Source organism: Strongylocentrotus purpuratus, unplaced genomic scaffold, assembly GCF_000002235.5.
Source record: "Strongylocentrotus purpuratus isolate Spur 01 unplaced genomic scaffold, Spur_5.0 spur5_scaffold_2, whole genome shotgun sequence".
In the NCBI taxonomy this organism is placed as follows: domain Eukaryota; kingdom Metazoa; phylum Echinodermata; class Echinoidea; order Camarodonta; family Strongylocentrotidae; genus Strongylocentrotus; species Strongylocentrotus purpuratus.
Window position 1 is genome coordinate 20,830,317 of NW_022145605.1, and position 72,089 is coordinate 20,902,405.

At 37.3% G+C, this 72,089-nt stretch overlaps 4 protein-coding genes and 1 long non-coding RNA gene across 6 annotated transcripts in view; 2 read left to right on the top strand and 3 right to left on the bottom strand.

Annotated features, from left to right (window-relative positions):
* LOC115926734 overlaps positions 1–418 on the top strand; it is a 1,352-nt gene extending 934 nt beyond the window's left edge. Inside the window, exon 2 of the long non-coding RNA XR_004065242.1 lies at positions 1–418. This exon is cut by the window's left edge and continues 274 nt beyond it. This is a non-coding gene — a long non-coding RNA (uncharacterized LOC115926734).
* A 7,459-nt stretch (positions 419–7,877) lies between these two features.
* On the bottom strand, positions 7,878–36,864 carry LOC100890487. The gene is made up of 6 exons (XM_003726651.3): positions 36,699–36,864; positions 34,189–34,283; positions 12,454–12,706; positions 11,576–11,689; positions 10,123–10,274; positions 7,878–9,074 (listed from the first exon to the last, which is right to left on the bottom strand). The coding sequence occupies exons 1-5, from the start codon at positions 36,799–36,801 to the stop codon at positions 10,219–10,221; spliced, it is 621 nt and encodes a 206-aa protein (XP_003726699.3). The 5' UTR covers positions 36,802–36,864; the 3' UTR covers positions 7,878–9,074; positions 10,123–10,218.
* On the bottom strand, positions 8,584–10,158 carry LOC115926418. The gene is made up of 2 exons (XM_030991113.1): positions 10,035–10,158; positions 8,584–9,074 (listed from the first exon to the last, which is right to left on the bottom strand). The coding sequence occupies exons 1-2, from the start codon at positions 10,156–10,158 to the stop codon at positions 8,584–8,586; spliced, it is 615 nt and encodes a 204-aa protein (XP_030846973.1).
* Positions 36,865–41,589: 4,725 nt separating the features above from the next.
* LOC100890557 lies at positions 41,590–53,246 on the bottom strand. 2 transcript variants are annotated; one of them, XM_011681891.2, is made up of 6 exons: positions 53,108–53,246; positions 51,879–51,973; positions 45,258–45,495; positions 44,839–44,952; positions 44,284–44,412; positions 41,590–43,018 (listed from the first exon to the last, which is right to left on the bottom strand). In XM_011681891.2, exons 1-6 carry the CDS (start codon positions 53,193–53,195, stop codon positions 42,528–42,530), a joined length of 1,155 nt encoding a protein of 384 aa, XP_011680193.1. In that variant the 5' UTR covers positions 53,196–53,246; the 3' UTR covers positions 41,590–42,527. The 2 variants fall into 2 exon arrangements, with proteins under 2 accessions (XP_011680193.1, XP_011680192.1); XM_011681890.2 differs by having other exon boundaries at positions 53,093–53,246.
* A 12,421-nt stretch (positions 53,247–65,667) lies between these two features.
* Positions 65,668–72,089, top strand: part of LOC753393 (short-chain collagen C4) — a 7,223-nt gene continuing 801 nt past the window's right edge. The window contains exons 1-6 of the mRNA XM_001182123.4: positions 65,668–65,825; positions 67,765–67,862; positions 69,074–69,326; positions 69,720–69,833; positions 70,345–70,506; positions 71,572–72,089. The exon at positions 71,572–72,089 is cut by the window's right edge and continues 801 nt beyond it. Of these exons, the coding sequence (XP_001182123.2) occupies positions 65,723–65,825; positions 67,765–67,862; positions 69,074–69,326; positions 69,720–69,833; positions 70,345–70,506; positions 71,572–72,062 (1,221 nt within the window). The 5' untranslated portion in view covers positions 65,668–65,722 and the 3' untranslated portion in view covers positions 72,063–72,089. The remainder of the gene's footprint in view (positions 65,826–67,764; positions 67,863–69,073; positions 69,327–69,719; positions 69,834–70,344; positions 70,507–71,571) is intronic.

A 72,089-nucleotide genomic window follows, 5' to 3' on the forward strand; every position in this document is an offset into this window, starting at 1 on the left:
TTAATGAAATGAAAATTTTCCCTTTTTTGGAGATGCTCCCCATTTACTTTTAATCCAATTAATTAAATGACCGATATGGAATTGGTTCCCCCCTTTAGTTTCTCTGAACGAAACGTACACCCATGCAGTACTGTGGTCTGAAACAATTAGACCGTATGATTTGAAATCTAATGGTTGATATAGTTCCTCCCAAAAACATTTTTGCAAAAGGTACCAACCACTTTGAAAGGGAAATCGTCGTCATCTTCATCATCATCAACATCATCACTGAAATCGTTATTTGACTGCTTCATCACCGTCACCACCGACAACATTGCTGTCATCATTATCATCACTGACATCATTATCGACTTCAACATTGTCTTCGTCAATAACCTTGAATACTTGTTTTGATTATCCATATTAAATCGTCAATATTCAAATATAAATTTCTCTTGTTTGATGGTGTGGTTTTTCTCGTGAAATCATTAAGTTAGGATGTAAACGTGAACGTAAAAGTGAATGACCTACTTTGTTTATCTTGTTTAATTATTAATATACCATTTGCTGTTATCTATTACTTATAATTACCCAGTACACACCATGAATTAAAATGGATTCAGTATGTTTCGCTAAATCCAAACACCCACAGAGAGAGAGCAAAAGATAAAGAGAGAGATGAAGAAAGAAGGAGAAAGGGTATGTGTGAGAGAGAGAGGTGGAGAAAAAAGAGAAAGAAAAGGGGTACCAGTGGGATTTAAAAAATGGGAGTTCTAACGAAATAAAAAGCTATTGAGAGAGGTGGGGTGGAGAGCTGGTGAAAAAAGAGAGACAACAAACAAAAACAAGGAAGGTGAAAGAGTGAGAAGTAGAGACAAAATTTACAAAAAGGTTCTTTTCTTTTTGTTTAAATCACTATTCCCTTGAGAAATTCAATAAAGCAGAAAAATTAAGAAGAAAAAAAATGAACGCCCCCCTAAGAAAAGAATTAATACAGCAAATAAACAAATTCAGAAAAAATTAATGCCCCCCCCCAAAAAAAAAAACAATTAATGCCCCCTCCCCCCCCTAAGAAAAATTAAAAACAAAATTACCCCCACCCCCAGTAAAGCCCCACCCCCTAAGAAAACAATTAATGCCCCCTCTCCCCTATGCAAAATTAAGAACAAAATTAACCCCCCTCCCCCTTCAAAAAAAAAAACCCATCCCCTAAGAAAACAATTAATGTACCCTCCCCCCCCCCCCCCCCCGAATTAGGCCTAATAATTCTTTATCACATGTCAAGACTGCCTTGTTTTTGCTGTCCTCCTATTTTATATGACCAGTAAGCCCGGTTTTTTTTTCTCAATACATCTATGCATTATTTTTATGCATTAATGCCAGTATTTTCTATCAGATAGTATTTATCGTAACCTTTCAGCCCTTTCTTTCTACATCAACACATTCTGGACTAAACGTCATCGCTTTCGCTGCCTCTACGGAGTCTACACTATATATAACACGAGTCTACTCTTACTTCGGATTGATTAATTGCTAAACTACTTTAAAAGTGTGACCTACGCTCTAAAATCATCATAACAATCAACGAAAATGTGATCATATAGCTTTAAAATGAACACTACATCATAGAAAATTTTCACTCTGGTATAAGGGTCGTTTACAGAAGTTTTTTGTGGACTCTTCCACGAAAACTGTCGATGTTTAGTGTGTTGTGATGACCAGCTGATCATAATTATGTCGGACGATTATAGGCCATAAATTAACAACGATAGTGAGGAATTATTGAGGTAATTTATGCGAAATTCGGTAATATTTTGAGGACATCTGTCAGAGAACTGTTTTAGTATGTGAATAGTGGTTTAAAGTCTTATCTCAACTTAGAATCGGTCGGTTTTCAGTCTCTGCTTGTAGGCGAAGAGTATAGCCCAAATACAACTGAATCTGGACTTAGCAGACGACGGTGAACTAGGTGGAGTAACCAAGTGTACTGAGCGCGCATGCTCAGTTTAATGCTTCAATTATGCGCATGCTCAGTTTATTTTTTTGGTCTCTTAGGCATGCTTAAACCGTGGGTTAAACCGTGGGTTAGATTTAGACCATGGGTTATTTAACCCACGCTTTGTGAATACCGAGCGAGGTTTAAACCGTGGGTTAGATTTAGCCTGGGCTAAATAACCCAGGGTTAGATTTAGCCTGGGTTAAATCTAAACCTCCTTTGTGAATTCGGGCCATTGAGTCTCGTCCATTCTCCTCTATTGCGTTTTGCTTTTGCCCTCTTCATGTCATCAGCAATGTCGAAAGTCTGATTTGAGATCCATGGTTGTTTCCGCTTCCTTTTCTTTGAGATGTGATTCTTTGCTGGATTTTAAACTGTTTCGATCTGTAGTGAAGTTCGCCAATTCTTTTTGACCATGATGTAGTCTATCTGGTTTCTGGCTCTGTCTCCCGGTCTCATCCACGTCCACAGTCTTCTGGGATGATACTCAAACCACGTGTTACCAATGATGAAGCTGTTTGCTACACAAAATTCTTTCAGTCGATCTCCTCTTTCATTTCTGATGCCAAGACCATAATTGCCAATGAACTCAGATTTTCCCCTCGTTTTACCAATAATAATAATAATACATGAGATTTGTATAGCGCCATTATCCATTTTAATTAAATGCTCAAGGCGCTTCAAAATATTAGGGAACACATTATATCATGACAAAGAATCGTGTACATTTACATAAGAAAGAAAATGCAAAAATGAAAGAATGAATGTCTGTCTTCAAAACGCAAAATTAAACAAATGAGATTTAAGGTTGAAGAGTCAGAGTTCTTCAGCTTCTGTGGAAGTGAATTCCACAGGGCTGGTCCGGCATGAGCAAAAGCTCGTTCCCCCAAGATTTCTTTGAAAGCGGTATGTGTAGAAGACTAGAGTTGGAAGATCTGAGGGTACGTGTGGGTTGGTAGAGGTGAACTAAAGACTGGTTGTATTCAGGAGCTGTTCTGTTCATGATTTGATGAACTAAAAGAAGGATTTTGAAAATTATACGTTCTTTTACAGGCAACCAATGGAGATTTTGTAAGATAGGTGTAATGTGACTATGTTTGCTTGACAGAGAAATCATGCGTGCAGCTGCGTTTTGTAGTTTTTGGCAATCTTGGTATTCCAGTCACCCAATATCATGAGGAAATCTTTCTTAGGAATGCTGTCTACGACATCTTGTACCATCTCATAGAAATCAGTGATTTCTTCCTCCGGTGCATCTGCTGTTGGTGCATATACCTGAATTATGGAGATATCATAGGATGCCCTTGCAATCTCACAGTCATAATCCTCTCGTTGATCGGGTTGTACCCAAGACACATTTAGCTGTAGCCTTCTCTATGATGAATCCCACACCCCTTCGCTTCCTTCCACTTTCTTTCCCTGAAAAGATGATTGTATTTCCTTCGTCTGATGTAAATCTGCCTTGTCCAAGCCACCATGATTCAGATATTCCCAAAACTTTAATATCATTTATAGCCATCTCCTTCTCCACCATTTCCACCTTCCCATCTGACATACCACGCACGTTCCACGTGGCTACATTGATTGCTTACTTTGGAGGGGTGCTGTTCCTTTTCATCATGGGACCTTCAAGAAAAGAACTTCCTACAAGAGGCTTTGATCCTGATCCGTCATCACCTGCAAGCGTACTACGATCAGTACCTCTCTATTCCGCACTAGCTCTTGACGTATCTTCTGGCCTGCGGGTTCCACCTTCCGATAACCACTTGATGTGTTGATTTTGTACTCTCATGATGACAAACGTAACCAATTAATAATGATGGGCGGCCAGATCCTTCCATCGCAGTACAGAAGCCAGAAGCATTGATGCCGACCTGACCTCTGCTCCCCCGTAGCCACCGTTGTCCAAGATTTGGATCCTCCGCCAACTACAGGTTCTGCATCGCTGCTGCCCGGTGCAGGACAGGGTTTATTTGAAGGCGACCCAGCCCGCCTTGTCATGTTCTCGTTATAGGGTTATGAGAGTTTTTCTAAAGCTAACAGCGTCGCCTATTAGCTCCTCTCCTCTGGTAAGAACAGCGGGATCAGACTAGCACCCCGCTGGAACCCAGCCAGTATTTCTACGGTCTCGGTAATGATGGTCAGAGAAGCACATTTGATGCCGCATTTGTGTCACTGGCAGGTAATCTTGAGAAAATATTTATCGGCGAATCAGCCAGCCGACGAACGGCGAATGAGCGGGGTGTGGGGGGGGGGGGGGGGGGGGGGGTTCAGGGGGCAGTTTTTACCGGTTTGGTACGCTAGAGGGGGGGGGGTGGGGGGCCGGGCCGGTAGAATCGGCCCGTGGATCCGCGCCTGAAATTCTGTCCCACATTTTTGGGAACAGAGTTTAAAAATGAAATTAAACAGATCTTTCACTTGGTAGCCTGACAGGGATTCTTTTCATTTTACCAATAACCGAGGGGCACATAAGATCTCATAACTGTGAAAAACACGTATTCTTTAAATGGTGAGGGTGACTGACAAACATTTCCCCTAATTTTGTCGTAAAATCATCAAATAAGTCGAAAAATCAACAAACAACGACAACCCCCACCAATAAAAGGGTACCAAGACTAACATTCCCATATAAACTTAGCGAAATGATGTGAGCTATGATGACATGGTCGAACACAACAGTATCTTGATATTATTTTGCAATTTCAACCGCCCACATTCCATTCTCAGAATAAACTATCGAATATCAATACACATAAAGCATAGATGAGGGAAATAAAATATTGTGACCTGATGTTTCCTATTTGAAAATATATGTCTTGGATGAATGTTCTTTAATGTTCACGTAAAGCTATGGTCACAACCCCAAAAAGTAGCCTGCTTGGCGGCCGGGCGGCGAGTTTTTGGCCAATTTCGCTCGGGCTCCAGGCGGCGCGCCCGGGCACTGCTTGTTTTTAGGGCATCGCTCGATCGCCGCTGAAGTTTTAGCGCGGAGTAAATAATTTTTGGCGGCGTCTGCTCACTTTTCACTCGCCGCCCAAAGTACGCTAGGTGGCTGGGCGGTCGTCACCCGGGCACCAACCTAATCGAGCGTTCGCCGTCGAGCGATTTAGGTCAAAAATCGAAGCCGCTAGGTCAAAGGCGAGTTCGACATTGGTCGGCAGCCTTTGATCTAGCGGCTTCGATTTTTGACCTAAATCACTCAACGGTGACCGCTCGACAAGGTCGGTTTCCAGGCGGCGACCGCACGGGCACCGTGTGTATTTTGTTGCCCCGCCGATTACCGGCCGACCGGTCGCCGGGCAATAAGGGGTTTTCGTGAATTTGGTAAATCTCCGAGTTACCATGGAAACAATGTTTAAATCGCTGTTTTGAGCAAGATATTTTTAAAATTTGGGGGAGAAAAACCTGCTCTTTTATATGACACATAATGACACCTAACTTATTGAGTATCACCTTCAATATCTGTAAACTCCCTTATTTCACTGCCGGGACGCCGCCCGGAGAAACTTCCCGATTTAGCCCTGTTGTGACCCAGATTGCTCCGGTTGTCTCATTTTCGCTCGCTGGACCATTGCCAGCACAAACGTAGCTACTTCGCCGTCACTTCTAAACTAGCATGTTCCACTATGTTGCAGGGTGTATATGCCATTGGGTATGATGTGTGAACCGGGTGTGCGTAAATGGTGTGTTGGGGAGAGGGAAGTGAGAGTGTTCATGTGTGTGGTAATTGCATGTGTGTCAACAATTCAAGACTAATACATGACAGATGGCTAATCATAAATCTACAATGACGAGTAACCTGTGTACATCACAGTCCACAGATAAATTTGCCTTGAACGTATATAGCAGACGGCAATCGGCGGATCAGACGACACTTGATAGTGATTTTGTATGTGAGATTACTTTGCTAAATACAAAAATCTATTCCATATTTTAAACTATCATGGATATCTGATAATTAAACAGTAAGTAAAATAAACCTACCAAACTACACAATACAATTAAATACTTGACTGAAAGTAGGGGAGTTTGATGTGGTGCACAATTGCACCCCTCTGTAAATAATCGAATAGTCCATGGCGTTCATGAATATTCATGTATTTGCTTACCTCGGCAAAATGCTTGCCTATACTAAATGGAAAAATTACGGTGGGGGGTTGGCTGAAATGGACATAATGAACAAATCAGAACTGATCTATGATAATTCATGCTTGTTATCCTTCGTGTGCTTGACCTATAACCTTACACTCGCGTGGCAAATTGAGTCAAAATTTCGACTTGTTGCACATGTGTTATATATGCAATGGCGAGCTTGATCAATCTCAAGCTTTTGATCAAATTACGGTGGGTGAACTTTCAAAAATCAATGGGACATGAGGGTTCCAATGAAAGAGCTAGTGATAACGTACGTCGGGGGTGGATGTGCTTTTCGTTTAAACAGAAAAACAAAAACAAAAGAATTTTTAACGATTTTTTGGGGGTTAAATTCCATAGGCTAACATGTTAGGCTGCTGGACTCTGCCGATAGGGGGCGTTGTCAAATGAGACTAAACAGAGCTATATGTAAAATCGACCGGCGACCGACGGGAGATTGACAGGGCACAGCCCAGTCATCGCGGGGGCTGTACAGCTTTCTTGACTTCTCAAAAAAACGTTGGGTGATGCCTAAATTTCAGCGGCGACCGAACAGGCTACAAATCTGTCGGTCGGCGCTCTTAGTTGCGACCATAGCTTTAGGCAACAAATGGTAAAAGACAAACCGATAAGTAAAAGGCATGCTACCGATAGAGGGAGGAACACGTCATAATAGGCTCGTTTTCTGAAGGTTCGTTTATTAGGCCGACATCCTACGAGACCAGCACTGAGGGTCTAAAGTGCTGTTGGTCTAGCGAACACTCTAGAGAGCCCACGAGGCCGTTAATGTTGGTCTCACGGGCTTGTAGCCCGGTCTGTAACTCTAGAGACACTCGTGTTTCCAATGGTTCATCATTCCGAAGATTAGTATTTAAATGCCAAAATATGATTTTATCATACCAGATGTTTCATACTTTTGAAGAAGACATAGTTGAGTCGTTCCAAAGGTTCGTTTAACCGACGGTTCATAATTCCGAGAGTTTCATAGTGTTTAGTTTCCATGGACATATCCATCTCTGAATAGAGCTCGAGACATTATAGGATAAATGGAGAGAGAAAGAGAGGGAAATAGAGAGAGAGTAAGTGAAGAAGAGACAGACTGAAAGAGGGAGAAAATAAAGATGTATAAGAGATAGAGAGAGAGAGAAAGAGAGATTTCAGATGAATAGATGTTGTCCGATTTCTCACTGACCGACCAATGCCAAACACACAGTTCTAAAATTAGGATGATATAGTAACCTGTTGTTGTTGTTTGTCTTTTTTTCTTGGTTTTGTTTATCTATAATCTCGGTTTCTACTCATACTATATTTATCATCATATTGTATAATGATATATTTGAAATACAAGTGTTTCATTTTGATTTGTATTATATATGAGATGTTTTAACCAGATTAAAACAAACACAAATTTTGTTGTTGTTGAAATTTCGTAATCTGAATTTGATTTCGAAGGCGGTACAAAAGGGTAGGACAACTGGGATTGCCATTGAATCTATATAATTCTTGAAATTCATTGCGAGATTGTTATGCCTAGATAATAAAAGGGTTCCTGACTGCTTTATTTGAGGCTGCGTTTGATTTTGTCGGTATATTGATCAATTTGTATAATGAAAAGAGGCCAGTGAGCTCTGTAAAATTAACCATCTACATGTAGATCAATCCCAAGTTGTAACTCTGTAGAAAAATAAACAGGTAATCAAGATTTAAAGATGTCGCCTTCGTATTTATTGGAGCATGACCCCGCATAGATGGAGAGACATGACATGAATTGACTAAGAAACATACTTTTATTATAAAAAAATCTCCATAAGCAAATAAGATTGATCTAAAGCAAGCTACTTCCCGTCAACCATTACGGGCAAAACTAGGTACACCTCCACACATTTTGAATTATAAAGGCAATGTCTGTTTAATTAATTAAATTCAATTAAAGTAAATTCTTATTATTCACATGTACATTAAACGATCAATATGTTTCGTTTCACACTTCTGTAAAAAATGAAAGCTAATTTGTTTCAGAAAATTCAGGTTTATAGCAACAGAACTATTCTTTCCTAAATGAAAAGAAAATCTACCATGAAATTCAATAAACATTAACAACATTTAGAGAACCATCGACAAGCGAGGCCTAATTTTATCAGAAACTTTATCACTGTTGTGTATAAAAACTGAGGTTTGCACTCTATCACTGGTATGTGTCTGAAACTAAGGTTGACATTTTATCACTATTGTGTGTATGAAACTAAGGTTTACACTTTATTACCGGTATGTGTATGAAACTATAATGTACATTTTATCACAGTCTGTCGTGTGTATGAAACTAAGGTTCACACTTTATCACTTGTGTGTGTATGAAACTAAGGTGTATATTTTATCACTGTTGTGTGTATGAAACTAAGATGTTCTAAAAGCATAACAAGAACTTACAACTGTGTCAAACTATACACAAGGAACAAACATTTATTAGTAGGACTTCAGATAGTACAAACAGCGCATGTAATTTCGTAACCGTCGATGTAGGGTCCACAATCCAAGCCCCCACCCGCCAGACACCGGACTTCTGTCATGAACAACAACCCACCTCCTTGATTCCCCTGGGTCCCCGCTTTAGGAACCATCTCTCGGTCCACACACACGAATTCCGATCTCTTGGTTGTGTATTTCTCTGCCATAAGATAACCAGCGTACTCTAAACGCCATTCTTGAGAAGGACACACGTTGCGGGCAGGAATCATAAGTTTGCTGGTGCGGCCAGAGGGCGCCCTGCAGACTGCACAGGTCGGAGTCTGGTCATGCATTGGTTGCATGCGTGAAGGACCAGTATTGAGTTGGTATTCAGTAGAGAAAAGTAGGGCTCGATCAGCGTGTGTGGAAGTTTCTACTTCGTCATATATAGGCTCTTCTGGCATGCAGAGATGATTTGAGCCGCTACCAGTATGACCGTAGTGTGCACCTCCAATAGAACCTGAATAAATCACAAAGCAATGTAACACAAAGGTAAACCCACTTTAGTTCAAATTCATTAGAAACTAATTTCAGACTGATGTGGGACCACTGCAGGCAACTCCGAAATGCAAACCATGTGATCTACTGCCTGATGACATAATCTACGACACGGCATCTGAATTTTGCACTTGGGCTAATCCTCATGGTTGGTAATGGGATTACGTACTTATATAGGTCATCAATTTTGTCAAAAAATTAGCACAGCGGGTACGTCACCGGAATGTGGATGACATGGTTTGTGTTTCGAGTCCCGCCATTAGTATTCCTTGGCGATACATTAATCTACATATGTCACTCTCTATTCAGGTGAAGTAAACGGGTACCTGGAAAGAATTAATTATTTCAAACATTCTTAAATGTTTTAAGAGACTTATGGCAGCGAATATAGATGACTTCAGGAAAATTATATTACTTGTAGGCCCCTTGAGCATCCCATAGGATTATTATTTGCGCAATATAATTGTATATATTATTATCTTAGCTGTTATAGCTATTGTAGTTATTGCTATCCTAACATTAGTGATTGTTTATGATCTCTTTGTTATTGCATGACATTCACTTTACATTTTTGTTTAATCTTGCATATATTGTATAAAGAAGGGTCAGACATTACTATAACTCAAAGAAGTTTGCGTATTATGTGCATTCACTTATCCCCACCGTATCTTGTGCACTTTAATTTCCGCCAGTGATGCTATTGAAGGCATGAGTTTCGTTTGTCGCGATGAAGAACTTTTTGTTGCACAAAATACGATGAATTATAGGTGACAGCATACAATTAAACAAGATTCCAAGGACTTTCGAAAAATGAACTCGAGGATATTTCATACCGTATTGTGTATTCAATCATGTTTAAATACTTATGTTAAAGTGTTTGCACGTTTCAATATGACAGACGCACAAATACTATTGAAATTACATGAGCTGGATTTTCGGAAAGTCCTTGCAATCATGGAAAAAACATGTGCAGAGTTTTCCTTCATGTGATATTGCCTGTCTGTTCCAACCTGAATAGATGAGTTCTGCATCTTCGGGACATACATCGTTGCCCCAGCGAGTATAGATGACACCAGGGAGACTTGTAATGTTACCTACTGCAGGCACTACCGTATCACCAGTGGTTTTTTTTCGTCGCTGGGTGAAGTGGGTGTTTCTTGAGCTACAATTTTAAACATTCAGAAGTTTTATTGGAATCCATAGAGACAAAATTCAATTGTATTCCAGACGTTTGGATATCTATATTCGTAGTATTGGAATGCCATCATTAGTGGTAAATTCAATCGAGATTATAAAAAACAGGATTCAGCCTGTGTGTACTTGATCGTTGTATGAAGGGTGTTTCCTCAGCTAAAATGTTACACATTTAGGATTTTTATATCTTATTTTATAACCGATATTATCCAATGTGGCTTATCAAATAAAGCCAAAAAAGCTACAAACATATTTTTGTGTAACTTGCCCGGCTTATATTATGTTCTCATCATTATTAATGACTAATTTACACGTTTGCCTCTTTAAGCGGCAGCTGTTATTACATTAGAATGTGAAAACCACACACCATCGAGTGACCTCCCACTATCCATCTCCATATTGTATTTTTTGATATAGGCTTATACAGCGTGAGTCCAAAAAAAGTTTACACCTAGAATATTGCTAATTATTTCAAAAATCATCTATGAACAGTAAATTATTATACATCTTATGAAAAAGCGTTTTATCCCAAATCATTTGGTACCATTTTTGTGTGGTATGTATTCACACTTGGATCAACAGGAGGCACTGTTTGCGAGAGTGCAAAAATCGACTTGCGCTAAAGTTGCTTATGTGATGTTTGAATAAAACAATTGGGGTTTGGGTATTAATTTGGTCTTTGCAGATCCAAATAACATCCCTAACAAAATTAATCTTGCCACACATATCAAATAACGAATATCAAATATCAACGAACATTTATGCGCGTGTGTGTGTGTGTGGGTGTGTGTGACTTTGCCCTTTGCAAAAAGCATATGTAATGCATTTCATTTGATACATTCAATTCACTCTCTCACTCCGCTAATCCCAACATAATACATACTATAGGCATCACTTTGGCGCATGTCGATGTTTGCACTCTCACAAACAATGCCTCCTGTTCATCCAAGCGTGAACACATACCACACAGAAATGATACCAAATGATGTGGGATAAAACACTCTTCCATGAGATGTATAATAATTTACTGTTCACAGATGATTTTTAAAATAATCAGCAATTTTCTAGGTGTAAACTTTTTTGACTCACACGGTACAGGTAGTATCTATTTATTGTGTAAATTTTCAAAGACAACAGGGAGTTACAATATTCGTGTTTTCAAATATCTTGAATTTTATTTCGCTAGCTCTGCATTCTCCGGTTTATGAATGTTATACAAGTTCTGCGTGCGTGCCATATCGTGTCAGATGTATGTTGTTATAGGTCTACCTTGTGGAATCGTCGACGCATCCCGTCCGTCTCTGCCATCCCTTCCGGCAACCCCTTGTGGTCCTGGGGGACCTATTCGTCCAGGAACACCAGCAGGACACAAGAAACATTGACCTAAAGAAGAAACAGCATATATTTATATGTCGTATCAAGTAAAATAGCTCTTTCTGAAGGTTACTCTCAACCTGGATGATAATGACCTACGTCATACGTTCCATTGATAAATTTCTTATTCTTCTACTTGACTCATAGATATTTTAGTTTCAAATGTTGATATCTCCTTTGTTCGGACTTTCAATGCATGGACTTTACGTGGTCAACATGACCTATGGCTCTGGAAGTTCGTTTTGGTATTGAGGCTCTCTTATGTTTCTCTTTTCTTCTAGTTAACGCATCTGTTAGCCTCAACAGTGTTTCTATCTTCATGAAGTTAACCGGTACTGTCCTAATGCCACTAATGCAGTGGTTTCCGATTAGATTTTCGAAATGTTGAGGCCTCAAGGCCTGCCAGGTGTCCAATGCCCATTGCAAAAGATACATTATTTGCTGATGTATACGCAATCGACTTACGGGGTCTAGTATTTTTTGGCATGCCTAGGTGAGAGTATCATCATTCGCAAGGTTAATGAAACGTGAACATTAGATTTCTTGGCGCACGAACTAATTTTTCTACATAGTTGAGCCTTTGTGTGCGATAGGCATTAGAGAAATAAGAAACGTCTGGTCTCTGTTTCTTAAGACTTGTTATCAATAAATACTTACAATAACTATCATAAGCTATACTGAAATCATTGCATTTGATTTGCCGAGAGGAAATTTGTCATATAATCTTAGCATCTGTTATCGAATTTTAAGAACCTTGGACATGGTGTTCATACCAGAATACATAGGCCATGAGTATGGTCCGAATGGGTTCTGACCCAGGCTTGGCTGCTCGGCGCCTGATGATGTGACCGATGTCGGGACAGTCGATGGCGAGTCGACTTGCCTTCGACGTCGTGTCTTTTCAGGTTCTCTCAGCTCAAACTCGGTCCCGACAGAGTCAGGAATGTGAATCTTGGCCATCATTGATGGATTCTTCGCGACGAGCTCGAGAGTTGAGAAGGAACGAGTGATCTCAGCAACGGATTCCTACATGATTTTGTAGTTGAAAAGTTAAGATACATTAAAAAAAAATTATTAATACGTACCCTCGATATTATTTTCTTTTATTAAGGCAGTGTTGATATTGAATTGTTTTCTGGTTTTGCCTTCCAACCCTACGACAAGTTGCCAGTAGACTATAGGCATTTTGGCCACAAACAAGTTTATTAATTGTCCGCCTTCGAGTAGTATTAGTATATTTTGAAGATTTTAATCATTCATAAAAAGATGAACTAAAAGGTGATCTGAAAGTGAAGTATAAAATTACACTGTTTTAGTATAAATTAATCTCTATAATCCGTTAAAATGAAATTAATATGTGCAAGAATAAATAGAGAAATATATGTGTATAGAAGTTGGCGTTGTATGCCTTGTGTCGACTAACAACTCTCAAATCATGTGTAATGAAAATAGGCCTACACGAAAGAAAAATTGATACAGGTCAAAACGTTTTTTTACACACAAAAAAAAGAGAGAGAGTTGTCCCACATGAAGTCACTATGATTTACTTTAACCATCCATCCAGGCAAATAAGATTCTCACTCGTTGAGTCGTGAAACGAAAATGAGAAATTCATTCCTTGATGATATTGATTTTCCTTTTCCATTTTGGTTTCTGAAATATTTGAAAGGTTGACGCTTGGTGTTCGGTACATTAGTGGACTATTAAACTCGACTCACTTATGCGCATAACAAACAACGCATCGCGTACACGACGCAGTCGACAGGCGCCTTTGGAGGTGGCGTTACTTAATGCAAAATTAACAGTTAACACATTATGTTGAATTCGCTAAAATCATTGCCTTCACAGTTTTAATTAGCTGGGGTAATTGGCGATCGGGGTGTTATCTATCCCAGAACTTATCTATTTACAAAGAGTGGAGACAGTGGAGGTCGCTTCTGATTGGTCAATTATTTCATGGAGCATCGAATAGTTCCCTCCCATAGTATTAGACTAGCAAACCATCAAAAAGGGCCTTGAAATAGGATTCCATGTTTTTTTTTGTTTTTTGTTGTTGTTGTTGTTGTTGTTGTTGTTGTTTTTTTTTTGGGGGGGGGGGTTTAATACATAGCATCCTTGCTTAGGATCTTGCAAAAATACTAGACAATAACATGTAGGGGTGGATTCCACGCGCCATATTTACTTTAAAATATCACTATTTGCTGATGAGTACTCGTCGCAGCCTGTCTCCCCAACAATGATCGTGTATTTGTCTTTGTATGTATAATGGGCCCTCATCCATGATCAAAATTAAAGGTTTTCTTCACGTTATTAGATATATATTTATGTTGTCTTGCTGAAGTAAAATATGCTTTCTTGTACAGTAATTTATTTCGAATAGAAAATGCCTTCAAGTTGTATGTATTAAGGTGTCATGTCAAAAGAAAATAGATACCCGCTCTTAGTTACATTCATCTCATTTAATTTTGTTACTACAGAACAGCGGAAACCGTTAATTTTGTGAAAACAAAAATCAGAAATGGTTAGAGTATTGTAATTACATGAGAAAAGAAAATGTTAAAGCTAATAAGGTGTTTTTCTTCCTCGCTCGCTGACAATATTTTGACAGCTAGGCCGCGCCCGAGTATATATTATCTTTTATTTCAAAATTACTTTGTTACCACACTCATTACATTTAGAAACATGATGAATAAGGGCAACGAGAAGCCCAAATAGCCTCATATTCGTGTATCAAGGTCGTGACCGAATGTATCATTTGTATTCATGTACATATGGCGGCGAGGTGCCCGCATACAGTATTTTAAATCATTTGTTAGTGTGTTGAATTTTATGTTTACCCCTTTGGAAATGTCTTTTCTTTTTTTATTCTTGCTCTTTCGTTAAATAACGAAACAAATGTGCCCACACATGTATACATAGCACTTGACAAGTGCCAGAGTAATGCAAAATAAATAATCTGTGAAGAATTTGGGATTGGGAGAAACTTTCCATTTCCTAGGAGGGTACCGTGACTAACAAAAAGTTGAAATAACGCTGCTCCAGCAAAATGTATTTCCATGCATTTTGATATGCGCAGGACATTTACCTAAAACTTACATCCTGCGTGGAAAACAGCAACCGGTAGTGGTGTTGCATAAATTATAATCAAAGGGAAATGTGTAGTAATGAGGAAGATAACGTGCTATGGTATTTGAACAAATGTTGGTTCATGCATGGGATTTTATGGGCTCGTAGCCATCTCTCAATGTGTCAGATTTTTTTCTTCTATTGAATCCTGATTGTCCACGGGGAGGTAGTTTTCCTGGTGGGGGGGGGGGGGGTAGTTGACCTCGGGGAAAATGTCCTCGTTGGGTTATTGTCCTCGGGGGGTAGTTGTCCTCGGGGATAATTCCCCGGGGAGTAATTTTCCGGGGGGTAATTTTCCTTGGCGGTAGTTTTCCGGGGGTAATTTTCCGGGGGTGATTGCCTTAGAACCTCTTTACCCCATCTTTTGTCCACTTCAGGCATGGTGTTATATTTTCACTTCATTTTGTTCTTGTACTCTTTTAACGCCTTTAACTTTATCTTCCCTTTCTTCTCCCTCTTTTACTTCTCCTTCTTTTCCCTCATCTTTTTCTTCTTCTTTTTCTTCGTCTTCCTCTTTTTTTTCTTTATCGTCTTCTTCTTCTTTTTTCCCATTTTCCCCCTCCATTTTCGCTCCCTATTGCTTGTTTCTATACCTTTTTCCCCTCTCAGCCTTTACTCTTTCTCTTTAAATCTCTCCCACTTTTAATTTTGATAATTAACTTTGTATTTGCAAACTTTTCTCCTCACTATTTTCTACACTTTTACTGCTTTAAACTTCAGTCCTTTTTTCTTTCACATGACTTCAGTATACGTTACTTTATGCTTATTCTGATTTCTGTTTAATTGGTGTTTCCAATTGTTGCATTAAGTTATGTTTCTCTTATTTATACTGATTTATTTTTCAGATTCAATGTATCATGATTTTTTTTTTTGTATATTACATTATGTGTTATTAATTTTCTTTGTTAACTTTAGTCATATTGCTCCGGTTGTCTCATTTTTGTATGCGAGATCACTTTGCTAAATATAGAATACAAGAATCTTTTCCATATCTTTAAACTATCATTGATATCTGATAATTAAACAGTAAGTAAAATAAACCTACCAAACTACATAATACAATGAAATACTTGACTGAAAGTAGGGGAGTTTGATGTGGTGCACAATTGCACCCCTCTGCTAATAATCGAATAGTCCATAGTGTTCATGAATATTCATGTTTTCGCTTACCTCGGCAAAATGCTTGCCTATACTAAATGGGAAAATTACGGCGGGGGGTCGGATGAAATGGACATGATGAACAAATCAGAACTGATCTATGATAATTCATGCTTCTCATCCTTCGTGTGCTTGACTTATAACCTTACAATCGCGTAGTAAATTGAGTCCAAAGTTCGACTTGTTGTACATGTGTTATATAGGCAATGGCGAGCTTGCGAACTTTCAAAAGTCAATGGGACATGAGGGTTCAAATGAAAGAGCAAGTGATAACGTACGTCGGGGTTGATGTGCTTTTCGTTTAAACAAAAATGAATTTTTAACGATTTTGGGGGTAAAAGTCCATAGGCTAACGTACATGTTAGGCTGCTGGACTCTGCCGATAGGGGGCGTCACGGTTCTCAAATGAGACTAAACGGAGCTATATGAATTCGACTAAACGCCGCGATGAAAGTTTTATTCGAAATAAACCATTTTGAAGGAAAGAATGAATGAATAGTGGACTGTGCAAATTCGTGTATTTCTAAACATTCATTTGATATATAAAAATGGGTAAATCAACCATTATAGCCTAATATATCCTGATATGGTCTGCTTTATAGTCTACTTTATATTCTATTCTATTTTCATCTTGTATTCTACCTTAATATGTGTTATTATATATTTTACTTTATGTTCTTTTTCTATATTTTATATTCTGTTTTATTCTCTATTTTATCCTTCTGAATATCTTACTTTATTTCAAAATATATATTCCGATGTTTTTTCTTTTCTCTATATATTGTTTTGAAAACAGTCACAAAACAATAGAAGCAGACTGAATAAGACATAATTCAATTATTGTAAACTGGTTCATGGTTTCAATTTAATCATCCAGTACCAAATAATCAAGCAAAACTCGAGCCAGATGCAAATAAGGGTACATTTAAAGACAATAATTCATGACGTATTATTTATGTCATGATTGTATTCTTTACCTATTTCTTCTTTATATTTTACCTCATTTTCATATATGTATTTAAACATTTCTTCTCCCTCTTGATAATATTTCAGCAACGAATTGGTGGTTTGGGTAGAAATTTTGGATGTAGTATAGCAATAAATCTTGGGTACATGACGTATTGCTAAGGATAATTGTGATAATAATAATAATAAGAAAAATGATAACTATAAGAATAACACCAATAATATTGTGGTACTGCTGATATTACTACTTCTTCCTCTACTACTATTACTACTACTACTATTACTACTACCACCACTACTAGGAAAAATAAGATGAAGAAGAAGGTGAAGATATGATCGAGAAACACACATTCACATTACATACTACGTGGTAAGAGGGAAATAAGCAAGAGAAAAGGAAGGCAATGACAAGTGAAAGAGAGAGAGAGAAAGAGAGAAACAGCCTAGCCCCAAAGTAATAATAATAATACAACGTCGTTACGCGTGAGAATATTCTCTCCGCCAAATAATTCGAACATTAAAAATCCACCAAGTGGAATCAAACTGTTAAACGAATATATCATGAGTGAAATATTGTTTTTTCCTAAAAATTTACCTTGACACATGAAACATGATAGAGCTATGATCGACAAAAATGATGTTGTGTTGAAAACAGGTCAGAAAGCATAAACAACTAGAATGAATAAGACATAATGCAATCATGTAAACAAATTTATTGTTCCATGTTCATCCGCCGGTAGAGGTGTCGTGTCAAACCATTCATTTTTGCAATCATTTTTTGTTTTAATTGCCCCAGACAATTGGGCAAGTGGGAATCAAGGGCCCTCATTCCTGGTTCTGGCCGAGTGGATACGTCGCCGGACTATCGGTCACAAGGTCCACGGTTCGAGTCCCGCCGCGGCACTAATGTCCTTTGGCAAGACATTGATCTATAATTTGTCACACTCAATCCTGGTGATGTAAATGGGTACCTGGCAGGAATTAATTCCTTGAAATTGAAATTCGAATGCTGGAGCGCTGTAATGACAGCTAGGCTAAAGCCGGGGTAATAATAAATGAGCCTCGGGGAAGAATTTCTAGATAGATGAATGGCGCTATAGAAATGCTTATCTCGAGCTAGATGCACATTATTAAGGTAAACTCAAATACAATAATTTATGAAATATTGTCTATTGCTATGATTTTATTCTTTACTCATTCTTTCCTATTATTCTACTTTTTGTTAAATAATCTTCTAATGTTTTTTTCATTTCCCTTAATAATATTTCAGCAACGAATTGAGAGTTTTCGATGGATGAAATATAGCAATAAATCCTGGGCGCATAATGTATTGCTAAATATAACCAGGAAAATAAGGAGCGGAATGATACCACTACTACTAGGCCTACTCCTACATATACTACTACACTACTGCCATTGATGATTATGCTGATGATGCTGATGATAACAATTATATATTAATTAAGATAATGATTATAATAATGATAATAATACTTATCATCATCATCACCATCATCATCATACAAATCTAATCTATCTCCGATCCTCATTAGTCATACCATAACACACGGGCTAGCACACTCTTTATAACATGTCACAGGACCGTGGATGAATAAGATATTTCATACAGCTGGGCTTGTAACAAGGGTAAACGAAGAGAGAAAAATACATTTGAAAAGAATATTCTGAAAGGAAACGGGCCTTGATTGAAATCATTTACAATGATGTTCACGCTGGTAGGTTTTTCATGTTAACAAATATTATTTTCACTGATACTAAACTTGAGGAGCGTGGGTGCTTTGAAGCTCAAAACCATGTCGAATAGATTCTTTAGAGTAAAATTACAATGGAAAACTAGGTGAAGTGTCAGCATGTCCAAATTTGGGTATTACTTTGTTCCGTTTGATACAAAGGCATTCCTCGTTACAATAATATACGAGAAAGAGAGAGAGAGAGAGAGAGAGAAAGAGATAGAGAGAGATAGAGAGCTCATAATAATATAGATATATTTATGAATAATGATAATGATTATAATAATGATAATAACACTTATCATCATCACAATCATCATCATACATATTTATTCTATTTCCGATCCTCATTATTCATACCATAATACACGGACTGGCACACTCTTTATATCATGTCACAGTATCGTAGGTGAATAAGATATTTCATACGGTTGGCTTGTAACAAGGGTAAAAGAAGAAAGAAGAACACATTTAAAAGGAACATTCTGAAAGGAAACGGGCCTTGATTGAAATCATTTGAAATGATGTTCACGCTGGTAGGTTTTACAATTTAAAAACATATTATTTTCACTGATAGTAACCTGAGGAGCGTGGGTGTTTTGAAGCTCAAAAACATGTTTGTCGAATATATTATTTAGAGTAAATTTACGATGGAAAACTATTTGAAGTGTAACCATGTCCAAATTTGGGGATTTCATCGTTTCGCTTTCATTCAAACATTCCTCGCTACAATAAAATACGAGAAAAATCAGACAGACATATAACTGAAGTGAAAAATGGAAACAATGTTTTGGCTTCTGTTTATGACACTTTACCTGACATTCAGGTCCACTAGTACCATCCAGGTCCCCTCTAACCGAACTAATGTAGCCTTTCAAAACATGAATACACCGCTACTTATTAATATTCCAGCCTAAGATTTTTCAGAAAACATATATATTGACCAAAAGATGATAATAACTATCCATTTGTCACAGATCTCACGCTTGCTAAGCTCCACCCCTCGAAAAAAGGTAAATACGGTCACGTGGCTTGATGAAGTTAGCGACCGTAATGATCATCATCAATTCATAATGCACCCCATCTTCGTTATGAACTTGTACTGTGCAACGATTTGCCGTGAAACCTTTGAGAAAGTGCATGCTACTAATGTCTTCGTTTTCAGGAAAAATACTCAAAAAATATAAGAAAATTGACAAGAAACAGGAAAGAAAGATAACAACTTTTAAATCATGACCTATTTTGAACAATTGTTGGAGATTGAGTTGATTTTTGGTATGTTCAACTTATAGTAGGGTATCTCCATTCAAGTGCCATTATGTATAACAATACAGCTCCGAAACTGGGCTTTTTCCTGAGCGGTCCGAGTCGTCATTTTTAAAGCTAGATTCCAGAACTATTGATGATTTCTAAGGAAAATCATTGTCATATTCGGAATCTCAGTCAAAATTGTGTCTACCTGTCTCATTCAAAAATAGTTTTAAGCCCGTTTTGATTAGAGGGGGCCTTTACTGAACAAGTTTTCAGAGGGAGTTAAAATACCATGTATGTCTACATTTTGGCATTTTTCTCCGGTTTGCCTCGATGCAAACATTTCTTGCTAGAGAAAAAACAGTACAGAAGAAGAATCCGACAAACCAAACATAACGGAAAAGTGATTCCAATAACTATTTAGTTAATGACACTATTGATGTTTTTAAAGATGATATTCACGCTCTCAAAACGCACAGGAGAAGATAACAGATTATATATTTTTATTCTTAAAATCTAAAGTAGGGTCTATTACCGTAGGTTAAACACTGAAAGCTCTACAAGCCTGCACGAAAGCCATTTTAGAACTTTAGAGGGCGCTATTTATATTCTGCATGACCATTAGAGCGTAAATTTCGGCTAGGATTTGTGCAATGATAACATCAGGACACCGTAGAAGTTTGTTGCAAAACGAAATTGATATGTAAAAGTTATGGCATTTAACGGTCTTTAGTCGATTTCGAATTTGAATTTCGAGAATGAAGATGGCATTTTAAAGGAAATGTTATACGTCACATATGAAAGAACATTTCCTGGACTATCCAGAGGAATTTGTAAGAAGTCTGCAGTATCTAGGACAGTGGAGAAACGAAGAGAGAAAGAAAGGCCTTAAATCACCCCCGGAAACGGACAAAATGACGTCTGGACGATCACGATTGAGTGACTTTGGAAAACAAGGAGTTAGTTGACCAAGATTGGAATGATCACACCAACAAAATTTGAAAGGAATCGGGCTGGAGGAAATAGTCCGTGGGTCAGAGGGGGCTACCGTGCACCCCTCCCCCCTATGATCCTACTTTGTGGGTGTCATTTTGTTCATTGGGATCCATAATATTCAGAAAAAAGATGTTTCCTAGAAAAAAACTCACTTGGACACTGTTTTTTTGCTCCTTATTTGAAGATATGTAAAAATGTCAGTTTTTCGTGTTTTCCACACTTTCTTAAGGTTTGTGAATTATGTGCTTACATTTTACCCTGTTTCTCAGCAGATATAACTCTAATCTCCACCAAATTTATGAACAATCTTCGTAAACTATACAACAATAGGTAAAAAAAATATTTTATTTTATTTTATTGTCTTCAATTATTAATGACGTAAATAAATTTGCATATATTTTGATATGCAAATTTCTTTTTCAAAACCTGTCAAAATCACCTGAAAGTTGTATTTTGTCTGCTATTATTATGAAATAAGTTTTCTAGCCCCCTAATTTGGTATAATATTATTCATTGATATGCTATCTGATGTTTCCCGCAAATTTTGTTTCCCCCCCCCCTCCCCCCGCATATTACGATTAATACATTCTACATATATAATGTACATTCAATTAAAGTTCCTGTTTAAAAACTTGGTGCTGCAAGCAAGGGTCATCTTGATATTACCAAATAAGTATCAGTATTTCAATTACTATTTGGGCTAGCCTGTTAACATCAAACTAAATCAATACAGTTTATTACCACATACATCATTGTTTCCTTTTATAGTATCAGCCTGAAGAGGGGGATCAGACAAAGCCAACTTATTCAGCAGTTGGTCATTAATCTCATTATATGCAAAATGTGGCAAAATGTTGTAGATGTTGCGAAGAGAGTTGGTGATGAAGACATATTTTTTGAGAATCATGGAAGTTGATCTGTTTGCTGCAGAAGCAAGATATCACAAGAACTGTCGGAAGAAATATGTGGCGAACTAAGAACCAGATTAATGGAGAAGTGACAAGTACGATGAAGTAGCTAAACAGAGAACAATGGAACTAGCCCACAAGAAAGCATTTGCCAGCATATGTAGATTAAATTGTAGATGATGAAATACCTGGCCCTCAACTGCAGATCGAAGCCATTGCCTGTATAGATGACCATATTCCCACTGAGCTAGAGAAGTTTCTGAACCATTTGTTGAGTGGAAATCCAACTCGACCATCACAAACAGTGACTAGACTTGTCATATCTCTTGGGCAAGATATATGTAGGGCAGCCACAAATGGAAAGTGGAAAATGTCCAAGTATATTCTGATATGGATGACTCTGAGACATCTCTTACGCAGTGCTCAATTGATCACATTCATGAATCGCCTTGTTCTTTCAGAAAGCTATTCATTTTCACCTGAGCTTGAATCTGCCATAGCAGAAACGCTACAGTAGACTTTCGGTATTCTATCTAGACAGGTAGTCCGCCATCCCGTGGAGCCATCAATCTTCCATTCAGACGTTGACGATTTCAACCAATACATTTGAAGCTTAAGTGGTTCTGGCTCTGTCCACACAGCCCATGGGATTATGCTACAGGTGATTTCTAACAATGAGACAGTTGAATCTTCAAATGGCACAGTACCCTCAGAAGCACGTACATGAACCAAAGAACGTTCCTTGGCTATTGAACATGAAGGTCCTCTTCCACCTTGTCAACCGATATAAAGCATTCAAACAATGTGCCAGAAATGATATTGCGTGGACGCTTGTCCGAAAAAGTAGTGGAGAGACAGGTCAAGAGCTTCCAGGTTGGGCTGGATTTGTCTCAGTAACATGGCATGTGCCTTCAAATGTGATGACCATAGATTACTATCCTGTTATAAAATATCCCATAACAGAATTCGATACAATCCAAGAGTGCCCGAGAGCTGCAGAAGAAGCAAGCCGCGAGGTTGGCCAAGACTATGTCATAACAACATTTGACTTGGGCGTGTGCATGAAGGCATATCCTCTCATTTGGAGCCATCCATAAAATTACAAGAAACACATTGTGTTGATTGGCACTTTCCATTTGATTTGTGCATAATCCAAGATGCTTGGAAAGAAAATGGAAGGATCGGGACTTGAAGATATCCTCTTTGAAGCTGGTCTCATGTCTTCTGGGTCTATGAAAGACGTCATAACAGGAAAGAACTGCAACAGGAGTCTGCATTGTCACAAGACAATGGTGGAGTGCTTAGAAAGGCTCCTTTGTATGAGTTCCTGTCAATGACTGGAAAAGATGATGCACTTGTTGGTATAGCTGAGGAATCAAATAATATCTTCCAAGACCTAATTCGATCACCAACAAAGGAGAGGCTTGCTGAGGTTGTGGCTAATGCAGATCTGAAGGCGTTGATAGAGTCATATAAGAGTTTCAAAGCTGATGTTCGAAGAGGATCTCTTGGGAAGACGGCACAATTTTTGATGTCGTATGCTGATCGCGTTTGGATTGATCTTTCATTGATCAGGTCTGTGAAAGAAAATGACTGTCCATTGTACTTGCACTGCCTGTTCCTTATGCCTGACCCGGTCACAATTACTCCCGATATCTGACCTACCTTGATGTATTCTTGGTAAACATTGAAGATTCACATCCTGGTGCCATGACATTGCTCGAAAGAGGTGCAATAAGTGTTGCCAGGTCGCTCATTCCGGGGAACCGATGTGCTGTCGACAAGACAATTGAGGAGATAATCCTGAAGCATGGCAAATCTCGCGGTGGGGGTGGTAGTGGTGTCGGTGTCTCTGGCATAATTGAGAACTACAGTGTATATCAGAGGTGGGCTCGAACATATGCAGATATGACGTTTGATGCTCACCGTGGAAATAAACACAGAGATCAACAACCAACTCAGATGAGGAAAAGTGAGGGATATGTATTTTTAAAAAAGGCCATAGATGATGTAAAAAGCTTCCTCAATCATGTTGATGTTGATGACAAGAATGGATTGTATGTTATGCTCGCGTTCCAGCTGAGGTTGAGAAAGATGTCATGCATAAAAATTACCACAGGGAAAGACCAGAAAGAGATGCTCATCAAAGAGCGATTAGAGAAAAGACATCGTTCTCTGACCCCATCAAGAAACTGAAGCTCAAACCATGGCAGAGTAAAAAAAGAAATTCAAGCTTAAAACATCCCAACGAAAAGTAAAAGATTACAAGCAACAAGGGGACATTGCTATCCAGCTGATGGTAAAGGCACAAAGTTAAGGCAGCCAACTTGATCTACGGGAATTCTTTGATCCCTGTTCTCTACTCAATTGGAATATTGGAACAACTTCTTTGCTAAGACAGATACATTTAAGGGCCTACACTATCTCCGGAAGGATGTAGAGAACTCGCAACCTCCAACCACTGGCAATTCCTTGGTAGTGGAAGATGGTAAGGCTGTTTTCTACTACCTAAAAGAGATGCCTGCATACTTCAACGATATTTGCATCAGAATTCACAATGGAGCGTTGTCCAAATGCGATGTCATCTTCAGCACAGACATGTACAAGCCAGACTCTGTGAAGTCAAGTGAACGGACACGGCGTGGGTGTGCAGAGAAGATGACGATTAAAGGAGGCAAGACTAAAAGACCCTCTGACTGGAAGCAGTTCCTAACGAATGATGAGAATAAGAAACAACTTATTCAAGTTCTTCTGGATGTCTGGAGTAAGCACGACATGGCTAAGAGCCGGGCTAAGAGACTGTATGGGAAAAGATGATATTCATCAAAGAAGGAGAAGCCCAACTGCTCACTTCTCAGAATGGGAGAGAGACACTGTGTTCTGAGATTCCATCTCTCGACTCAACCCAACAAGAAACAGATTCACGCGTGATCCTTTACTGCCAATACGGTAAAGAAGCAATGTTGTGATCATGTGCAGATCAAAAGCCCAAACAGTGATATATTTTTTATATTGCCTGATTACGCTCATCTCACTTCAGACATAACATTACTCTTCCATACAAGGAGAGGCAACAAGCAGCGGCTAAAAAATGTCACTAATTTTGCCCAGCACTCCTTGGACTACATGCTACAGGCAAAGTCAAGCCAATCAAACTGTTGCAGCAACGCAACAAATTTGTCAAACCTCTGACAGGACTTGGTGATTCGTGGACTGTACCAGAGGAGTTGCTATCCAATATCCAATATATACAAAATGTACTAGTTGTAATAAGTGGGGGGGGGGGGGGTGAATAATGAATAATATTACACCAAATTAGGGGGCTAGAAAACTTATTTCATGATAATAGCAGACAAAATACAACTTTTAGGTGATTTTGACAGGTTTTGAGACAGAAATTTGCATATTTAATATGTGCAAATTTATGACGTCATTAATAATTGAAGACAATAAAATAAAATAATTTTGTCTTCCTATTGTTGTATAGTTTACGAAGATCGTTTATAAATTTGGTGGAGATTAGAGTTATATCTGCTGAGAAACAGGGTAAAATGTAAGCACATAATTCACAAACCCTAAGAAAGTGTGCAAAACACAAACAACTGACATTTTTACATATCTTCAAATAAGGAGCAAAAAAGCAGTGTCCAAATGAGTTTTTTTTCTTGGGAACATCTTTTTTCTGATATTATGGATCCCAATGAACAAAATGACACCCAAAAAATAGGATCATAGGGGGGGGGGTGCACGGTAGCCCCCTCTGGCTCACGGACTAAAAGGACCTAGATAGCGATTACAAGTACTGCGTGCAAAACTAGTGGGATCTTTAATAAGTAAGAAAAAGAAGACTAGAACTGCATTTGTATTAGAACACTGCGTGTATTGACACCCGTGTTTTTACGTGACAGACGACTGAGTATCTCTCGGACTATCCAGAGCAATTTGTTAGAAGTCTGTAGCTTGAAGAATAGTGGAGATATAGGCAGTGGCGGATCCAGGGGGGGGGGCCCGGGGGGCCCGGGTCCCCCCCCCCCCCCTTGAGAAAAAAAAATTATGTAAAATCACGTGATTTTTACCTTTTTGGGGGGTTGGGCCCCCCCCCCCCCCTGGCGCTCAAGGGGGGGGGGGGGGATGCAAATTGAAAAAAATTTGAGGACCAAAAAAAAAAAATGTGCTCACTATCCCCCTCCCCCCCCCACTGAGCGAATTTTCGGCCGGCGCGATTTTCAAATTTTCGGGAGCAAAAAAAAAAAAAAAAAATTGTGCTCTGTACCCCCCCCCCCCCCCCCCCCCCCCCCCCCCCCCCCCCCCCCCCCCACTGAGCGACTTTTCGGCCGGCGCGATTTTCAAATTTTCCGGGAGCAAAAAAAAAAAAAGAAGTTGGGCCCCCTCCCCTAAGAAATCCTGGATCCGCGCCTGGATATAGGTAGGACGAAAGAAAGGCTAAAGGAAAACGACCCGAAAACTAACAGAACGGCACCTACACGGTCACGCATGAGTGATTCCGGAGAACGAAGAATTCAATGACATTGATATGTTGATAGAGACTACGCCTAAGAAGTTAGATAGGGCTCGCAAGCACTGCGTGCATAATGAAAGGGGTCTGGGTGAATGAGAAATACATCATGATACGTGCTGTGGCACAATCGGCCGTCCATATTAACATAAAGCATGCATAGTATAAAATGGCGTCGAATATGCTACCATTGACAGATTTTAAACATGCTTTTGGCCACCCAGACTCCGCTAGCAAAATTTCAAGGAAAACAAAGGCGAGAAGGGGGCCGACACGTCTTATAATTTGGCGGAATTTGTATATTAACTCATGTTCAAATAAGATTTACTCAAACGTTTCTGTGTGTTGACACCATTGCCATCTGCATGCAATGCAACGGGCTGTTATGTAACACGTAGTTAATTCATCATTTTGGGCGATAACTTAAAGAAGACGTCATCAAATTTTACAAAACTTGGCAGACAGTTGTTAAGTGTATACGGATACATTATATCTGCCAAGTTTCATTGAGTCAGACGTAGGTATAAAGATCGCTATTTTAGAGCAAGTCGAAGTTTTTCGCAGTTCTCTTGAAAACTGCACATTTTCTTTTTCTTCTTCTTTCTAGCTCATAGCATGCCATGAGGCTGCATGCACGCTACCGTTATAGTGCTTTGTACATGCGAGCTAACCATTGATTCACTGCCATGTGCGTGCAAGCACGCATTCGTAATAGCAGTTATCGTTCATGCTTATTGGACTGTGCTGTGTGTTTCGCACGCGCTATTCATAGAACCATCGCGTTAATCAGATTATCCCCAAAACAACCTCGCACGGGGGGGGGGGGGGGGGCTTGGCACAATGGGCATTAGCCCTGTGACATGATAAGAGCTAGAAGTAGTTTAATAAGCAGTAGTATCATAATTATTATCAGGTGGGCTGTATCTATACAGACCACCTTTTAATTTTGTTAGAATTGCCTTTATTATTATTTATTATTTATTTATTTTTCTTATTTCGACCCATATAGGCATGTAGAGAAATCAAAATAACGTGTTCAACCTTGACCTTGACTGGTGACGTCATCTAGGCGCCATTTTGTGAAAATTAACTCATAATCATATCTTCATAACCAATAGTTATTTCTCATTAATATTTACCAGAATCAAGGTCAATATCAGTCCAGTCAATTTCAGGTCAAAAAACACGCGCGTACGCCATTAATAGCAATAGCATTTCATAAAGTAAATAAAGAAACGCGCACACGCGCATTCGCGCGCGTTTTCGTTTGTCAAGGCCGAACGCAAAATAATTCCTCCTAGATTTTTTTTAACACAGTATTTCTCCTGTTTTTCCGGACAATTTGATACCTTGTTTATCTCTTTATGACCATTAATAAGGGAATGAGCGTCCGTTCAAGATAAATGTGCGTGCGTGCGAGCTCTTGTAATACATAGCATATATGGGCAACAACATGCCTATACAAAACCCTTATGGCTCTTCGGGATGGACGGGAACCCTCAATTTTTGTCTTCATATTCGGATAGAGTCCGAGTCGGAGATGTGATTTCATGTCTCATTTTGCCATTAAGTATATCGTGTCATCATCATATTGACCTTGGAACTCAAAATACGAATTTGCATATTATGACGTCAGCATATTTATGGAAAATTGATTGTATCTCTGTATATTATTGATTTATTCTCTTCTTAATGTTGATATCTTGTAGTTGAGGCAATTGTCTACAAGTTCACTGCATATTATTTTTCATTTTGATGACATCATCATAGTGAAAATTGCGATTAAAGGTAACTGGACAGATTTTCTTAATTTGCGTGTTAAGCCTATGGAAGGTGCCAATTTAGTTCAAATCATGGATCTACATGACATTAATTTTTGAGCACTATCTAGCTTATTTGTGCTCTATGTTCTCCCAAATTTTGGTATGTTATAGCTGAGACTATGGGCTATAAAAGTTGAGATTATAGTTTTTGGATCAGATGGTGGGATCATGTCGAAATTTTCAATTGAATGTTAAATTCGCAAATTTTGTAGAACATTGTAGGAATTATGCATATGTCACGTTTGTCCTATTTGTGAAATATAAACGTTAGCAGTTTTCTAGTATTCAAATTAAACAAGGAAACCCCTTTACTTTCTAGACTTTACTGTCAGACACTATTGAGTGACTGACCAATTTTTTTTTCCTCTGGTAATAAAATACATCATATGAGCTTAAAGGGTACATGAGCATTTGTCCACATCAATAACCCACTTCTTGTAATGGCCCAAAATAATCCGACTGAACCTATGCGCAGCACAATCTAGGTAAAACATGACGGGTAGAGCATTTCATGGAAGAAGATAAAATTGTGAAAATGCATTCTTCGTTATGTCAATTAGGGTCAAAGGTGTAACTGCTTATTGTATGGGGTCAATGGTCATATATCGTCTCAATCTATCTTCTATAGATCCATAATGGTCAATATACTACACAGTTGAAACTTTTCGTATGGATAGACCTTAAAGGCAAAGACCAGTTACGGTCATGCGATTGCATTATGAAAGAAACGTTGTGCAATCGATCAGAAAAGGTTGATCATCTAGCATATAAGTATTGGTGTGTACTGCAAGGTTTTGGAATCATCAAAATGATAAGAAATTTGGCCCAGTCTTCGTAAAGTTACAAGCACTGTACACAGAAAGATGTATATGGAACTATACGCACACGTGCGCGACACGTGCGTTTATCTCTCACAGACCATGTAGATAAACTAATTTACCAAACATATCAATTAGTAGGCGGTTTCCCGGCAAAATTGTTATCATCATGTATTAGTCAAAACATATTCTCTCACATGATTGGTAATAAGAGCTTCCATTTCATTTTTTGAAATTGGGGCGTTTCCAATACTGGTCTTTACCTTTAATAGGAAGAGCATTTTAGAAGATAGTATAAAATCGTGAAAATACATTCTTCATTATTTAAAACATTAGCATACGTATAACCTAAATTGTCAAAGTGACAAATTCAAGTTATTATTATTCCCATTTATTATTCTGCCATTAATTTGTTCGCAGGATATCTCATGAATGAATAAAGCCATTATCATGAAACTTGCCATGATGATTGATATTAGTATAACTTAGAATTGTGACACTTTTCAGTAACTCAAGATCATCGTGACGTCATCCAGGCGCTATTTTGTGGAAATCAACTTTTAATCATATCTTCATATCGAGTCATCAAAACTGAACCATATTTAAAACACATGAACTTCAGGTCAAGGTTCGACATAACATCTCATCAAAATCCGCGCGCGTCTGAATTTCAAAATGCTCAAATTCACTTTTTAATCAAAACAGAGTATGTTCTAGGCCATTTAAAGAATTTCGAAAATTTCCACGCGCGTTTTTGCGTGTAACGCCATTACACAACAAAGAAACGCTATTTTTTGTTCTTTCATGATATTTCATAACGGAATGCGCGTCCGTTTAAGATAAATTGCCGTGCGCACGAGCACATGTAATACATAACATATATGGGCAAAAACATGATTACACAAAATCCATCACAGCTCTTTGGGATGCACCTAGACCCCCAATTGTTTTTTTATTTTGATTATATGAGTCGGAGATATGATTCATTTCTCATTTGACCATTAAGTACATTTTAACGTCATCATAATGGCCTTGGAAGTCAAAATACGAATTTGCATATTATGACGTCAACATATTTACAGAAAATCTCTGCAAATATTGATCAATTTTTTTCTAAATTTTGATTCGTTGTAGCTGAGACAATTCTTCACAAGATTATTACCAATATTTATTCATTTTGATGACGTCATTATATTTTTTGCTTAATATGCGTCTTATGCCTATGGGAGGTGAATGATACTACATTCCAGTCTAGACTTGTTCATTATGTTGCGTATGTAGTGCGTCGAAATATCGGTTCAATGGTTGGTAGGCTCTGCAATCAGGCGAAAATTTGAGCTTGTTTAGTAAATTAATAGTTTAATCATATAACAATTGTCTATCGAATACCTGAAGGGCGCGCTATACCACTTTTAATCATTGTCATCGTCATTTAAAACAAATAAATCATCATCAATATCGTCATTATCGTATTTATGAATATTATCATTAGATCATCATCGGCACACTTTCATGATACAAAAATAGCATACGTATCACCTAATTCGTCAAAGTGACGAATTAAAGTCTAGTTATAATTGTTATCATATCCTTATTATCATCTGTATTATCAGCATAATCTACAATGGCAGTAGTATAGTATAGTCATGTAGAAGTAGGCCTAGTAGTAGAGTTATCATTCTGATCCTTATTATCCTGATTATCTTTTGCAATACGTCTATATAGACGATAAACTCACGACAATTGACAATTGTCATGAATCATTGTCTTTAAGCTTACCATTAAATGCATCTGGTTCGAATTTTGCTTAGGTATTTGGTACGTGATGATTTAAATGGTAGAAATGAACTTGTGTCCTATTCATTCTAGTCTTATTCATTTGCATTATGTTTTATTTATTCAAGTTCTAATGTTTCTGACTGTTTTCAAGACAATATCTTTTTTGTCGATCATAGTTCTATGTAGCTTGATATCTCACGGTAATTTTGAGAGAAAAGCAATGCAAGCAATGATTTCTGAATTGTAGCGACAATCGCGTTCGCCTTTGCTGTTCTTCAATAATATTTGACAAGCAGTATTAATTAATTTGTCAAGGACTCATGATAAATTCGTTGAACAGTTGATTACCCTCGGTTGATTCTTTTGTTCGGATTATTTGGCGGGGAAAATAGAAGTGAATGTATTATTATTCTTATTTGTTCATCGTCTCTACGATGCTCTTTGAATCAAAAACAGCTTTTAGTGTTAGGCTTCCTGAAAGAAATTTCAATTGTTGTTAAGAAATGTTTGGTTGCACTCTGTAGATTATGATGACGTGTTTGATCTTTTTTTCAATACAAGATCAAACACATGATCAAAATCTACTAGCTGCATGCCAATAAGTTCTTGACAACAATAAAAAAAAATGTGAGCTAGTGCTATTCGGTGTGGCGTACACATGGCAATCACATGGTAGATAAAATTATGATCATCAGTACTGGGTCAAATAAATTAAAGAGAACTGAATTTGAACCCGGGCCATAGGCTACCCCCTCTCGTTCTCTCTCCCTCTCACTCCCTCTTCGTCGCCTTACTTTTCCCTCTCTTACCTCCCTGTGCATTTGTATGCCTCGATAATACAGAAAATAAACAATAAGATTCTTCCTCTTCCCCTCCTTCGTCCTAGTACATGTAGTAGGAGTAGTACTAGAAGCAGTATCACAATAATAATGACACTTATTATTATGGTTGGTGGTGTTACTAATGTTATTTTGTGTAATTATCAGGTGGGCTGTATCTAATACAGACCACCTTATATTTTTGTTAAAATTGCCTTTGTTATTATTTATTATTTATTTATTTTTCTTTTTTCGACCAACTTTTTTGTGAACAAGATAACTTTAAAATGGCTCAATCAAATGCCTTGACATTTGGCACACATTATGTATAGGCATATAGAGAAATCAAAATAACGTTTTCAACCTTGACCTTGACTGGTGACGTCATCTAGGGGCCATTTTGTGAAAATTAACTCATGATCATATCTTCATAACCAATAGTTATTTCTCATTCATATTTATCATAATCAAGGTCAATATCCGTCCGATCAATTTCAGGTCAATAAACGCGCGCGTACGCGTACGTCCACGCGTCAGTGCGCGCGCAAAATTTGAAAATGCTCTAAATCGTCTCAAAATAATTTTGCATACGTTTCAAGCCATTGTAAGCATTTTATTTTAAAAAAAGTCGCGCACACGCGCATTTTTTTCCTTTCATGATATTTCTCATATTTTTTCAAACAATTTGATACCATGTTTATCTCTTTATGACCATTAATAACAAGATGAGCGTCCATTCAAGATAAATGTCCTCGCGCGCGAGCTCTAATAATACATAGCATAAATGGGTAAAAACATGCCTATACAAATTCTATTATAGCTCTTTGGGATGGAACTGGACCCCCAATTTTTTGTCATATTTTGATAGAAAATGAGTCGGAAATATGAATTAATGTCTCATTTGGCTATTAAAAATATTCTGACATCATCATAATGGCCTTCGAACTAAAAATACGAATTTGAATATAATGAAGACAGCATATTTAAGGAAAATTGATAGTATCTCTGTAAATATTGATTGATTTTTTTCTCAAAATTTCGATATGTTGTAGCTAAGATAATTGTGTACAAGCTTAGTATTCATTATTTTTCATTTTGATGACGTCATTATAGTGAAAATTTCGATTAAAGGCCTCATGTCAGAAATGTCATAATTTGCGTGTTATACCTATAGAAGGTGAATTTTGTACACGTCATGAATCTACATGATATTGTTTTTTAAGAAATTTTAAGCAGTATCTCGCTTATTTTTGCTCTATTTTGTCTCAAATTTTAGTTGACCAGCCCACCTATACTTGTTCCAAACAAGTATTATATGTCTAGTTTATTTTATTTCTAACCACTTTTTTTTTAACAAGATAACTTGAAAATGGCTAAATCAAATGCCTTGAAATAAAGCACACATATGTATAGGCATATGAAAAAAACACGGTAAGGTTTTCAACCTTGACCTTGACTGATGACGTCATCTAGGCGTCATTTTGTGAAATTTTCTGAAAATCAACTCATGATCATATCTTCATAACCAAAAGGTATTTCTCATTCATATTTATCATGATCAAGGTCAATATCAGTCCGGTTAACTTTAGGTCAAAAAACGCGCGCGTGCGCGTACGTCCGCGCGTCAGTTCGCGCGCAAAATTGTTAAATGCTCAAAATCGTCTCAAATGTTTTTTGCATACGTTTCAGCTCATTTTATAAAAATCGCGCACACGCGCATGCGCGCGCGTTTTCGCGCGTAACACCATAACAAAAAATAGAATCGCCATTTTATTTTCTTTCATGATATTTTTCATATTTTTTCGAGGAATCTGATACCATGTCTATCTCTTTATGACCATTAATAACAACATGAGCGTCAATTCAAGATAAATGTCCGTGCGCGCGAGCTTTTTTAATACATAGCATATATGGGCAAAAACATGCCTATACAAAATCCATTATAGCTCTTTGGAATGAACCGTGACCTTCAATTCTTTTTCATATTTAAATAGAATATGAATCGGAGATATGATTCCATGTCTCATTTGGCCATTAAGTGTATCGTGACATCATGATAATGGCCTTGGAACTCAAAATACGAATTTGCATATTATGAAGTCAGCATACTTATGTAAAATTGATTGTATTTCTGTAAATATTGATCGATTTTCTTCCAAATGTCGATATGTTGTAGCTAAGACAATTCTCTACAAGCTCAGTTGTCATCATTTTTCATTTTGATCACGTCATCATAGTGAAAATTACGATTAAAGGGAACATATCAGAAATTTCTTAAGTTGCGTGTTATGCCTATGGAAGGTGAATTTCGTTCACATCATTAATCTACATGACATTGTTTTTAAGCAGTATCTCGCTTATTTTTGCTCTATTTTGTGTCAAATTTTAGTTGACCAGCCCACCTATACTTGTTCCAAACAAGTATTATATGTCTAGTTATCATTGTTGTTGTTACCATTTTATTTTTGTAATTATAATCATTGCTGTTTTGATAACAATTTTTATGAAACAGGGCCCTAGCCTAACTTCAGTCCGATGTTACACAAATTGGTATTAAATGGAACGCAACAATGTATACTTTTAAATACGTGTACATACCTGAAGGAATAGTACTTGTTTTCTAATTTCAGAGATTATATCCTCGTCTGTCTGGGCCAGTTTGCCTGAATCTAGAATGTTTTCAGGGTCAAAAGCTACATGCGAGAAGAGAAAGAGACGAGGGGATGGATGCGTTGTAATAACAGAAGATCCATATGATGAGATAGAGGCAGAGAAAGGGAAGCAGGGATAATTAAGAGAGAGAATGAAAGGTAGAGAAAAGGAATAAGAGAGAGGAAGATAGATGGTGTGGGTAGGAGAGGAAGAGGGATGTGCGCATAGAGATATCGGGAGATACAGACAGTCGGATAGAAGCAGAAAATGAGACAGGGAGAGAGAGATAGAGAGAGTGTGAGTGTGAGAGTGAAAGAAAGAATAAACACAATTTCAATTGGTTATCAAAGTGATCAATGAATTGTATTCTATTGTATCTATATGTATTGACTAGATGTATCTGTGCTTATGTATTTTGAATTAATTGTAGGTTGATAAGTATATTGAATGTATTAGTTATTGAATGTATTATTATCTAAGTACAACTTTGATATAAAGCGCTTAGAAACATTGTAATAAGCGCTATAGAAATATAATGTATTATTATTATTATTATTATTATCAATTATTTCTAACATTTCGATCAAAATCTTGTTTAACTTTAACATGTTCTTGGTACAATATTATTGTGACTGTTACCTGTAATATCATAAATGTCATATTAGCTGAAACATAATCCTTATAACAGATAAAACAAGGAAGAAAAAATATCAACGAAAATATAATAAATTATGTTAGTTTACATTAACTTAGAATCAGAGGGAGTAGCTTAATATCAACTCGCGAAAGGGCATCCTTCGGCGGCCTTTCACTCCGTGTAACTTGAAAGAGTTCGATTTGTCGACCTAGTCTAGACCACTCCAGCATGCGTATTGACCTTTAGCGCTGCAAACGTGGTAATGTGCAGCAATTGCACACACGAATAGTCAATACACATACAACACACAAATGCATTGATATTTCATTCTTTTTTTATTTTTGAATGAAAAATGCAATTGTAAAACAGTGCATTTTGAATTTTTTTAATACTCAGTAATCTGCAATGATAATATTTACTTTTGCGATTTTTTAAATATGAAAATCAAAATTCATTAATGTGTGCTTTCAACCACGGATTAATGATAACCTCTTGTTACACATTGTTTCGTAACTACCATATAAATACTTTTGCAACACGAAATCTTGAAACGATTCTAGGTTAATTCTAAAATTATGAGCAATTGTGAAGGAGCGTAGTTACTTTTTGTGACAATCAACCCTCAATTCTTTTTTCTTCCAATGTGGCTCTTTTTGTAATTTACAAAACAGAGCCCCCTTCCGGTTTCTCATGGGGGTTCTTTTCATGATGATGGAGGCTACTTTTTGGAATTTCATTTGTTTTTCTTAATTTTAGCCCGGCCGTATCGTATACATGTAGCATTCATAGAATCTTACATTTCAGTTAATGATGTCATCCACGTACTTTACTCAAATGGTAATATTAAACAAAAACACAGCAACGACCTGTGTGTACCGATTAAAATAATCCCTCTGATTTCCTCATGGAAAAATCAAAGCGAAGCCCCAATAGCTGGTGTAGCCTGATTGGTTGAAACACGAGCACAAAATCAATTTAGTTTACGCGCGATATGTAACAATGAAAAATCTCCATAACAATAGAATATATTAACGAACCAGACAGAACCGGTTGGAACATGAATGCAAAGCCAGACAGCCGATCGCGGTCAATTTGAAGAGTGTACATTCGCTGTACAGCGCAAGTACCTTTATCCGTTGCCATCCTCTTTCATGACCTATTTTGAGTTTTTACATTTCATTTCGAGATTTCAAACAACTTATTTTAAAAATCCCAGCCTTTAGAACAATCTGCAGTCATTACTAATGACACGTGGCATTTTTTTTAGCCGGAGGCGCGCAGCACCCTAAAAGTTTTAAAATTTCAACGGATTTCCTTACTCAAATTATAATATAGATTATACATAATTATCAGCTAACTTGAATATATATATATTAGAAAGTCTAAATTGTTACTTAGTGTTCGAAAAGACACACAAAAAAGACAAGAGATAATGATGCTCCGTACACTCAAATAAAGTTTAACAAATTTTCGCCCATGGGCCTTTCAAGTAATTTTTTGTTACCATACTTTTTCCCTCCATATGGATTTTATTGATTTTCATTTCCAGCAAATTAAGAAACAAAATGTCAATATAATAATATACATAATGTCAAGTAATGATTTCATTTGACATTGAAAAATGTTATTGTTATGCATCAATATATTCGCATCTTATCCACCTCCTATATCTTCCTCTGTCCTATCCTACACATTATTTTTGAAATGTATTGTTAGGACATCTACCCCATTTCGGCAATTGTGTACAAGCCATCAATGGTAGAAATTTACAGTGATAAGTAGCATAATGATATAAATTAAATCTGCCCAGAAACCTCACCTTCATCTTGTGTTCCTTCCTTTGAAACTGCAACGGCTTCGGTGACTCCAACAAGACACAGACATGAAAATAGAACTAGAGTGATGACGAAGAACGACTTCATCTTGAAAAGTGTGTTGATAGATTTCTGCAATCACTTTGATTAGACGATGAATGCTCGGTGGTTTCGACTGTCCAAGGAACGGGTTAGCTTCGGTATTTATACCACTTTTACACTTAAGCCCCTCCCACTATTTTCCAAGTCGGTGACGAGGAAGGGCCAGAGCTAGTTCGGCACAAACAGTTGTCTATTATGCAGAGTTTGTGTGAAATATGCCGATTAAAAAAAAAATCAAAGTCTCTAGAACCGTTTTCATCAATGTGTATTAAGCTGAGCTAAGCTATAGCGCAGAATAGGCTAGCTTGACATCCAAATTGTATGGCAAAATGTGAGAGGGGCAAGGTTATTTCTCATGCAGAAGTACATGTAGACAGTCACAAATATGTTTGTTATGATTGCTAATGGTGACTTATTATTACTTTATATGTCTATTTTGTTTGACTCTAGCTGTCCAAACAGGTCCACTTATTAGGATAGACCACCTTGCTACCTTGAATGCTTTTTTAGTTATTAATACATATCAATGGAGTAAAAGATTTGTCAGGAAGTTATCCAATCCAATTTGGGAATTTGTAGACCGCCCATATCCAGCTGCCTACTCTAAGGTACTGACGGATATGAGACTAAAAAAATGACTGACTATGTCGTCCATGATTCACCTGGGAAAAACTAGGGTTATGGCTAGTTGTATATCGAATAGATGAGGATTTGAAAAGTAAAACAGGTCACTAAAGCCAAGTATATCCTTGAAAGAGCGAAGGTATTGAGAAAGACTGTTCCATAACCTGGGTGCAGAAGCAGCAGAAGAAGATTTGTCGCCTGGCAGAGAATTTCAGAAAAATAAAGCACTGCCATTTTGAAGCATTGAGGACATGATATCCATGTACGGCATAACGAATAAAAGCACTCTCCTAAAACTACAGACAAATCACGACCAATGCCATCACCTTGATAAATCGTGCCGAGACAATATTTACTTCGAACGTTATTGAAATAAATAAGTCAGTTACGGTTGAGCTAAAATGAGGATGATGTCCGAGACAAGAAGAACCCATCGTAAGAGGGAATATGCTTAATTTAATAAAATGATGATGATGATGAATTTAACAAAAAGTAATATAAGTTAACTTTATCAGCCTTTAGCAGGGTAATATTTTGTCCCATATTATTGGTAACAGAGTTTAAAAATGAAACTAAACGGGTCTTTAAGTTGGTAAACCCGACAAGGATTGTTTTCCTTTTACCAATAACTGAGGGGCACATAAGATCTGATAGCTGAGGAAAAAATGTATTCTTGATATGGAGAGGGGTTAGGGTGACTGAAAAACATTTCCCCTAAAGTTTCCCTAAAATCATCTAACAAGCCAAACAATCAACAAACAACAGCGACGACAACAACACCCCCACCAAAAAAAAGTACCAATAATTACATTCCGATATAAACTTTGCAAAATGACGTAAGCTATGATGACATGGTCGAACACTATAGGATCTTGATATTATTTTGCAATTTCAACTGCCCACATTCCATTCTCAGAATTAACTATCGAATATCATTACACCAAAACCATAAATGAGGGAAATAAATATTGGGACCTGAGATTTCCTATTTGAAAATGTATGTCTTGGATGACTGTTCTGTAATGTTCACATGGGGCAACAAATGGTAAAAGACAAACCGATAAGTAATATGCATGGTACCAATAGAGGGAGGCATTCGTCATTATGCTCGTTTTCTGAAGGTATTAGGCCCATAGCCTACGAAACGAACACTGGAGGGGCTTTCACACCGGGCTTAGCGTAGAGTTGCGTAGAGTTGCGTACCGACTACGCCGATCGTACGCAACCCTACGCCGATCGTACGTAACTCTACGCCGGCCTACGCAACTGTACGCGGAGGGACGCAAATGGGTACGCGAGATGAACGCAAAAAAATAAACATGTTTAATTTTTTCGCGTACCTTCGGCGTAGATAGTCTACGCAACACTACGCAACTGTACGCCAAGCCTACGCAACAATACGCTACCCTACACCAGTCCGACGAAGCATTAAACACGTAAAAAGACGTCCTAGATCCAACCTGCGCGCAGCCTAGCCACAATGACTGCTTGATCCCTGCTGGACTTTTTATTACTATTTCTGCAGTGCTACATTTTATTCGTCCCGCTGGACTCTATTGTCGCTGCTGAACTATATTTGCATGATTTAATTATTTCTGCTTTAATTACTGCAAAAATGCCAGGAAAGAAGGGCAAGGGTTGTGGTCGAGGCCACTTGTTTCCATTCCTCAGAGAATCTGGGCACATGAGAACTTCGTCAGATAATTCATCGATTATTGACTGGCACATTTGTAGGATAAACACAGAAATAGTGTTATGGGCAACTCGGAATCCATATTGAAGTGTCTTGTAGCTGTTGCTGGTGGCAAGAAACCTCAAGGTGACAGCCAGCTTTAAACCAGGTTCCAGAGACTTCCTGTAGTTAGTATCTTGTTTGGTAATCCTCGGTGCAATTCGTTTCAGAAGTTCATGGAAATCCTGTGGTCCCATCCGCATGAAATTGGTAAATGCAGAAACATCCTCAGCAAGCAGTTCTTTCATCAGCTGTTCATATTGCCCCTGCAGGGGTTTGCGCTGGATCCAAGGTTTTACCCACACACTTCTTCTTCTTCTTCTTCTTCTTCTTCTTCTTCTTCTTCTAGCTTCTTTCCTTCTCTGTTCTTGTTCTTCTCCCAAGCGTTCATGTTCTGCCACATGACTAATTAGTCTTTCCAAGGCATCCAGATGCTGGAGTATTGTACCTTTTTGCCGAGGGCCCAAACAACTCATGATCTTTTTCTGCCTGTGTTATTACAACAGTCATCTGTAATTCAAACAGCAGTGATGTGTTCTGGACAGCAGCAGCAGTGGATTGAGGGCAGAAAACTAGGTTTATAAAGCACCAATGGCTACACTCGCGGCTCCTACGAGCGTCTATTGCATTTTTACATGGCACTTTCGCACAAAGTAAGCAACCGTACGCAACCCTAAGCAACCCTACGCCAGGCCTACGCGAGCGTACGTAACCCTACGCCAATTGCCTACGCCGTAGGTACGCGGTGCCTGCGCACAGGGTACGTAACTATACGCCATCGCACGCAAGCCTACGCATAACCTTCGCAGGGACTACGCCGAAGCATCAATTTATTCATGAGTACGCAGCTTAACTTTTGCGTAGTCGGTACGCAACACTACGCAACCCTACGACGCCGTCACTGTCGGTCTCGTGGGCTGTAGCCTGGTCTGTAACTCAGGAGACACTTGTTTCGCAAAAGGTTCGCAATTCTGAGAGTTAAATAGTGTTTATTTTCCATGGACATATCAATATCTGAAAAGGGCTGGAGACATTATAGGAGAAAGGGAGAAAGAGAAAGAGGGGGAAATAAAGAGAGTGATTTTGAAGGAGAGACAGACCAAAAGAGGGAGAAATAAAGATGTAGAGGAGATAGAAAAGAGAGAAAGAGTTAATTTAAATAAAAATGAACTGCCAAATGATTTTTATTCAATGTTTACAAAGAATGTTAACATTTATCATTATCCTACTCGGTCTACCGGGCTTTTTCATCTACCAAAAACAAGAACTTTGCTCTGAAATAAATCTTTGGTATCTACAGGCTCCAAACTTCGGAACTCTCTTTCAGATCCAATTAGAGATAAACCCACATATTATTGTTTTAGTAGAGGGTGCAAAAAGAATTTAATACAAAAATACATGTCTCTTACATTTTAAACTTCTCACATCTCCCTGTTTCACACACATTCTCTCTCTCTCTCTCTCTCTCTCTTCTTCTTCTTCTAACTTCAGTAGTGTGCAGCTTCGTTTTAGTCTTGTTTTGCCCTGTCATGTATTATTTTATCTTGTCCCGTCATGCCTTGTTTATCTTGTCCTGTTATGAACTGTTTTGTCATTTCTTGTCTTATCGTTTTATGTCAGTTTCCTGTCCTTTGTGTCCCGTTTTTTCATTCTTTTTGTTGTTGTATATTTTGATTATTTAGATACTTTAAAATGGTTTATGAAAATATGTTATCATATTATATCTATTTTAATGTGATTATTAAGACACTTTACAATGATTTATGAAAATAATGTTCATATTATATTTATTCTTTGAAAACTACAAAAACAAGCTATGCTTTCCAGTAGGTTCCTGTTTCATTTCATAATTTTGATTCGAGAACGCATATGGATGGCACCCCACCGCTCGCAGAATTGTTTTATTTCGAGTCTTGTGCATCTTTTAAAAGATTTTTTTTGAAAATCTGACCTACAGTTACAAGTTACACGTGACCTTTTGTCTTTGGATGTCAGCCCGAAAATCGCTCATTTTCGTGATTTGTGTACAAAACATATGAAAATGTTATTTTTTCTAAAAATAGATCAAACATTGGTTATTGGGTCTTGTTTAAACTTAAGGTGGATGTGTTGGGAGTCAAAATAGTTGAATTGTAGTAAGAAATGAAAAAAAAACAAAAAAACAATAAAATACATAAGTTAAAAAAACAATGAAATACATAAGAAATTATCAAAACAAGAGATAACATAAGGAATAAGCTGGCTCTTCCAAAAAATGTTGTCGTATTTTTATTTCAAATGGTCTAATGAATTTATGTAGTGAAATAGAATGCTTAAATATGAATAATATATGATTTATGGGTAAAAATGTGATTGTATGACCTTATTTGCATAAATTACCATATATATGCAAATAAGTGAATTTTTCAAAAAATTGAAATTATCATAGTATTCTATACACTTAAACTTGACACGCGTGCAAATTTTCGCGGAGATCGACCGTTTCATGGCTGAGATCTTAAGGGGGAGGGGCATAATGCCCCCCGGCCGTACTAAGAACTCAAATAGACCGGCCCTTTTAGGATTAATTGGTTGCATTTTTGTTGAGCATAGATGATGAAGGGGTTACTGGTTGCCTTTTTTAAAGCTGTGTCTGACTCTGTCGTTATATGATCAATTTCTATGGTTAAAAGAGGCCAATGAGCTCTGTTTATTTAACGATCTAGATCATTCTCAAGTTGTAACTCATGACTTAAAGATGACTCATTCCTATTTATTTGAACCCGACCGTGCATAGATGGACAGACTTGATATGAATACAAAAATCTCCATAAGCAGATAAGATTGATCTAAAGCAAGCTCCCGTCAAACCTGTTTTCTCAAAATCGTTCTTTTAACATGACAACATTAAGCACACCTAATTAAGACCTTTGAAATCATAATTATATAGACAATGTCTATTTAATTCCGTTCGATTATAGAAGATTATTTTATATTGACATAATCTTTGAACGATCAATGAACATTATGTCAAAGTTCTGTGAGAATTAATACACATTTGTGTCAGAAAATTCAGAGTAGCAAAAGAATTATTGTTTCCTGAAGGAAGAGAAAATCTATCATGAAATTCAATATTCATATTCATGTACATTAACACAATTTAGAGAACAATCGACGAAGTAGGCCTTATTTTATCAGACACTTTTACACTGTCGTGTGTATGAAACTAAAGTTTAGATTTTATCACTTGTGTGTGTGTATAAAACTAAGGTTTACACTTTATCACTGGTATGTGTCTGAATGTTAAATGTTATAAAAGGATGACATGAACTTATGACACAGTTGTCGATTCTCGTGTCAAACTATACTGAATGACATAATATTTATTAGCAGGACTTCAGAAAGTACAGACAGCACAAGTTATTTCGTAGCCATCGATGTAGGGTCCACAATCCAAGCCATTACCCACCACACACCGAACTTCTGTCAGGTGCAACAGCCCACCATCCTGATTCCCCTGGGTACCCGCTTTGGGAACCATCTCTCGGTCCACACACACAAATTCCGATCTCTTGAAGTTATGTTTTTCTGCCATAATATAACCAGCGTACTCTAAACGCCACTCTTTAGAAGGACACACGTTGCGGGCAGGAATCATAAGTTTGCTGGTGCGGCCAGAGGGCGCCCTGCAGACTGCACAGGTCGGAGTCTGGTCATTCATTGGCTGCATCCGGGCAGGACCAGTAATGACTTGGTATTCAGTGGAGAATAGTAGGGCTCGGTAACCATGTTTAGAAGTTTCTACTTCGTCATAGATAGGCTCGTCCGGCATGCAGAGATAATTTGAGCCGCTGCCAGCATGGGTGAAGTGTGCACCTGCAATAGTACCTGGATAAATCATAAATCAAAATATACAAAAAAGGTATTCACACTAAAGATCAAACTCATCGGAATCTAACTTAAGAACGAGGTAGGACCAATGCTAGTGGAAATAAGAAATAAATTCCTACCAGGTACCCATTTAGACCAGGGTGGAGAGTGGCGAATGTAAATAAATATCAGGGCTAAGATTAGAATATCGAACCACATGATCCACTGCCTGATGACATAATCTACGACACCTCAACTGCCCATGATGGCATCTAAATATTCCACTTGGGCTAAGCCTCATGGTTGGTTATGGGTCATAGAATACATGTAAGACTTACCAATCATGGTAATCAAGTTTGTTTACGCTATCGAGACATAGTCTTAATATGGTGTCTGATCGCGCGCAATTGAGATTGCACGCATATATCCCTATGCAGTTTAGATCTACGTGCATTAACACAATTATTTCGAAATCGAGATGCAAACCTGTATTGCTTGTGATCATGAACTTGAAGGTGATACTAAAAAAATGAGGTGTTTTATGAAAGAGAAGTTTTATTTCTATATTTCCAAAGGGGCGTCATCTCTTCTTTACATGGAGATCTAGGCCTACAATCGAGATCGACAGTCGTCTTTTTTACAATTCTTTCTAATGATGCAATGTATATTATGTTCAACAAAGCAGTATGCACATCATTTAAATATTGCAACATTATTAGGCCAATTTAAAAAAAACATGTTTAGCGTCCTGTTTTTTCGAAAAATAGGAAGGAGGAGGCCCCTTTTTTTTTCTTTCAAAATGGCCGCTCAAAATGGTCGCTCGGTACATTTTCCCTGACATTCAGACTATTTTTCATGATGGCGGCCGACATTTTTTTTATATTTGAAAAAAAAAATCAGAAATAGATCCATTTAGCAGCGTTTTTCATATATTTTTTCTTTAAAAAAAACAAAACAAAACAAAAAACAATCAAAACAATAAATAAATAGGAGGCGGCCCCCAAAAAGGAAGCGGGCGGGGACGCTCAGCATGTATATTTTTTTTAATGGCCTTATTTTACCAATTTTGGTAATGCACTGTTTTACTATTTATGTCATATGATAAAGATGAAAATAAATTTAAACCTTAAACCTCGAACTTTGAAAGTTTTTGCAGATTTCAATATGAGAGACGGAAAAGGCCACTGAAATTGCCTGTGGTCGATTTTCAGAAAGTCCTTGCGATGGTGTCAAAGCCATGTTCAGAGTTTTCCCACCATGTGATATTGCCCATCTGTACCAACCTGAATAGATGAGTTCTGCATCTTCGGGACATTTATCGTTACCCCAGCGAGTATAGATGATACCAGTCATGTTACCTACTGGATGCACTAAATCATCACCGTCGCTTGGTGAAGTGGGTTTTTCCTCAGCTAAAATGTTAAACATTTAGAACTATTATACTTCGGAGGCTTTTGATAACGGATATAATCAAATGTGGTTAATTTAAAAAAGCCGCTAAAGCTTCAAAGATATTTTTGTGTAATTTGCCCGGCTTATGTTCTCACCATTATCAATGACTAATGTTATGACATAAGAATGTGTTAAACAAAATACCCACGAGTGACCTCCCACTATCCGTCTCCATATATTTTTTATTTTTGATATAAGCCTTTAGTATCTCTCCATTGTGTAAATTACCGAAGACAACACATGAGTTACAATATCCGAAGTGTTTTCTAATAACTTGAACTGTCATTTTGCTAGCTATGCATTCTCCGTCTTGAACAATAACAATATCACAATTATGAATCTTCTACAACCTATATCGTTTGAGATTGATGTCGTTTTAGACCTACCTTGTGGACTCGTCGGTGCATCCCTTCCGTCTCTACCGTCCCTTCCTGCAACCCCCTGAGGGCCTGAAGGACCTCTTTGTCCAGGAACACCAGGAGGACACATGAAACATTCACCTAAAGATGAAACAACATATTTCTTTCATATCAAGTTCAATGATCTGCGAGGTTAAACACCCGTCTTGACGTGCCTGGTGAGAGTATCCTAATTCGAGAAAGGTAAATGCAACATGAAAATTTGATTTCCTGGTGCACGAACTAATTTTCTTTATAGTTGCGCCTTCATGTACCTTTTATCAATTACTATATTTTAAGCTATACTAAATTCATTGCATTAGATTCGCTAAGAGGATCTTTGTCATATAATTTAAGCATATGTTATTAATAAGAAATTTTAAGAAACTGGGACCTCGATTTCATACCAGAGTATGGTCCGAGTGGGTTCTCATCCAAGCTTGGCTGCTCGGCACCAGAAGAATGTAACGATTTCGGGAGAGTCGATGGCGAGTCGACTTCCCTTCGACGTCGTGCCTTTGCAGGTTGTCCCAGCTCGAACTCGGTCTCGAGAGAGTCAGGAATGTGGATCTTGGCCATCATTGATGGATTCTTCGCGACGAGCTCGAGAGTTAAGAAGGAACGGGTGATCTCAGCAACGGATTCCTACATGATTTTGTAGTTGAAAAAGTTAAGATACACGTTTTTAGAAAGAAAGTCACTAATACGTACCCTTGATATTATTTTCTTTGATTAAGGCATTGTGATGAAGGTACTTTTCAAATCTTTTCAAGTTGCCGATAGACTATAATAGGCATTTTGGCCCAAAACAAAAAAATGGTATACCTTCGAGTAGAATGAGTAGATTTTGAAGATTTTAATGATTCATAAAAGAGATGACCGAAAATTAGGTCTGAAAGCGAATTAAAAATAAAACTTATTTTCGTATAAAATACTCTCTAAAATCCGTTAGAAATGAAATCAATGTATATGGTACAATAAACATAGAAACCTATCTCTATAGAAGTTGGCGTCGTATGCCTGGTGTCGGGTGACTGACAACTCTCGAATAATTTGTAATGAAATGTACGACGGAAAAAAGGACAAAGGATAACAATTAAACGTTCTTTAAAAAAGGAATAGAGAGTTGTCCGACATGAAATTATAATGATTAACGCTAACCATCCATCCAGGAAACTCAGATTCTCACTCGTTTGGTCGTTAAATGAAAATGAGAAATTAATTCCCTGATGATATTGATTTTTCCTTTTCTATTTGGTTTCCGAAATGTGACACGTTTTTAGTGTTTAAAAGGTTGACGCTCAGTGTTTGGTACATTAGTGGACTCACTCGATTCACTTATGCCCATAAACGACGCAGTCGGACCGCGCGAGGCGACTGACGTGGTCTTTTAGGCGCCATTTGAGGTGGCGTTAACTTAATGCAAAATCAAAAGTTAACACATCGTGTTGAATTCGCTATAAGCATTGCCTTCACTGTGCTGCTTAGCTAGGGTAATTACGGAATCGAACTACGCCTCGTATGCAACGGACACAGGCGATAGTGGTGTTATCTATCCCAGACCTTATCAACTTACAAAGAGTGACGACAGCAAAACATCAAAAAGGCTTTAGAATAAGATTCCTCGGCATTTGGGGGAGGGGGTGGGGTGCATTGCATCCATGTAAAAAAATCTTGCAAAAATACAAGAGGAAGAAAAAATGTTATTTTTTGGTCAAAATTTGAAAGAATGTCCAAAATCACGATTTAAAACAAAATATATTTCTGACCGAATATGCATTATCTGAGTACGACCTTTCAATTGATATAATTTTCATTATGAGTTTGATTTGATAAATCTGTTTAATGTACCTCTTAATTTTGAATGTTACACACATATATGTATGGTGCAATGAATCATATAAGAGCGATTAACTCAGAATTTGGGTTATGAAATCGATATTTCAAAGTTTTTTTACACACAATTATTAAATTTATTGACACAATGTTTCTTTATTAAAGAAGTAACAGAAAATAAATCAAGAAATATTGGAATTTTTAAAAATATTATCAAAATGATCTTCAACATGCAGCACCAAAAAAATAGTATAATTAAAGCATCTAATAACTTTAGCCGTCAGTTTGATTATAATAAACATTTTAGGCGTTTTTAGTAACATCCTATTCAAAGGCCGTTGCCATGGAAACGGAATCTTAAACAAAGTTATCTTTCACCCCCCCCCCCCCTCCAAAGAGAAAAAAATGTGACTTTTTAATAAACAAAAACAAGCAGAATAACTAACATCCGCCAGTGATAGTAGTCTAATTAGTGACTTGGTAACATTGTTGAAGGTTGATGAAAAAAATTGCTTAATGTTTGTATATAATGTTACTTACTATATTCCTTCTACTGTACTAACCCTCTCACCTGAACAAATTCTAAAACCACGAAGATATCTATGGTTTTCTTTAAAAAGGTCGATGTATGACACCCTCTAACAGTGATTAATAGTAAATTCTCCCAACCATTTTAGAATTTTCCCAACCGTTCTTCCATGAAAAAAGGATATAAAACAGGCTATAAAAAATCTTTCAACACTTAATTGTCTGGAATGGAATGTAGAGCCATTTATTGCTTTGTGACGATTTCCATTCATCTAAAACGTAATTAAATTGTAATAATATAGTTGGGAGAATTAAGGAATCGATCAGATCAGTTTTTCCCTATTTGTACCATGAATAATGGTCCGTTTTCACTCAAATTTTCAGATTATCTTTAATTGTACATCTAGCATTGCAGTCACTATCTTAGCACCACTCTCTCACATCTTAACAATGTAACCGAGCCCCTTTAAGCCCAGGTTCACATATAAGATTTATTCACAATCGATTTCTTATCAGCAGATTAATGATTGATGATTTAAGTACACATTTGATATCTATGAATATATTTAAAATATTGTATATCTTTATATATAAGGCTACAATAGATCATTTAGCTTAGTGATATTAGTTATTAAAGAAAAAAAGAATTTGAGTGGTCTGATTTGTAAAATAATCGAGGTTTAGACGAACCTAGCAGGCCAATAGGTTTTAGCAAGATTTTTTCTTACACAGATATGCAGAAACAAGTTTCTCATTAGCGTATGCAGTGGAACAAGAGCACAGACATCATTTTTCTATCATCAGGGAAATCATACTTTCCTTTGATGGCTCATTACTCCAGCTAGGGAATTATTTTGGAGTTTAAAATGAAAGCTTGACCAAGGGATTACTCCTTTCACTATTCTTCCTGTCACAGTTTATTTCACAGGAATGAATATTCATGTATTAAAAGTAGAACTAACATTCTTACTTCTATCTGATTGGGAGGGTCGAATGAGCAATTAGCTATGCTTTATTTGCTAAAATACCTCGATCATTCCAATATAGAGTAATTGATGAACATACCTTGGCCTCTACAACGAAAACACCCTTTCTAAAGTTCAGAGAGTAACACCACGAACAAATACATATTGTTTGAATATATATTTGTATTGCTTTATCCGCGGGGCAAAGTTAAAATCGAAGAGATAATGATTTGACAATATTTGACATACGAGATATAATATCTTGTATGTCATCCCAAAAGCAAATATAAACTCCTAAAAATTGATGGGACCCTTTGGAAAGATAATTTGTCATTTTAGACAACTTAATCGTTGCTCCCAGGTACAGGAGTTCTAATAAAAACATTGCAATCATGATAACTTTGGGCGGGCAGTGGCGTAGCACCATAACGTTAATCGGGGGGGGGGGGGGGGGGAGGGGGGCGCTGTTCTTACCAACAATAGGTGGACGAACTGCGGAGGGCTTATAGGGGATCGCAGATCTCCTTATCTGCTTATTATTTTCTTTTATTTCAGTTTCCCTTTCCTTTCCTCACTTTCGTTCTCTATCTCTCTCTCTCTCTCTCTTACTACATTCCATATTAATTTCAATTAATCATCCGATTGGGCAGAGTGGCTAGCGTGACCCTATGTGTGCCAACCGGGCACTAATATAGAAGGCTATTGGGTTGTTGTGACGGAACTTGCAATTATTTCTTTCAGTTTTTGTTTTATACATTTGATGACATCATCAACTTTGAATTTTAAAATGCTGAGTGAATCATAATTTCACATTTTAAAGGAAAAGAGGAAGTCAACTGCAAATTATAAGCCCAATTCCCCGTTTTAAATGAAAAAAACACTAACACATTCTGATACTGAAACATCTACATCCACGGATTATCTGGCATTTTCGATGTCACGAGGTTGACAAAAAGAACATGAGTCAGTTATTTGTCAAAGCTATAATTGACGGTAATTATGGTAGGACTATAATCTTTTATTAAGATAAGAATCTTATGTATCCATCAGAAAGAACAACGACACTAATAAACGCTAACAAAACTCACGTCATACAATTATGTCCCTAAACTAGAATAAATAAGATTTGTTTAATCAGCCTATCATCATGGAACGTGATCTTCCGTGAGTTCTTTGGTATCCAATCTTATTGAGATTAAAAATCCCATAACTTGCGAGGGGAATAAATGCTTGGATCCCGTCACCTGCAATGTTAACGCCCCTGTTTAAATCCTTTATATGGACGGTATAAAGAAAACACACACACCAACAGAAAAATCACATGACCCTTTTACCCTTTAGTCGGTTTGAGTCGGGCTGGCGGTGTGGCTGAGTTATAACAAATTTGTAATAGAGTTGCAACAAAATTACATGTATTAAATGAGAATCAAATGCAATTGTGTATCGCTTATGTTACCTTAAACCCATTCAACTACTCTTACATAATTCAGCACGGCTCATTCATTGTAAACCAACATTTGTCTATATCTCTCCTCTCATGTATTTCTTGTTGATGCGCTTTGTGTCTTAAGAAAAGGAGCTCTATACATAAACATTATTTTATTGGGTTATCTGCCGCGTAACCAAGGACAGTCTACACGTTTCAGAGCTTCTACTTGTATGTTTTTGATCAGAAGACGGCAACGTGGTCAAAATTCCGTGCTTTACGTGCTTTACCCCATTATGTTTTTTTTTTTTTTTTTTTTATATATATATACGTCATAGACAGTTTACGCGGTTCAGACCTTCTACTTGTTATACGAATGGAGGAGGGAATTTTTTGTGAAAGTCCGAATTTCTCATTGACTCTGTGTTATTAGGTAATTGGCCGTGTAGTGTAGCATATCCCATTGTGAGTGTTGTGTTTTAACATTCTCTCTCTCTCTCTTATCTCTCAATCTGGTTAACTCTACTATTCAACTCCCTTCCTCTTCTCTGACTTTGCTTTCAAAATAATAGTCAGCAAAATCATTTTTTAATGTTTCTACATCCTTGATTTACTACTAGATGAGCTTGTTCATATGCATGTTATGTGAATGTAGGGTTGAAATCTTTAAAAAAACAACAACATCCCATTAAACTTTTTACATGTGTTATGTCTCGATCGAAGCGGCAGATCACCTAATTCGTCGCCGTGACGAATTCAATGTCTGGTTCATATTTGTATTGTTACTGTTGTTACCATTTTATTATTGTAATTATTGTAATTGCAAATGGTATCGTTATCATTATTACTATTAGTATTATTGTTATTAGTATTATCATTATTGTTATCATTAAAATAATATTATTATCATCAGCATCAGCAGCAGCGTAATCATCATTGCCAGTAGCATAGTGGTACATGTGATGGCCTAGTATACATTCTTATCCTTACTATCATAGTTATCTTTTGCGATACATGTGCTAGGATTTATTGCTATGCTACATCCAACATGACTATCATATTTCTCAGTTGGTTGCTGAAATGTTACCAAGATAAAAAGGGAAACATGAAAATCCTGGGTAAAGTGTAAAGAATGGATCAAATAATTTATCGGTGATGGGTGATGGGTAATGCTGTTTTTATTTTGTTGAGTGTGTAATTTTTGTCTATGTTCTTATTCATCTATTATATGTAGGTGTTGCACTCTATCCAATGTTGATCCGTCCAACCATATAAAATAACGAAATATGTCAGAAGAGTGTGCTTACTCATTTCATTAATCATCATCCTAGATCTGAAGCCATAGTCACACATATCACCAAAGTCTTGAGTTTACATATATATCTATATGAACTCTTATCCCTATTTCGATTGCTTCAAAGAAGACGGAATATTCTGTATATTTCAAGTATTGTCCAATTTGTCATACCGCTCCAACTGTCAGCATGTATTATGTGCGTCATGCATATTTCTTTAAAATTAAACATTAAGTTCTTTACAAGTTTCGTAATATTTTAGAAGAAAAAGAAATTAAGTATGAAATAGAATCTTCGACCCCAGATTTTATATTTGCACAATCAATGACTTTGAAGAATCCTGGAAAATAATTTGCACTTCTATGTTTCGTTGCTTGGAGTAATATCCAACTTTCACGTGTATATGGAACAGCGTTATTAAATCAAACTCATAATAAAAAGTATATCACTTGAAAGGTCTTTTTCAGCTGATACAAATTGTTATCACACTTTTCGGTCAATTTTTTTTGTAAAACATTCTTTCAAATTTTGAGCCAAAAATGAAATTTAATTCCTTTTAAATTGCGCTTGGCCTGTACCCCTACATTTTATTCCTTAGTATTTTTTGTAATATTTTAAGCATGGATTCCATGCATTACTAAAGAAAATGACGTCCAAACAAAAAAAATTAAACAGAAATATCACGTCTTAGATATTGCATGTTGGAGGAAACTATTTGGAGCTCCACGAGGATTGAACCTTCACATCTATAAAATTCCACTGAAGTTAAGCCAGGGCCCTGTTTCAAAAAACTTGCTGTCAATAAGAAGTGTCACTTTTCTATAACAAAGTTGCTCTCAGCCAATCAAATGCAACATTACTGCAACATAATAACAAGTTTTATGAATCAGTGCTCTGACATAATTTTAGTGCGATTTTATACAAACTGGTCTTATGAGGAAAGCAAAGATGTATACTTATAACAAAACGTGCACATACCTGAAGGAACAATACTTGTTTTCTAATTTCAGAGATTTTATCCTCTTCTGTCTGGGTCAGTTTGCCTGAATCTAGAATGTTTTCAGGATCAAAAGCTACATTCGAGAAGAGAGAAACAGAGAGATGTACGCGTTGTGATGAAAGGAGATCCATAAGATTAGATAGATGCATAGATAGGGGGAGTATGGGTAATTAAGAGACAGAAGGAAAGGTAGAGGAAAGGAATAAGATAAAGGAAGATAGAGGAGATGGGGTCAGAGATGGACGGGGTTGGTGCATAGTGAAGGTAGGGAATATAAACAGTTGGCTAGAAAAAGAAAATGAGGGGTGAGAGAGCGAGAGAGAGAAAGAATAAACACATTTTTGGCGCAATAACTTATTAACATTTTTTGGAGAAAGTGATCAATTTTTTATAACATTTTATCAAAATCTTGTTTATCTTGGACATGTTCTTAGTACAATGTTTTGGCCGTTACCTTCTATATCATAAATTTATTAGCCCAATTTGGTCAACCGTATTCCTTATAAAAGGTTAAACAAGGAATAAAAGGTATCGACGCCAATCAGAATCAATTACGTAAGTTTACGTTTACGTAGAAACAGAGAATTTGACTATCAACTATATCAATGATACATATCAGCTGATTATAATATATATATATATATTAGAAAGGCTAGATTTCTGCCCGATGATACAACAAATAGACAAAAATACAAAAGATAATGATTTGCTCCATACACGCAAATATTGTTTTACCAAATTTCGTCCTAAGGGCTTGGCCAAATAATGACTTTATTTGACTTTGTAAAATATTGTTGTTATGCATCAAAATATACGCATCCTATCCACCTCCCATCTTTCTCAATCCTATCCTATACATTATTTAAAATGTCTTAATCATCCTGTCCCTGTCTTAAGCTAGAAACTTGCGATTGGCCAGTCGCAACCAATACCTTTGGTTTAGATTATACACCAGAAAACGCTCTTCTGGATCAAAGTTATCGATTAAACCAATTGTTTTATTTCGTGCCAAGATGACGTTGGTCGGGAAATAAAATCCTCATAATACTTCTCAAAATATAGTTCAATGATGTTGCTATTTAGCAGGATATCTACCCCGTTTCGGCACTTGTGTACAAGACATCAAAGTTAAAATGTTTACAGTGATAAGTCGCATAATGATATATAAATAAAACCTGCCCAGAAACATCACCTTCATCTTGTGTACCTTCCTTTGAAACAGAAACGGCCTCGGTGACTCCAACAAGACACAGACATGAAAATAGAACTAGAGTAATGACAAAGAGCGACTTCATCTTGAAAAGTGTGTTGCTAGATTTCTGCAATCACTTTGATTGGAAGATGAATGCGTGGTGATTTTCGACTGTCCAAGGAACGGGTTGGCTTCGGTATTTATACCACTTAAGCTCCTCCCACTGTTTGTCAAATTTGATGACAGGGAGGGGCCCGAGCTTATTCGTCATAACCCATCGTAAACTCAAGGAAATGTCTTGGGATAGATCGGCATCACTCGTGTAACCTCGCCGAGAGGCTTATATTAATAATAATAATAATGATAATAATAATAATAATAGCAATAATAATGATAACATTGAATGCAGAGACATGTCTCTGTGGAATGCTAGAGAGTCAGAAAAGAGATAGCATGTCTTTGGTCAGAACGACAAAACGATTCATTTGTAATTAAAGCCCCATTATAGGCTGCTAATATTAGCTACTTACGCCCTCTATAAAGCCAACAATGCCTAAGCGGTAACCGTTGATTCCCGATGATGCCCTTTTTCTTATGTTAATTGAGGGCTGATTTGATGAGGTAATCACCTGCCTGTGACCTCACAGGGAGATCGAATCCCTCCATGCCAAAATAGTGCAGAGGGGCTTAAGCCGAGATGTTTGTTCAAAGTTCTCTAGAACCGTTTTCATTTAGAAGCTGAGCTGAGCTATAGCGCATAATAGGCTAGCTTGGCTTCTTAATTAATGGCAAAATGTGAAAGGGGCAAGGGTATAGGCATGGAGACGTATAGACAGTTCACCCTTTCAAGAGCAAACTTTAAACATGTGTCATAATGTGTGTGATGACAGATCAAGGTCACGTATGATTTTATTTCTATATGTTTGGCTCCAGCTATCTGCACAGGAACACCTAAAGGCATAAGGCACCCTGTTACCTCTATTGCATTTGTTATTATTATTTAAATAAATTTGAATAAAGTGAAAGATTTGTCAGGAAGCGTATCAGGATAATAGCCCACGGAAAATTATCCCAAATACAACCGCCCCCAGGATTATTACCCCCCTCTGAAAATTCCCTCCTAGGATAATAACCACCGTAGGAAACTTACCCCTGGGAAATTAACCCCTAGGATAATTACCGCTGGGAGTTGGCCGGTTGTGATTGTCCACGGATTGTCCTGTTTTCACACTTGCAAAATATTGCTTAACCGCGTACTATAGGTGGGGTTAAAGGGGGGTCTTAGCCCCACCTACAATCCGGGGTTAAGTTTATTTCACTTCCTTTTCACACTGGTAAAAATTTGATTAACCCCGGACTATAGGTGGGGTTAAAGGGGGGGGGGGGGGTTATACCGTTTTCACACTGGCAAAATGTTACCTAACCCCGGACTATGCGTGCGGTTAAAGGGGGTCTTAGCCCCACCTATAGTCCGGGGTTAAGCTTATTCCACTTTCTTTTCACACTGGCAAAAATTTGATTAACCCCGGACTATAGGTGGGGTTAAAGGGGGGTCTTATACTGTCTTTACACTGGCAAAATGTTGCTTAACCGCGTACTATAGGTGGGGTTAAAGGAGGGTCTTAGCCCCACCTACAGTCCGGGGTTAAGCTTGTTCCACTTCCTTTTCACACTGGCAAAAAAATTGCTTAACCCCGGACTATAGGTGGGGTTAAAAAAGGAGGTCTTAACCCCACCTATAGTCCTGGGTTAAGCTAATTCCACTTTCTGTTCAGACACGTATTCACCAAAGTGGGCTAGCCCAATCCTCTGGACAGGCCATGCATTACGGATCAAGGCATGGGCACACAGAAGATTTGTTTATGTTGGGAACCGGGGTAAAATGTAATAAATTATTGAAAAATTATTGCATTTTCTGTTTTTTTTTAAATTTATGGAAACTGCCCCCTACCCTAGCCCCCGCTGCGTACAGTCATGGTTCAGTGACAAAGCAATGGCCTCGTAACTGTGAGGCCCCAGGATCAAAACCGTGTCGATGTGCTATATTAGTGCCCTTTTGTGGGGCATTAATCCTCATTACTGTCATTTATGACTTAAGGGCGTAGGTCCCCTAGTTGATAAGCATAGTAGCATACACATGCTTTAGCAGTCACCCAAAACACACATTGGCAAATTATTGTTCAATAAAATCTGAGAATGTATACTATTATCTAGATCTATTATTTTTAAATTATTTTTAAAATAATTCCATAAATTGGGGTTAAAAAAAAATATTCCACCTTTATGAGCGACAGTGTATAATTATATCTAATTATTTCAATGCAAAAATAATTGTATTAAAACATTTCTATTCTTGGGGAGTTACCGGACAACCCTAAATGAATATCTGTCCAGTCGATAGACCTAAATTGCCTTAGTGCAAACTTAGCTATTACATTTTGCCATAATCTTTGAACATGTACACACTCCCAGAACAAGTGTAAATATGTTTCTATCTTTTTTCTTACAAAATGAGCACAAGTTATCTACAACAAAACCGAATCTGAATAAATGTTCTCTAGTATATATTGCTCCATGAATCAGTTTATACTGAATTTCTCATAGTCTGTTAACAAGAGTAACTTTCCTAGGCCTACTAAATATCTCCCTACATACCTTATTTGAAAAATCTGAAAATTCCCGTCCATCATGAATCTTCAAGACAAATCAATTTTGTAACTTCTCTATGAAATATTCATAGACCTTCCTCGATAATACATCTCTGAGGAGCTTCACAGTACTGTTAAATTGCATTAAAATATCATACTCTTTTACATCCACTAAACTCCAGTTATCCTTTTTTCCGCTTCTCAAAAAAGCTTCCCCAATATTTCATACATCAACAATTTTGTTTCCTTTTAACCCCAAATTTTGAAAATGAGATATTGCCCGCATGCCATTTTCAGCAAAAATATCTTGAATTAAAATTATATTCCGTGTAAACAACTCCTCATCAAAAATCATTTTCTTTTTCAATAAGAAATCTTTATTGCTAAAAATAATTGGATTATTCTTTTCTTCGAAATTCCTACAACCTTCTAACTCTTCCCATGCTTTGATCATTTCTAAATAGAACTTAGGTACTTTGAAACTGAATAACTTGGAATCATAGTTACACAAAAAATAAATCTACCCCCTACCATCTTAAAGCAGAAATCAAAGTATAGCTTCCATCTCATAGATTTTTCACCCACATTACCCGTTGGGTTTTTACAAACTAGTCAAAATTAGTCATTCGTAACCCTCCTTCATCATAACCTTGATACAATATTAATCTCTTAATTCGATCTTTCCCATTCCATATAAATTCAAAACATATTTTCTGTATTTCCGATATTACCCACTTTGGAACCACTATGGAAGCAAAAACGTAATTTAATTTACATAATGCATATGTGAAATGTGGTGCTACAGGAGGCTGTTGCAGGTGTCATGGAAAGATAAAAAGACAAATGTTGGGTCCTGGAAAAGATTGGAACAGACTTGACCATCAGAAGGGGAATCATGGAAAGAAAACTAAACTATTTTGGGCACATTGTTAGGAGATCTGAAGGTGTTGAGAAGCAAATACTGCAAGGAGCAGTCGAAGGAAAACGGGGCAGAGGTCGTCCACCAATATCTTGGACTGATGATATCAAGAAAGTGTCTCGACAAGGAATGAAAGGTGCAACACAAATGGCAGGTGAAAGAGTTGCATGGCGTGCTCTCGTGAAGACCACAGCAGCGCTTTACAGCGCCACCTGAAGTTGATGATGATGAATGCATATGTTTTTAATAAATGAATTTTTCCAAACACCGTATGGTCCCTCTGTTTCCACCATCCGAGAAGTCTTTTAATCTTGCTTAAAATCTCCTTATAATTCAATTCCTCTCTTATTATGACGTCTAACGAAAAATACACTCCCTTAAACCTTAATTTCTTTAACCACATTCCCAAAGGGAAGTTTTTCTGAATTGTCTTTGTTTATCCCCAATTTCATAATATTAGTTTTGTCCGCATTAACCCGTAAACCACTGATTTTCTAAAATAACGTATAAATCTCCTTTACTCTTTCTACGGATTCTTTATTTCTAACATATTGTAATGTCATCTGCATATAAAACTTGTTTGACATCAATTCCTCCAATATTAACGCATTTAATAGCCTCATCATTCCTCACTACTGATGTCATTTTTTCAATAGCGAGAATAATACCCCTTGGTTAATATCAAAATATCCGGTAGCGAAACCCCCATTCATACACAGCTACTTATATTACTGTAATAGTTTTTACCCACGAACAAAATGAGGGACCGAACCCAAACCTTTCTAAGACTCTAAAGAGGAAAGTATGAGATACGGAATCGAATGCTTTTTCGAAATCAGCTGCAATCAAATACAGGCTTTATCATCTGACTCCTCATTCAAAAAACAGAAAATATCATCAATTAAACGTACCGCTTCTCCAATATTACGATTATTCATGTAGCCCACCTGGTCTATGTGTATGACTTCCTCAAGTACTCCTTTAATTGTTGTAGCTAACACCTTTGACACAATTTTGTAATCAACATTTAATAATGTGATCGGCCTATAATTTGTTATGTATCGAGGGTCTTTCCCTTCCTTCTCAATCCAAGTAATAACCCCTTGTTTTTGTGATATGGATAAACCCCCCATGACATAACCTTCATTTAAAGCATCTACCAAAATATTTTCGATACTTAACCAAAACGTAATATAAAATTCAACTGTAAGGCCATTATTACCAGGAGACTTGTTTAATTTCATAGCCTTCAATACCTTTGTATTATTCCCCATGATACACCCTTGCGTGTTCAAAGCGACCAGCGACTGAATAGAGAACAGAGAGATGGGAATTACACAACCAAAAAGAATCCTCATATCAATCATATCCCGGAGGTTCCCGCCCTTTCTGTTCAAATAACATTGAATCAAACCCTTAACTTCCATACATTTCAGTGTCATAAAACAATAATACAACAACAATACGGACTCCAATAGGGAGGATCCCAACATATACAACTGCAATTAGTTCCAAACTTCAATGCATCCAGGGCAGCCCCACCAAGATAAAGCAACCATATACCTCTTATTGCATTTTTCTAAAGGGTCACGACCACAAGGAATTCGCATACGCTATCATTAACTGGAGATTCCCGCCCTATCTGTTCAGAAACTCATTATCCCTATATAATTGAATCAACTTCTTAACTTCCATACACTTCAGGGTCATCACCCGAGGGCTCCCATCTATCCTCTCCCAAGACTCTCCAACTTGTCTATTATATGAAAACAAAAGGGATCATGACCAAAAGAAATCATCAAAACAATCATATACTGAAGGTTTCCAGCCCTATTTGTTTAAAAATAATTGAATCCAATTCCCTAATTTCCATACACTGAACTGTCATAAACAATAATAATATAACAATACGGATTCCAATAGGGAGGAACCCAACATATACAACTGCAATTAGTTCCAGACTTCAATGCATCCAAGGGCAAGCACCCATAAAGAGACCACTCATCTCCTATTGCATTTGCACTGGCAAAATGTTGCTTAACCCCCTACTATAGGTGGGGTTAAGGGGGGGCGGGTTTAGCCCCACCTATAGTCCTGGGTTAAGCTAATTCCACTTTCTGTTCAGACACGTATTTACCAAAAGTGGGCTAGCCCCGCCTATAGGACGGTGTTAGCTGGCCCTGCAAAATAGCAGGGCTAACCCCGCGAGTGTGGTGCTAACTCCACGATTGCGGTGCCAAGCAAATGAATGAGAACAGAAACAAAAATTATCGATGGCTATTGAAAACTATTCTTAGACAAGACGAACAAACGATTCGAATTCATGTTCCGTTATATAAAAAAAGTTACTTCTACTTTGCCTAAATAATGTCGTGTATACCGTTCCTGTCTTACCAATAGAAGTAGAGGAAAGGGGGAGAGCCCTACATCTACAAAGTCCTCAAGCAGGTTCATCCAGATACCGGCATCTCCAGTCGGGCCATGGTCATCATGAACAGCTTCGTCAACGAAGCCCTATGAGTATTACTTTCTTATAAATAGGAAGCTGCAACTTTGATACCCGGACACAGCGATTTCGAGTAAACACGAGAATGAGTATGAGGCAAACCCTGAATCCTTTGGATGGCCATGCATTATGGCTCAAGGCATGGGCACACAGAGGATTTTTTTTATTTTGGGAACCGGGATAAAATACAATAAGTTATTGAAAAATTATTGCAATTTCTGTGTTTTTTTATTTATGGAAACTGTCCCCTACCGTAGCCCCCGCTGCGTACATTCAGTCATGGTTCAGTGACAAAGCAATGGCCTCGTAACTGTGAGGCCCCAGGATCAAAACCGTGTCGATGTGCTATATAAGTGCCCTTTTGTGGGGCATTAATCCTCATTACTGTCATTTATGACTTAAGGGCGTAGGTCCTCTATTTGATAAGCATAGAAGCATACACATGCTTTAGCAGTCACGCAAAACACACATTTTCAAATTATTATTCAATAAAATCTGAGAATGTATATTTTTATCTAAATCTATTATTTTTAAATTATTTTTGAAATAATTCCATAAATTGGAGTAAAAGTAAAATATTCCACCTATATGAGCGACAGTGTATACAAACATGTAAGTGACCCTTCGATCCTTTTACAGCTCTCCTCCCTAGTTTCAACACACACACACACACAAAGATCTTACTTACTTATTAGGGCATGAGTTTTACGTCAGATTATTATTCATGCGAACTTTTGACCCCTTGCCGCACGTGTGTGATTTTTCTCAACGTGTGTGTATTTTCGAGGAGCGCGCGATTTAAATATAGTGGACATGTGTAACTGTAGGGAGGCAGAATCTGGACTGTGTATCGAGAACAGGCGCGTACGCAGGCAGGGGGGGGGGGGGGGGGGGGGAAGGGGTTGGGCGTTTGAACCCGCCCCTTTGGTATTGTTTATGAGTAAATTTTGGAGGAAAACTCCCCCCCCCCCCTCCCCCCTTTGGTTTTTTTTAAATTTCTTTAATTTTTTTAATTTTTTTATTATTTAAAAACAAAACAAAACAAAACAAAAAAATTATACCAGTGGCTGACCTAAAAAAGTTGACCTTACCCCCACCTCCAACGGAGCAAAATGTCAAATTTTCGAATTTCAAAAAAAAAAAAAAAATCCTCTCTTTCTCTCTCTCTCCCACATTGTTTTGAGCGTAAGTTTGTTTCCGCAGGAACGTTAGAAGAATGTGAAACTATTACAATGTATTTGTGGGCCTGCGATGCGCTAGCTGAAGAAATGTAGCTTAACACAACCAACCAGTTGATGGTAATGCTGAAGTTTTCAGTAGAGCGTTTTCGCTTCCTTGTGTAGTGTGGGTTTGGCTTGAATGAATCGCCCACCGAGTAGAGGATATCGGGTTCTTGCCGAAAGAGGGAGCTAAACAGACATATCAGTAATTTGGAATTCGGATTGGGAGTCACCCGACCGATGAAATATTTAATGTTTATTTTGCTAATTTCTCTGTAATTACACAATTTCGTTCAAATTCCTTTAGCAAGAGTCATTTATTTGTACTACTTAACAATAAGTGTTATTTTGAAGAGGAACTGTTTCAATGTTTTTTTTCACCATTGCCAAAACTCCACTTTTCTTTAATTCAATCTTGATGATGATTTCTCCATGTTTGTACGGTGGTTAGGATGTCCGCTACCCTGGAATGCCCGCCGTGGTCGGTCTGAGAGATCGAAAGAGTCTTCCTTGTTTAAAGCTTATGTACGGCTTTGGTAGCAACTAGGAAATTGGAAAGAAACATGTTAAATATATAGTCCCAAGTTGTTAGCATTTTATCAAACAATAAATGTACGAGATCATTCGGTATTCTTTTCATGATTTCAGGTGAGCTGTACAGTGTGAATATCTGCAAGAAACGCCAGATTCCACGATTGTGTAGACTGTAGCCCATGCATACATAGGTTTTACACGTGTGCAGTACAGGAAGCCGTTGTTAGAATTTACATCCCAGGATGGTATCTAAATTATTTTCTACCTTTCATTTGTTTACTACGTCACTTGAGCACGAAAACAAATTCACAACAGCTAGCTTAGCATTACTATCTTCCTACCCATTATCTAAATCAAATAAATTTGATGTACAATTGTCAGAGCTTACCAAAACAGTACATGACCTTTAATGTTACAAAGAGGAAATAATATATCCCATTTCTTGGTTGTGTAATGCTTCGATGTTTACGTTTTACGAATATATAACATCCCTGCTGTTAATGACTGTGCTCTGGAAAATATGACACTTTGGGAAATAATAAACCTATCTCATTTCTTGGTTCTTTTGTATGTCGATTTTAATATTGTAACATTTTTAAAGTATCCTGAGCGATAATTTATTGAAATTTTACCGCTATATCCTTCTATAATATCTCATATAACACAGGAAGGAAAATTTAGAAATCCCATTTCTTTAGTGTTGTAACATATCGATTGTAATATTAAAACATTTAAAACTAGTCTAAGCTATAACTGATGCGAAATTCTCCAGCTATAGCTTGTTTTTAGTACATACACATAGTTTTCTATTGTTAAGAAGATAAAGCCCTGCATTTGAAGATAACGAACATGGTCAGAGTAAAATAAAATGATCAAGAACATATATTTTATTATCTAAACATCACAATTTTATTTTCAAAATATTATTGTGAAGGAAACGCCAAATGATGATATTTATTTCCCTATGCACAGTCGATTGTGTCGTTCCTGCACAATCCAAGATATATATATATACATATACAGGCGCGTACGCAGGGGGGGGGGGGGGGGTTGGGGTTAAATCTCCCTCCTTCATTTTTTTAATGAGTTTGTTTTGGAGGAACCCCCTCCCCTTTTTTTAATTTTTTTCTTTTCTTTAAAAAATAAAATTGGACTGTACCCCATGCATACAAAGTATTTACACGTGTGCAGTACAGGAAGCCGTTGTTAGAATTTACATCCCAGGATGGTATCTAAATTATTTTCTACCTTTCATTTGTTTACTACGTCACTTGAGCACGAAAACAAATTCACAACAGCTAGCTTAGCATGACTATCTTCCTACCCATTATCTAAATCAAATAATTTTGATGTACAATTGTCAGGGCTTACCAAAACAGTACATGACCTTTAATGTTACAAAGAGGAAATAATATATCCCATTTCTTGGTTGTGTAATGCTTCGATGTTTACGTTTTACGAATATATAACATCCCTGCTGTTAATGACTGTGCTCTGGAAAATATGACACTTTGGGAAATAATAAACCTATCTCATTTCTTGGTTCTTTTGTATGTCGATTTTAATATTGTAACATTTTTAAAGTATCCTGAGCGATAATTTATTGAAATTTTACCGCTATATCCTTCTATAATATTTCATATAACACAGGAAGGAAAATTTAGAAATCCCATTTCTTTAGTGTTGTAACATATCGATTGTAATATTAAAACATTTAAAACTAGTCTAAGCTATAACTGATGCGAAATTCTCCAGCTATAGCTTGTTTTTAGTACATACACATAGTTTTCTATTGTTAAGAAGATAAAGCCCTGCATTTGAAGATAACGAACATGGTCAGAGTAAAATAAAATGATCAAGAACATATATTTTATTATCTAAACATCACAATTTTATTTTCAAAATATTATTGTGAAGGAAACGCCAAATGATGATATTTATTTCCCTATGCACAGTCGATTGTGTCGTTCCTGCACAATCCAAGATATATATATATACATATACAGGCGCGTACGCAGGGGGGGGGGGGGGTTGGGGTTAAATCTCCCTCCTTCATTTTTTTAATGAGTTTGTTTTGGAGGAACCCCCTCCCCTTTTTTTAATTTTTTTCTTTTCTTTAAAAAATAAAATTGGACTGTACCCCATGCATACAAAGTATTTACACGTGTGCAGTACAGGAAGCCGTTGTTAGAATTTACATCCCAGGATGGTATCTAAATTATTTTCTACCTTTCATTTGTTTACTACGTCACTTGAGCACGAAAACAAATTCACAGCAGCTAGCTTAGCATGACTATCTTCCTACCCATTATCTAAATCAAATAATTTTGATGTACAATTGTCAGGGCTTACCAAAACAGTACATGACCTTTAATGTTACAAAGAGGAAATAATATATCCCATTTCTTGGTTGTGTAATGCTTCGATGTTTACGTTTTACGAATATAACATCCCTGCTGTTAATGACTGTGCTCTGGAAAATATGACACTTTGGGAAATAATAAATCTATCCCATTTCTTGGTTCTTTTGTATGTCGATTAAAATATTGTAACATTTTCAAACTAACCTGAGCGATTAGCTATTGAAATTTTACCGCTATATCCTTCTATAATATTTCATATGAAACAGGAAGGAAAATTTAGAAATCCCATTTCTTTAGTGTTGTAACATATCGATTGTAATATTAAAACATTTAAAACTAGTCTAAGCTATAACTGATGCGAAATTCTCCAGCTATAGCTTGTTTTTAGTACATACACATAGTTTTCTATTGTTAAGAAGATAAAGCCCTGCATTTGAAGATAACGAACATTGTCAGAGTAAAATAAAATGATCAAGAACATATATTTTATTATCTAAACATCACAATTTTATTTTCAAAATATTATTGTGAAGGAAACGCCAAATGATGATATTTATTTCCCTATGCACAGTCGATTGTGTCGTTCCTGCACAATCCAAGATATATATATATATATATATATATATATATATATATGTATAAATACATATACAGGCGCGTACGCAGGGGGGGGGGTGGGGTTAAATCTCCCTCCTTCATTTTTTTTAATGAGTTTGTTTTGGAGAAACCCCCTCCCCTGTTTTAATTCTTTTCTTTTCTTTAAAAAATAAAATTGGACTGTACCCCATGCATACAAAGTATTTACACGTGTGCAGTACAGGAAGCCGTTGTTAGAATTTACATCCCAGGATGGTATCTAAATTATTTTCTACCTTTCATTTGTTTACTACGTCACTTGAGCACGAAAACAAATTCACAGCAGCTAGCTTAGCATGACTATCTTCCTACCCATTTTCTAAATCAAATAATTTTGATGTACAATTGTCAGGGCTTACCAAAACAGTACATGACCTTTAATGTTACAAAGAGGAAATAAATATCCCATTTCTTGGTTGTGTAATGCTTCGATGTTTACGTTTTACGAATATATAACATCCCTGCTGTTAATGACTGTGCTCTGGAAAATATGACACTTTGGGAAATAATAAATCTATCCCATTTCTTGGTTCTTTTGTATGTCGATTAAAATATTGTAACATTTTCAAACTAACCTGAGGGATTAGCTATTGAAATTTTACCGCTATATCCTTCTATAATATTTCATATAACACATGAAGGATTTTTTTTTTTTTAATCAAATTTCTTTAGTGTTGTAACGTATCGATTGTAATATTAAAACATTTAAAACTAGTCTAAGCTATAACTGATGCGAAATTCTCCAGCTACACCTTGTTTTTAGTATATACACATAGTTTTTTCTTTGTAAAGAAGATAAAGCCCTGCGTTTGAAGAGTCAAATAAAATGATCAAGCATATATTTCATTATCTAAACATCACAATTTTATTTTCAAAATATTATTGTGAAGGAAACACTAAATGATGATATTTATTTCCCTATGCACAGTCGATTGTGTCTTTCCTGCACCATCCAAGATGTATATATATATATATATATATATACATAGTTATACTATTTCTGTATTAAAAAGATGTTTACAAGAGAAACTGAAATGTTTGAACATACTCTGTTGAAGACTTTGCAAAGACTTATAGTTTTGAATATTTCAGGGTAACGTATTATACAATTTAGCCCCTGAGAAGGTTTTCATTTTAAAATCTGTTTTACATTTTGGATTAAATAATGGACTGTTTAGAGCATAACGAGTAGAATATAATACTGGTCTTTTACTAATATTTGGATATACACTGTCGCTCATATAGGTGGAATATCTTTGTTTTACCCCAATTCATGGAATTATTTTAAAAATAATTTAAAAATAATAGATCTAGATAATAGTATACATTCTCAGATTTTATTGAATAATAATTTGACAATGTGTGTTTTGCGTGACCGCTAAAGCATGTGTATGCTACTATGCTTATCAAATAGGGGACCTTTTGTTGTTATCACAAACATTATGACCGAATTTTATCTCTTTTCAGGCTCTCTAGCATTCAGCAGAGATGTGTCTCTGCATTCATTATTATTATTATTGTTATTATTATGAATATCATTATTATTAATATAATTGTTATTATTATTATTATTAGCCTTTCGGCGAGGTAACACGAGTCAATGCCAAGCTATACAGGGAGGTTTCCTTGAGTTCACGAAGGGTTGTGCCATACTAGCTCGGGCCCCTCCTTAATTGGAACCAAATTTGGCAAAGAGTGGGAGGGGCTTAAGTGGTATAAATACTGAAGCCTACCCGTTCCGTGCACACTTCGCATTCATCTTCTCATCAAAGTGATTGCAGAAACTATCAACACACTGTTCAAGATGAAGTCGTTCTTTGTCATCACTCTAGTTCTATTTTCATGTCTGTGTCTTGTTGGAGTCACCCAAGCCGTTGCTGTTTCAAAGGAAGGAACGCAAGATGAAGGTGAGGTTTCTAGGCAGGATTTATTTATATATCATTATGGTACTCATCACTGTAAAAATTATACGGTTGATGTCTTGTACAAAAGTGCCGACATGGGGGTAGATATACTCCTAAATATTAAACATCATTGAGATACATTTAGAGTAGTGTTATGGGGACTAATTTTCCAACCGACGTCATCTTGGCAAGAAATAATAACATTGATTTAATCGATAACTTTGATCCGCAAGAGCATTGTCTGGTGTATGATTCAAACCAAAGGCATTGGTTGCGATTGGCTAATTGCAAGTTTCTAGTTTAAACCAGGGACAGGATGTGCAAGTATAATAAGTTTTGTAATAATTATATTCTAGTTAGCTGATATGTATAATTGATATAGTTGGTATGATAGACACATAAAAGTGGAGTCTCACGATGAATTTGACACCGTTCAAGTGTTTACCCAATAATAGGTGTTGTCAATCACCGGGATTAGCTAATTTCAGTTTTGACCAACAAGCTTTATGATGCTCTGTCTTTTCCCCATATTTCATGGTAAAGTCCTTATCTGACATTTGGCCCATACGAAGACTCTCCGAGAGACGAGGGGGTAATTTGTTGAGTGGACTGCGAGTATGATGTTAGTCCAGAATCTACACGGTCCTTTATAATTTCCCTAGCCCTACACATTTGATTCAAGCCGTCGAAGATGGCGTTATCAACAAACTCATAACTATGCTCACCAGCACAGCCTGAGAACCGTTTTTTTTTTCTAATCGCGGGGCGTCCTAATTTAATGATCACGCCATCATCGGCTGGTAGCAAGTAAGTAGGGAGAGGTAGCGTTGGTGTGGTGAAGATCAAAATTAAATAGGCCTGATTCTGGACTAGTATGATGTGTGCAGACTTGTATACCCATTTCCATCAAGTCTGGATGTCAGCAAACTATGACCTTCTGCACATGGAAACTGACGACCCACCTACTTAAATATATACATACTCCGATGTTATATTAAGGTAAACTTACGTTATTTTTTGTAATTTTCGTTAATACCTTTTCTTCCTTATTTTATTTTTTAATAAGGAATACGGTTGAACAAATATTATATTTATGATATTGAAGGTAGTGCACACATTGTACCAAGTACAAGGTAAATAAGATTTAGATCAAAATGTTACAACATATTATTTACTTTCTCCCTAAAATGTAAATATTTTATAACCCAAAATAGTTTGTATTCTCTCTTTTTCTCTCTCCCCCTCTCCCTTTCTCTGCATTTATCCAACTGTCTCTATCTCTCACTTTCTCTATGCGTGAACCCCCATTTTCCCTATCTTTCTCTCTCTTTTATCTTTCCTTCTCTCTCTCTCTCTCTTATTCCCACTCTCTCTCTCTCGCTCTCTCTGCCTGTATCTTACTATAGCTAGATCTCTCTCTCATCTTTTTCTCAACTTGTCCACCTCTCTCTCTCTCTGCCTCTACCTAACTTTCTGGATCTCTCTCCTCTTTTTCTCAACGTGCGCATCTCTCGACTCAATCTCTTTCTCAATCTCTTTCTCCCTCATTATACTGATCAAATTTTCCTTTTCTAGAGCTTTTGTTTTTCTTCTACTATTTTCCTCCATTTTTTCATTTTTTCTTCCTTTTTTTTTCTTTCTCTCTTTGTTTTATTCCCCCCCCCCCCCCATTCAGAATTTCCTAACTACATATTTGTCTATTTATTGATTTCTAAGCATACTTTGTTCATGTTTTATTGTAAAATTAGCATCTGAGGAACTAACACTTCAACAAGCTCTGCTTCAAGATAGTTCCTCTTTTCTCGTGCTATTTCCATTATATTTATCGTTTTATTGCATATTTGTTGTGAAATAATTGTTCTTGTATTATGTTTTGCATGATAAATAAAATCATTTGAATCAATTATTTCAATCAATTCTCTCTCTCTCTTCTCGCATCTAGCTTTTGACCCTGAACACATTCTAGATTCAGGCGAATTACTGACCCAGACGGAAGAGGATAAAATCTCTGAAATTAGAAAGCAAGTATTGTTTCTTCAGGTATGTATACGTATTCAAAAGTACACACCTGTGCATTCCGCATATGACCAATTTGTATAAAATCGCACTAAAGTTATGCCAGATATGAAAATCGCATATACGCATAAGCAAGCGCGGTCAAAGGTTTAATCGTTGAGCTCCAAAAAAATCCCTCCACACTCTATTTGAGGGAACTATTCAAAGTTCCATGAAGTAACTGACCAATCAGAAGCGACCTCTGTTGTCGTCACTCTTTGTATTTAAAAAAAAAAGCTCTGGGATAAATAACACCCCAATCGCCATTGCCCGTTGCATACGAGGCGGTATTCGATTCCGTAATTAGGGATTTTTAGATTTGCGTGGACTGATACGTGTGACGTCCATTCAAGGCAGTGAATTAAAAGGACGTCGATCGTAGCAATCCACGTTGTCGTTGTGCAAATCTAAAAGTCCCTATTACCCCACCCAGCTAAGCAGCCCAGTGAAGGCAATGATTATAGCGAATTCACCACGATGTTTTACTGTTATTTTTGCATTAGGTTGCATTAATGGCGCCTTAAAGACCACGCCAGACGCTGGTCGCAGTCCGACAGCGTCTGGTACGCGACGCCTTGTATGTTAGGGGCCTAAGTCAGACGAGTGGGTCCAATCATTTCTCGAACAACAAGGGTCAACCTTTCAAACACTTGCAACGTGTCACATTTCAAATACCAAAATGGAAATGGAAAATCAATTTCTTCAAGGAATTTATATCTCATTTTCGTTAAACGACTCAATGGATCAGAATGTTAGTTTGCAGATGGTTATAATGTTGTCCTTTATGATTTCATGTGATTTCTGATTTGTGAAAGAACTTTTTATATTATTTCTAACAGATATGAGGGAGTATTTCATTAAAAACAGTGTAACTTTATGAATATCTTTTAGACAGACCATCTTTTAGTGATCGTCTTTTCAAAAACTGTTAGAATCTTCCAAATCTACTATTACTACTCGAAGGCGGTCAGAAGGCATCAATACATTGATAATAATGTTTTCGGCCAAATTGCCCATACAGCCTACCGACCAGATGACGTTGGGTTGGAAGGCATGTTTCACCGGAAAAAAAATTCCATTTCAGATTTGATTAATACCTACATTCCACTGCCTTAATCACAGAAAATAACATCGAGGGTACGTATACTATCAGTGATTTAAAACCTGAATGTGTATTTTAATTTTATCTCATGTAGGAATCCGTTGCTGAGATCACCCGTTCCTTCTCAACTCTCGAGCTCGTTGCGAGGAATCCATCAATGATGGCCAAGATTCACATTCCTGACTCTGTCGAGACCGATCTTGAGCTGGGAGAACCTGAAAAGACACGGCGTCGAAGGGAACTCGACTCGCAATCGACTTTCCCGACATCGTTCCCACCATCTGGTGCCGAGCAGCAAAGCCTGGGTCAGAACCCGTTTGGACCATACTCATGGCCTATGTATTCTGGTAAGAGCAACAGGGTCCTATTTCATAAAACTTGTAATCAATAACAGATTCTTCTATTTTATGACAAATTACCTCTCAGCCAATCAAATGCAACAAATTCAGAAGTTTATAAAAGTTACTATTACTTGTTATTCAACAAGGTTTATGAGAACGAAATTCTAGAGCCCTACGTCAAAGTCCGCAAATATGAGACATCAATGCCCGAAACATTATGTATGCGTCAACTAAAAGGTGGGCGGGGGGTACCAATGGAACGTTAAGACGTAGACCATTATAATCCACTTTGAGAATAATTTTCGGACAGAGCTAATTTGTAGTATTATGCACACATATTACTCAGGCCTCGCAGATCATTAAACTTCATATAAAATAAATATGCTCTTTCTTCTTTAGGTCAATGCTTTCTGTGTCCTGCTGGTGTTCCTGGTCAAAGAGGTCCTCTAGGGCCACAGGGGACTGCCGGAAGGGACGGGAGAGATGGACGGGATGCGCCGACAGGTCCACAAGGTAGGCATATAACAACATCAATCTGACTCGATATGGCACAACATGCTACATCGTAATAGTTCTTGCCGAAGAATGCATGGCAAGCAAATTCAAGTTATTGGAAAGCACTTCAGAAATTGTAGCTCCTGTTTCCTCTCTGGCCAATGACGCAATGGAGAGATACCATAAAATGTTATTAAAAATAATAATATGGAGTCGCATAGTTGGGAGGTCAGTCGTATTTGCTTTGTTCTCACATTCTTATGTAATAACAACCGCCGCTTCCAAAAATGCCTACTTATTAAATTGAAAACCACAAAATGCAATAATTCATTGAAATGATGGTGAGAACATGAATGGGGCAAAGTACACCCAAAAGTGTGTGCAGTGTTTTAGGGTTAATTAAATTTACTACAAGTGATAATATCCCTTATACCCCGAGTATAACTTTAATGTAGATTCCGAACTTCTAGAATAAAGTTTAATTTTGTCTATGGATACCAATAGAACTTCTGAATGTTTAACATTTTAGCTCAAGAAGCCCCCACTTCACCAAGTGACGAAACAAACCCAACTGAATCCCGCGGTGATGCAGTAGTGCGTCCAGTAGGTAACATGACAAGTCTCCCTGGTGTCATCTACATTCGCTGGGGTAACGATGTTTGTCCCGAAGATGCAGAACTCATCTATTCAGGTTGGTACAGATGGGTAATATCACATAGAAAGAAAACGCTAAACATGGTTTTGACATGATCGCAAGGACTTTCTGAAAATCAACCCCAGGCAATTTCAATAGTCTTGTCCGTCTGTCATATTGGAATGTGGGAACACTTTAAAGTATTACAAACATGATGGGACACACAATAGGGTATGAAATATCCTCGAGTTAATTTTTCGAAAGTATTTTCAAAGTACTTGTTTCAATGTTAGTGTATTCTACAAACAATCTAATGTTGTGCATCAAAAAATTCTTCATCACCACGAACAAAACACCAGAACAGTAGCCTCACTGGCTGAAACTTAAATGCACAAAAATGGTTGGGTGTTAAGTGAATGCACAAAATAAAGCAAATCCTCTGCGTTATTGTAATGTTTGACCCATTACTGTACAGTATATTGAAGAAAAGAAAAAAAATATGATAATGAATGTCAGCAAATAACAAAGAGAAGATTAACATTCACTAATGTTTGAATAGGTATATTGCGCAAATAACCACCCCAGGGGATGCTGCAAGGCGCCTACAAGTACAGTGTACTTTAATTCCCCTTGCTTTAGACAAGCTTCCCTGAAGCTCAAGGAAGCATTGAAGGATTTTTTTAAAGAATTAATTCTTACCAGGTACCCATTTACTAGACCAAGGACGACATGCAGTGCCGAATGTAGATTAATGTATTTCCAAAAGCCTTTTAATGACGATACTCGAACCGCAAACCATCTGATCCACATTCCGGTAACGTACCCGCTGTGCAGATGGTTTGGCAAATGAGCTATGTAGAGAGCTGTAGAGATGTCGCAGATTATGTCACCAGGCAGTATATCATTATGGTTCGCTGTTCGAGTCCCAGCCCCGTACTAATGTCCTTCGCCAAGATATTAATCTTCAGTTGCTACTCTCCACCCAGTATTCCTTTAATGTTCTCTGGAGTTTCCTTCAGTAGTTGTCATTGGTCCCACATCATGCTCAATTTCGATTCTGATGAATTTGTACTTAAGTGGGTTTACCTTTGTTTGTGTTACATTGCTTTGTGATTTATTCAGGTACTATTGGAGGTGCATACTACAGTCATACTGGTAGCGGCTCAAATCATCTCTGCATGCCGGAAGAGCCTATCTATGACGAAGTAGAAACTTCCCTACACGTGGAACGAGCCCGATTATACTCCTCTGAATACCAAGTCAATACTGGTCCTTCACGCATTCAGCCAATGCATGACCACACTCCCACATGCGCAGTGTGCAGGGCGCCCTCTGGCCGCACCAGCAAACTTATGATTCCTGCCCGCAACGTATGTCCTTCCCAAGAGTGGCGTTTAGAGTACGCTGGTTATCTTATGGCAGAGAAATACACACACAAGAGATCGGAATTTGTGTGTGTGGACCGAGAGATGGTTCCTAAAGCGGGTACCCTGGGGGATCAGAATGGTGCGCTGTTGTACATGACAGAAGTCCGGTGTCTGGCGGGTGGGGGTTTGGATTGTGGACCCTACATCGATGGTTACGAAATTACATGCGCTGTCTGTACTATCTAGTCATTTCAATAAACTATTTTATATTTC

Coding starts and splice junctions, on each gene's coding strand:
- LOC115926418 (XM_030991113.1), bottom strand. CDS start 10,158: ATGTATGTCCCGAAGATGCAGAACTCATCTATTCAGGTTGGAACAGAC. Junction 9,075..10,034: donor TTTCCGAAAATCCAGCTCAT/GTAATTTCAATA, acceptor TGATTTATTCAG/GTTCTATTGGAGGTGCACAC.
- LOC100890487 (XM_003726651.3), bottom strand. CDS start 36,801: ATGAAGTCGTTCTTCGTCATCACTCTAGTTCTATTTTCATGTCTGTGT. Junction 12,707..34,188: donor AACAAGTACTATTCCTTCAG/GTATGTACACGT, acceptor AAAATCATGTAG/GAATCCGTTGCTGAGATCAC. Junction 10,275..11,575: donor TGCGTCGACGATTCCACAAG/GTAGACCTATAA, acceptor TTAAAATTGTAG/CTCAAGAAACACCCACTTCA.
- LOC100890557 (XM_011681890.2), bottom strand. CDS start 53,195: ATGAAGTCGCTCTTTGTCATTACTCTAGTTCTATTTTCATGTCTGTGT. Junction 44,953..45,257: donor CCCACTCGGACCATACTCTG/GTATGAAATCGA, acceptor TTTCATCTTTAG/GTGAATGTTTCATGTGTCCT. Junction 43,019..44,283: donor TGCAGAACTCATCTATTCAG/GTTGGTACAGAT, acceptor TGATTTATCCAG/GTACTATTGCAGGTGCACAC.